Genomic DNA, 72,089 nt, shown 5'->3' with positions numbered 1-72,089 from the left:
AATGAAGAAATATACATTTTTCAGTTATCAATTTAGTATCATAATTTGATTCGGATATTTAAAAACTCAAATTAAATCTCCTTTCTAGGCTTGAGAATAGAAAATTTTAGAAATGTCTGTAAACAATTGTGTATTGACTAAAATGTTTATATACTTTTTAGTGTTTGCTATTTCTTATTAATTTTTGCTTTTGAGTTTTCTTATGTTAAAGATTGCTAAAAATTCTGATTTTATCTTTCAGCATAAGTACTGACCAGGTGTCTTATTCCTGCATATTTCTGTAATAAAATAAATTTAAAAGTACATTCCTTGTCTCTTTGTTGTTTATTTCCTTTTCAAGTCATAAAAATATTTGTGGAAGATAGGATTTGAAACCAAGACTTTAAGTCTATGAGGAATAAATGTTTTGGATAGTAAGAAAGAAAAAATTCAGACAATTTGTGTCTGAAAGCACAGCAATTCTGTGCTTTCAGACAAACAGTGAAATTATGCGGTCTCTGAGTGTCAGATACTTCTAAAATTAATTTTGGAAGTGTATGAAAGATTTGTTTCCCTGAAAATACATATATTCTTAATGCTGGAGAAGTATGAATCCTCAGCTAAACAGATCTGTTGTTTTCTGTTTTAGCATAAATAATTAAGAATGGTAAATATAACATCCTACAATAAAATGTATTTGCTTAAGTTTCATGTGGTTTTCATATGAACAAGAAAATAATCTCAAATATAATGTAGCAGGTTCAGTGTTACCTGCCAAAGTACTTTTTATAACACTTTTGAAAGCAGTATGAAATTTGCAGGAACAGCATCAGAGTGCTGAGCAGCATTTCACTTAGCTTGAAATCAAATTTGGCAATAGTTTCACTCCAGAAAAAATGCTTGTGCTGTGCAATGCTGTTCCTGGTAGCCCAACCCCTAGGGAATCTCTGAAGAATGGCAACTGAGATGATAATGTTCACATGTTAAAAGATGGTTTGGGTCATTCAGAAGTTAATATGTTGATTGTTTTACCAAAAACATTGTCCTTATCAAAACTCCTGATGGTCAGAGTCCAGATTATTTTGAGGCATTCACTGGGCAAGTGACTGAGTATAAAATGACTCAGTATAAAAACTGAGGTGTTTTTCTTTTATTTTGAACACAAAGGAAGGTGACTATTCAATGGATTTTTGGAAGATTTCATTGTCCCATGCAACAAGGTACTATAATTATTTTTTTCAAACTGTGACCTCCTCTAACTAGACCTAGCCTAGACATTGGCAAGAAACACACACCAAGTCTCCAGTCCAACAAAATCACAATCATTTATTCATATTATTCCAGTTAGTTATGTTTTTATTGTTCTTTTTTTTTTTTTTTTTTTTTTCTGTCCTGGCAAAATCTTCATCCTCTAAGCCATGTGCTTCACATCTGTTCTTACACTGAGAGGAAGTGATTAGAAAAAAATTATAATTTAACTTGTAAATGCTTTTCCTTTTCTTTCCACCTGTTATTTTTCCAGGAACATTTGACTTCCTGTTGTTATAATTCCTCATGTCTACTTTGATATTCTGTCAATACAAGGCATACTGGGGCACCCCTGACAGCAACTGAGTAGAGTTTAGATCTATGCACTGTATGACAGGGGAATCCTTGTACTGCACCAAATTGATTTTTTTTTTTAATGGTCCCTGTAATTGCACTAAATCAAAACTGCTTTGCACAGCCTGGTCTAGTGGAAAGTGTCCCTGGAAACACAATTTGTGCATATTATTAACTGCATCAACCCCTTCAGTATTTGCCAGAAGGAAACTACAGGAAGAAATCTGTACACACAGTTACAAAGAAATTTAACAGAGTAGAAGTTTCTCTCATCTTTTGATGCTATAATATAGTATTACTGATATTTTAAATTCCTGGTTTTGAGCTGAACTCTTACCACTGTTTGAGTACCAAGGATACAACTTCTCATTCTAAATGTTCCAATTTTTCTTTTGGTTACTTTATTCTTTAAAGACAGAAGATATGAGAGCTTTTATACCAACAATTTACCTCAAAACACAAAAGAAAGTCAATGTATATATCTTTAATGTCTTAGTTTTAGGTTTTTCTATCACTCCTGAGTGTTCTTAGAAACACAATCTACCTTTGCAATGAGCAGCACTTCCATCGGGTCACAGCTGGATGCTAGTATATGAGACTTTCAGCCTAGATTCTGCACAAACACTGGTTTGCAGGGGGTATGCCAGCAATTTTGGACTAGATTTACTTTTGTCTCTGTTACTGGCAACACAGAATAGGCAACACAGGACTTGGCACTGTTCAGGAAGATTATCAAACCTTTCATTGTTGACAGAAAAAAAGACTGACTCAGCATAGCAAAGACATACAAGTTGAGGAAAGGCACTGTAAAATTTAAACAAGGTTTACCAAAGTACTTTCATTTTTATTCAGGTCCTGAATGAGAAATGGGAAAATCTCTCTTCTTGCACCCAGGTAAAATGAAAATATTTGTAAAGTGAATTTAGCTCAGTCTTCAAAAAATATGAAACTACTTTCCCAATTCTACTATATGCATGCAACAGGGTTTGAAAGTTCAGGCTTGTTTCTCATCCCTGAGCACCTTGAATGCTTAGCTTTAACAGGTTTGCTGGCCATCTGGGGAAATTGCCTGAGAGAAGGTTGCTTTTTAGTGGTGTTCTGACATACACTTAAGCATGGGTATCAATGACAAAGACTTTCAGATTGCAAATATGATAAGAATCCAAGTGGCCTACAGAGGAATACACAAAAGTGTATTTTTGTCTTTCAAGACACTGCAAAGTGTCTTGAATTAATTTTTTTTAAATTGATTGTACCTTAGGAGGAAAACACTTAGAGACTAGGAAAGAGGCAGAGCTGGGTGATATGATCCTTAAACTGGATATATTATGACAAGGGTGTATTTCCTCCGGCCACAGGAAGTTTTGTATACGGAGAAGTGGAAAGCAATAAGTCAGTCTTGTGAAGAATAAACTGTTGCAGGAATATAATAAGCTCTACATACACAGCTGGTCTCTGCGAGCCTGCTAGCACCTTTTCCTTCCTGTTGGAGCAAGTAACATCTGTTTCTTAAGTAAGAGATTGTGAAGAGAACAAGCACACATAGCTATGCACAGAGACATGCAGGTGAAGGAAGTGATTAATTATATTTCAGACAGATTGCTTCTGCTGCAAAAACAAAAGTAAGGTCTGAGTGTGCTTCTGTAAAATGATTTGTGCTTTATGTTTTTTTCTCTTTTTTTTTTAAAGAAATTAGGTCAAACCTGTATAAATTTTATTAAGGAACAATACAAAAATGCAGAGTACCGAAACATCTCATCAGTATAGTGAATGAAAACAGACCTCATAAAAATCATTAAGAAAGGAGCTGCACTTCTTAATATAGGACCTTTTTTACTTCAAGAACTATTTTTTAAAAAAACATTTCTCTCTTTTCTAAAGATAGGTGTTGGATTATTTAGATATCTAGAGGTTGAGGAATTGGCATCTGTTCAATGGGAAAAAAAGTTCTGTGGGGAATCCAGGAAAAACAAACTAGTTGTAATGAAATTATCTATGAATGCCTATGTCTAAGACATCACTTCTCAAATTCTGTATTCAGATACCTCATCTCATGAAATATAAATGCTGATCAAAAACACTGATTGAAGTTTTAGACATTTTCCCTAAGAAAATGTATTTAGGTCAGCAAAGTTGCATCATGACAACAACACAGCTTAATATGAATAAAACCAAATAAATCCAGTTGTGTCATTTTCCCTGAGCCAAGAAAAGTTAGTTGTTAAGTAAAGGAAGTCTCATAAACTTTGAGACAATGAGTAACAAAGTAAAATATTCAAATTATTCTCTGAAAATTATTTGAAATTGAATGATCTAAAAAAGTTAAGCAGAAAAATCAAGTCAAGTACAAGAATCAGGCAGAATGGAGTTGAAATAACTAAAGATAGGTAATAGAACGTTTTAAATAAGTCAGACTAAAATTCAATTGACTTTTTTAGGCATTAAAAATAGAAACTGGTAAACTGCTAAACATAATGCAGCCAGAATAGTCAGCATTTGAACTTGGAGAAGGCATTTGATACTACATCAAGTGTTCTAAGTAGTTCAGACAATGCGATATTGACAGACAAATCCTCAGCTGGTTAGAAAACTGCTTGTAAACTGAAGCCATATGAAAAATGTTCCTTAGTTAAGTATCAAGAAGCTGATTGATGAAATGTTAAAAGACTGGTAGCATTAAATCCCCCCCTTTCTTATAAAATAAATCACTGATGTGATGGGAATGTGTAACAAGGTGCTCAAATATGCATATAGCATGTCAATCAAAAAGGCGTGCACAGGTAAAATAAGTTGTATTAATACTTCAGTGGGACAGGCTCCAAGCAAATTATGTTTTGCAAAGAACAACATGGAGACCCAACAAAGGGCAGCCAGTTCTCTAGGTCTGAGATAACTCAGCCTTAAAAAGACTCACATTTACAGTCTGTATTCTTAAACAGCTGTTGGAGGAACCAGCTCAGGTGCATTTGTGTGCTCCAGGCCCTGGTCTGGGATGACAACACGGCATGACAGTAGTTGCCTCAGTTCCACATTCAGTCTGGAGCACTGAACACAGCCTTGAGGAAAATTTTATCACCACAAAAAAGTTTTTGATGAATCAACATTTTTAAATGTTTTGCTAAAAAATTCAAAGCTGTTCAAATTACTAATAAGGACAGCAGGATTATATACATGCTTAAAGTTGAACATGAATCTACTTAACAATTGAATCTTCAATAGGAAATAAATTGGTCATACATTACCAGCACATGTTGGAGTAGTGTTGTTTCCACAAAATCCAACAGTACAAACTCAAGGGGAAAAAAAAAACCACAAACCATAGATAACTCACTTCAATTCTTGTTTTCATCTTTGGAAAAAATCAACAGCTTCTCCAAAACAGCTTTTTGTCAATGGCACTTTATTTGAAATTCTCATCAGAAATTTCTCATGATTTTGTTTAGCTGAAGAGCAGAATTGGTACTTCTTAATCATCTCATTAATCCACCAGCTTGAAAACATTTAATTATATTTTTATTGATATTTTGTGCATTCTGTAACTCATTAATCTGTTAATTCTTCTGTTCTAGTTATGTTCAGCATGTTCTTTAATTTCTTTTTTCACACTGATGTCAGAGAACTCATCACTGTCTTTGGGCAAACTCAGTCAGAGACACAAAATAAAGCTGACTTTACTGGAACAGGTCATTAATCGACCTGGTTTTTCCACTTTTGTTAGACTGAAATTATGATCTGATTTTTTAATAAAATTTTCTCCACTGGTTAAAAAAAAAAACACCTCCTAATTTTTGAAAAATTTATTAACCAAACCTTCTCTATTATCTTCCTTCTCAATTAGCAGCAAGAAGTATCATTTAGTCTGCTCCATAGGCACATAATCTCATCAGCATATTCACCATGAGCCTTTCCTCAGGTTCAATACCTAGCATTTGTCCCTCCTCAGAAATGCTGCTCTCAGGACAGGCTCTCACCATCACTACCAGAACAGACATTTCTTTGTCTCTATGAAATATATTAATGCTCCACTGTTTTTCTCAACTCTCTCTCTCACATCAAGAGCCATGATCTTTTCTTGTCTTTGCTCCTCATGCCTTTCTTAAACTTATTTTGTGATTTAGTAAGAGGAAGTACACTTTTATTCTCCATATAATTCCAAAGCTCTTCACCTTTTCAATAAGGACACTAACGTTTTCAATTCTACATAGCTGGTTTATCAACACTAGTATCTGTCTGAATATTATGTCCTGTTCCTCAGCCTGTATCAGCAGGTTAATTTCTATCTATATTGCAAGTTGCAATAATGAGGACTCTCTACTGTTGTGTGTGTACCTTGAGAGCCCCGGTCAGTACTTATTATTTCTATCCTCTATACCTCTATGCTCTATACCATACCTATAATTCTGCCATTGAGTAAAAGGAGCTGCCTCCTGACCCTCAGGCCAAGTGACACCAAATGCGTCACATACACACAACCAAAAGTTACTCTCTGCTAGAAGAGAGCAGGGGGGAGAGTTTTCCTTGTCTGAAATAAAACAAGGAGAGAATACTTTAAGTAAGGTCAGTGACCAGACAGATGCTTAAAATTATTTCCCAGCTCATTATTTTTTCTTAAAAATACAGGTGCAGCCTCTAATGTGTTAGAATTAAAAGTTATAGTAATGTGAAAGGTTGATTTAAGGGAACTGTTCACTTCCCTTTTTGGGAAAAACATTATTTCCTCTGCTTTGACCTTGTAGAGTTGAAGCTGGGAAATAGCCCATGAAATAGCTGTACTGCCTCCTAGATTTACCTCAACATTTTCCTTTTTTCCCTCCCATGATCTCTTGATTTCTGAGTTTAAAAATATTTATAGGAAATTTAGTGATACCACTTGTTGTTGCAAACTTGTATGTATTAACACACACACATACGCACATATATATCTAATCAAATTCTAAAGCAGTATTCAACAGGATGGTCACAAGGAAAGAAATAATTTTTACAATTTCAGCAAAGATTAATGTAATTCAAAAAGCACAGAGGTTAACCACACGGGTAAGGACTTAAACAGCTAAGCATTCAGGGAAACATATTTTTGCATTAGAAGATTTTAAGTGTTTCACTTACCCTTCTAGGGGCCATTATGAGCTTAGTTTGTTTTTAAATGACTTCCCAGAAAGCAGCTAAGAATGAGCAAGAATAAAGACTGGAGCACTGAACAAAGAAATTGTTCAGATATTACTCTTTCTATTACAATTTAAGAGTACTGCAATTTAATTAATACAAAGAAAATAACCACAGAATATAATAGTGATACCTTCCTGCTAACATTCCTGTAAAGACTCTGAACGATTAACATAAAAAGACCATTCAAGTCAAACATGTTAAATATGTATTATACAAAAAACGGATCAAGAGAAAGATGCTGTTTTGAGTCCACCCCTAATCCCACTTATTCTGCAAAATACAGTGCTCTAAAACATGGTCATGTTCTGAATTATTTCTTCAGCAGTTTGCAGACCCCCATGAAATATTTTTTTTTAATCCATTCTTCCTAGGTATTTTAATCTTATTGGAACTGTTTGTTTCATTTGAATTTGAAAATAATGTCTGAGAAATTCTACATGTGGTATTGCATACCATTCCTGAAGTCTTTCAAAAGGGTAATGGAAATTTCAGCAAGGGGAATTAGACAGGAGTCATACAGAGCTACACAGGATCTTCTTATTAGATTAACATGCAATACAGATGATTGCAAATAATCCACGCTCCTGCAATTAAGCCCAAACAGGAACAACAGGAAGAAATTAACACAAAGTCAGAATACCTACTCTCTCTGAAAGCAATAGTCACCTCATTATTTTGATATCTTGCATGCCCTCTTAGAAAGTTCTATGTGAGTGTATGTTTTGGGGAAAATTTGTATTTGGTTCATGTTTATGTGTATATCTGGAGTTGTTAAAGGATAGGGTGGGGGGCAGAGGCGGTGGAAATCTGAATCTCAGCTTTTCCTATTAGATTCTGTGATGACCTTGCATGTAAGTAAAGAAAAAATTTTGCCCTCAAAAAAGTATGCAGAGTAATTCAAAATCATCACAGCCCTGATATAAGCATGTCTATCAGAAATATGTAAATACTGACCTTGACTCACTGACATCTTCTGGCCATCTGTGTGATTATACAAGCACATATTTTTGATCTAAGAGAATATATAACTATTTATGATGACCAAAGGCTATTCTGCTGTTTAAAAACTAGCTAAAAGAAGATTTACAGAAGAAAGTTTTATTTTTAAAGTTAGGCTGACTTGAGAAAGGCAAAAGTAGAGACATGGAAGTGCAAATCAGTTTCCTGGTTAGCACACTGTGACAAGATTTTCAGTTTAATGATCAGCTCAGGTCTCTTCACCACTGGCAATTCCCTCCACTACACAAAGGTCAGAAGTGAGTCAAAACTTTAGTTTTGTCTTAGTTAAAGCATCAATTTACCATCCGATATTTAAAGAGGGGAACACTGCAAACAAATTAAAAGTATGTCTGAGACAGCTCATGTAGTTAAGTGATGCTAAATATCTTGCTGAATGAGGTTAGCTGCTGCTTTTGTATTCAAGGAGATTATGAGCAATAACTAAGGCTTTTGAGTAACATGCAAGGAAGATTTTTCTCCTTTTCCCTACTTTAGATGCTAGTGCCCAAGCAGTCTCTGAGCACACGTGAGCTTTTCAGCTTTACAAATTCTTCTGGCTATTGCTCTGTGATTATGCACGTGTCCTATTAACCATAAAAAGTCAGAAGAAGTACTTAAAGCTCTGAACGTGCAACAGTGCACTCTTCCACTCCAAATGTACTGAAAGCAGCTTTCAAAATTTTCTTTCCTTCGACCATTGCAGGTTCAAAAATTTTCTTCCTACAGGGATCAAGAAAAAGCTACAATCCCGCTTTGGTAATATACACTCTAGATCTTAATCATCTATTTATATAGACATTTCCTTTTTACAAATAAATGTAGAGTGAAACAGAATAAATATTCATTTAAAACCCAAATGTTTATGTTTTGCAAAATGCTTGTTTACCAGAAATTCTTCAGACAGAATGATGTTCTCCAGCTGCAGGGAAGGTTTCCATTAAAATGCTTTTATATTCATTGGGTTCACTACTATAGCAGAGTGACCGTCTGTTGGATAATGAGTGAGTTAGGGTTTTGGGTTGCATCAAATCCTTCCTTCTATCAGTGACAGGAAGGCTGTGGTGGTGTAAATTAGCTGGTTAGATGATGAAAGGGCATGATAACACCACAAGGAATGCAAAACCTGTTGATGTCTATATACAATGTAATGATGGATGTTTCCTTCAGCAAAAGCTTTCTTTCTAAAAAAAAAAAAAAAAAAAAATTAAAAAAAAAAAGTTCTATAGGATGCATAAGACTACAGCAGCATGTGAGATAAGAAGTGCACTTTTTAACTCCTTTGCACTGTTCTCCCTGACAGCATCCAAGGCACATGTCCACAGCTTAGCCTTGGTCACAGCAATACCCTGGGCTGATCACTCACACCATGTGATTTTCATATAGTGCCTTTCTAAGGAGGTTGCCTTCCCTCACAGCTGAATCACTGCTTACTACTTTACAAATACCTCCACCACCCTGAAGGAAGTTAATATGCAAAAAGCATCTGTCACATCACTGTTGCTCAGCAAATTTGGAGAAGGAGACCAGAAGTAAGCCAAGGATCTTGTGGAATATGCTTGTTGTCTCTCCTGTGTGGGCCTACCTGAGCCTCCAACTGCCTCCTCCAACTCCTCCAACTCCATGATATTTCTCTAGGCTTACCAGAGAGGTAACGCCTCCCTTTGCCACCCATCATTTAATGCTCTAATATCTTCTGAACACCACAACATGCATAGTTTCTTCTTGGCTGAGCGTTCTCCAAGACTGGCTCATACTTTACCTCCTTACCTGAGGACCAACACAGTCTGTGTATGCCAGACTCACAGTGACCCAGGATGACACCAAAACCTGGAATCCATATGATGACTTAAATGATTTCTTGCTGATAAAATATTTAACAGGGGTTACAGATAATATTTGGCATATTTCCTGGAAGGATTATGGGTGCATTCTTAAAGCCTGTAAATTACTAATGATATTTTATAAAGCATTGATTACTCAACCCTTCACATGACTTAATGCTTTCACCAGAAGTCATCTTTCCTGATTCAAACCAAGATTAGTAGCATGCAGAAAACTATTAATAATAAATACAGGTCTTCTTCCTCTGGCACAAGGAAGGTAAGCACTTTTTCAAACCAAATGATGAGGAATTTATAGCTATTGTGCTGCTTAGTGAAACCAAACTCAGGTACACTTTGACTAGTGACTGACTTTAACTGACATTTTGAGTATGAGTGAAGGAGAAAATCACACAATAACCAAAGAAGTGGAAATGAAAATAACTTTATGAAATATTGCTTATTACTTGTTTGCTATGAAGAAGTAAAATACTAAGCTACAAAACAGATGAGCCATGTGTGACTATCAGAAACTGACTGTTACAACTTATACTGGCTAGCAGTACCTTAATCCTAGTGAAACCATTAAGGAAACCATTCAAGAAAACAATTAAGAGTGGGCAGTTCTCAAAGTAAAATGTTATTTTTCACTTAGCATAGCAATTATAAGATAAATTCCTAAAGAATACTCTAAGGTCTGATTTTCTTCAATTTTACTTTAGTTGTTTTATCTCAGGCTTATTTATATTCATTCACCTCCTTCATATTACAAGATGTGATTCAATGCCTAAAGCCCAGCACTCTTCTGACTAACCATACATGCATTCTAATCTATGAACTATTCCTTTCTATAAATCCCTCTACTCTTTTATCCATAATGTCATTCTGGTAGTGTGTCTTGTGAGTCAGGGCAGTGTAATGCACTTTCTAGTGTTGTTATCGTAATTTATACCTCCCTTTTACAAGATTTCTAGTTAAATACATTTGAAAAAAAAAATCCTTATGTCGAGCATTATGACTTCATTAAAAAATGTTTGGGTTGCCATAAAAAATATGAAGGTTGTCCTGTATTCAGATCATCCCAGAACTGTCAATATAGACTTAATTCATATGTAAGAATCTGAGTTGAAAGTGGTTTCCCCCCTTTTCTTTGTCCAATCTCCACAGAAGTGCAATCAATCAGGGCTCCTAAAGGATTAGGGCAGATGAAAATGGTGAGGACTCATCAAATGCTGCTCTTACACAGGCATGGGACAGGGAAGGAATCAGAAATATCCGTTGTCTGAGCACAGCTTTGGTCAGTCCTCCACTCTCATGCTTTTCCAAGAATAGAGGCATCATCTCATTGACAAAGCCAGTACTATCAGAAAAGTCAGTTAGAAATATCAAAAGTCTGACACCTAGGGTGAATGAGCTAAAGACAGTAGGTCTGTAGACCTGCTTCTCATCAGGTGCTCTCTCTTCTGCTGTTTTTTTTTTTTTTTTCCTTCTACAGATTAATCCTGTTCTGTCAAAAGAGGAGAAGTTCCAAATTCTCCTTCTAAACTAACAACTGTAAGTAGAACCACAGCACAAGGTCAGGATCAGGGCAAGGTGGACGTGACAGCAGGGGATAGGCTTTAAGCTTTATCTTTTCTAAACAGAGTTTAGCTAGTTCCTGAAAGGAACAGTGAGCAGCAGAGGAGAAGAAAACCTGCTAAGGTATAAGCAGCTATAGCACAAGTGAGTTTGTTGTCTTTGCTTGATTTGTTTATTTTTCTACAGTCCCCTCTGTCTTGACCTCCTTGTTACAGAGCTATGTGGTCTGTCTTTGTGGCAGTTCTAGTCATATGAAGAGCCCTGTTTTAAGTGACCACCCAAGAGACCAGCAAATCAAATTCCCCTTTAAGGACTTTATATAAAGACAAAAAAACCCCAAAACTTTCCTTGGAAACCATGATGTGTCTCTTTAAAATAAACATCTAATAAGAGGCAAATTTCTTATTTCAGTTAACATTTAGTTTAATTTTGTGGCTGTTTAACCAAAAGCTAGGAAAGATTTTTGAAAGGGATCTACTTGAATGATTTTTCTGGGAAATGTTGTTTCCTAATAACTGAACTTTCCCCTATATAGCAAGGCAGACACCCTCAAAACAAAGGCATTCAAAGCTGTGGGCGATTGGAAAAATTTTCAATCACAAATGATGACTATACTTACCAGGAAAACTTTATAAACCAAGCATGTCAGCTTCTGGACACTGAAGTCTAACAAAAATAGGAATTCTACAGGCAATTCCATTATTTATTTAAAATATTCTATTTTGTTACAAGCTATTTGTTTACAAGAGATAGTGGAGAAGTTCTGTTTCCTCTTAAGAAAATGTGGCTTTTTTGCATGTCCTGTGTGAAAGAAAATAAAACCTTCCTGTCTTAAATCCTCAGATCTGAAAGGTTAATTTAATAATACAGAACATAAAGAAGGCACAGAATATTGTGTTGCTATTTTAGGTAAATAGGTAAGTACTGAGCATAAATGTTACCTGCTGGGAATTAATACTAACCAGTTTATTCTTTCCTTTTGAAGAAGTATTCATTCTTCCAAAAAGCATTTGTGGTACAAAAGACTTATCATACTTCTAAAATATAAATGCTTCTATGGCCCCCCTCAAAGAAGAGAAAACATTTGCTACTTTTGTAAACTTTTACTACTCATAAGAGTGCTTTCTACATGAATGGCTGTTATGGGACATCTGAAGTCCTGTGGTTTTGGTTCTTTACTATCATCTATGGCATCTTTCTCTTCCAATTGACTGAGAAAGTACTTGCTGGAGAACATCCCTCAAATTCCCTTTACTATGTCCTTTTCATTCTTCTTTTACATATTACAAACTGACATTCCAAGTGGGCTCCTTCCGGATCTCCATTTCATGGGAGGGGCAGAGATTGCAATCAAATAAGTGCAAATTACTTCAGCTGCCTGGCTAGACTGTGAGGCTATCAGCTCTAAGTGATCACTTGTGTGTGGCTTGTGCTTCCAGCAATGGGTAAAATGCATCTGTAATTTCTTGTGCTAACAATTCTTGTAATAAGCAAGGTAGTCATTGAAGCTGTGCCTGACAATATCAAGCAAATTCTTTGTGATTATATCTCCAACCTTATTTGTAAGGACCCAGAATAATCAGTAAATCTCTGGTGCCCACTGTTCCTGGATAATCTGTGTTAAAGGAGAGGGGAGAAAAAATGAAATAAATTAAGATATCAGATGCCTCTTTTTCACTGCTAATTTTTAATGTAGTTTCTCTGAATTCTTCCATCTTGTATCCATCTTGTCGCTGTTAGATTTAATCATGAATTATGAGGTCTAGTTGCTTTAAGGAAGGTTTTCTTAGACTGAGATCAATAACTCCTTTTGCCTACTACAAGTTTACTGTAAGTGCTTTCCAACCTAGACCCCAAAGAAGGCCAGCTCAGTTACTGTGGAGACCTAAATGCATTCAGGAAAGGGATTAGGTGCTGATTGGTACAGACAGTCAATTAGTACTTCAAAGGGAAGCTGACTCCTTGTTTTATACACACAGAACATGGGATAAAAAATTGTAGTTTGATGTCTTGTAATCTCTGTTGTTTCAGTGTTGACCAGGACAGCATGATATTGGAAGCTTTCTCGGAAGTTAAAAGAGTCCTGCATTGGTTCCTAATGGAATGGAAGCACTAAGAGAAACATTGACATTGTGTGATCTGTACACACTAGCTTTCCTAAAGTATTTCAGCCTGCAGTGACTCTCTGGGACTCTGTCTGTTCAAGTCAAAAGTATTTTTAATCTCTGTGATGTGCTGATCAAACCTTGAACTGTCAGGTCAAATTATTTCCACAAAACCAGTTCCATTTACGATTAATTAAAATTTCTTCTTGATTGCATACAGTCCTTTTAGATGTATAATCCCTTCATTGTCTAGTGATTCAGAGTTCGGGCCCAATCCCCAAAATAAAAAAGCAAATTATTTCAGTGTGTGTTATGCCTATGCTGAGATGTATTAAGTCCCCCCATTTGATGAAGGAAACAAAAGGCAGAAAACTAAGCTAATAACAAATAAATCAATATACTGTAAAGGAAGAGTTTGATTCATGGTGACTATATAACTATAAAGCCATTATGTATACTGGATTAAAACTTTTGCCCTTTAAAGGATTCACTGTATGCCAGCTTTGTAATGCACTGATGGTTGTGGTTAGGTTTTCAAAGTTCATGTCTCTGCTCTTCTCAAAGCAGCAAAACATCAGACAGTATACAGCTGCAAACAACAAAATTCAAGGAATTATTTTGTTTTTTACAGACAGTATGTACTTTATTTTTGTAAAAATGAATATAAACAATGAGTATATGACAGTTAAATATTATATATTATTCAATTTTTTATAATTAAATTATTAAAAGCTTTCTTTTATTTTACTCTTCTTCTTCAGCTAGTTTTATCTCAGCTAACTTTAGATAAAGAAAATTTTCTCTGTGTGAGCCAGTTATTATGTATGAAAAACTTTATGTAAAAGTTTTTCAGTGGAAGAAATACACACTCTTATGGGATGATTTTGTTGAGCTATTTTAGATATGTGCATTGGAATGAAAGGAATTGATCTCTGAAGTGTTAAGTCATCTGTATTTTTTCAGGTCCTTTCTATCAGAATCTGATTATTCTGAAGTTCATATATGGTACATGAAGCTCAGTAAATTACACACAAACATAATTTAACTTACCTAATTTTTGAACTGCCTTCAGCACAGACTAGTCTATCTCTGAGTTTCTTGTAATAGAAACCAATAACAATAAACGTTTTCATTTGCCCTTGTTTCCCATTTTGTGTACTGAACACAAGAGATTTTTCAGTAACTGCAGATATATTGATAGTTATGTATAAGAACTGATTGCAGATTTCTCACAGGATGTTTCAAAAGTATGATTAAATAAAAATGTGTATTAGGATAATGCATTTTAGACTAGTTATTCATTTGGTATCCATTAGCCTAGAGTAATAACAGAAAATTATATTTCCCATCCAATTTGCAAACTAGATGTTAAATTTTCATAGCCTTGACACTGTTTTGCTCTGAGCAGACTAAACTTTGTTGATACCAATCTGCCGTGCTGTCTGTGTGCTTCTACCAACATTTCCAGCTCACTTATACAGGTTTTCTTCCTTTGAAACTACGTGAAACATTTCTTCCTTTTTAGTCCATAGTTCACCAACATGACATCTTAGCAGCTTCCGTGTCTTCATATGCATATTTTCCAGCCTAGCCCAGGGGAAACTATTCCTCAGTGTAACAGCCAGCATGATATTATGGCACAGATAATGTTGTAAGAATTATACTCTAGAATGCCCAGAAGTGGAATAGAGGTTTTGATGCTTTCTGGTTTTCAGTTACAACATCACACTGTGGGTGCATCATGTTTCTGGGTTTTGTTTCTCTCACTATGTAACAGTATAACTTGGAATTTTAATTGCTCCCAAATCCTACTGTTACCTATATCCAGTGCCAGTGCTGTGATAGCACTGTGATAACATGTTCTAAAGGGCAGAAACAAATAAGTATCTTTTCACTGATGAAAAGCTAAAATGTACATCAACACTTCTCTTGTGATACTGAGCTCAACTGACAGAGAATTTTACCTAAAAGATAGGATTCACTACGCAACTTAGAAACAATTCTTGAAGTACACCATGCAGCCAGTTCTCAGAATGTTATGGAAGCTAAAGAGCTATCTAACTTTCAGTATATTCATCTCCACCTATGGCAAATGTAAATTTTGTTTCTCTTTCATCCTCATTTGTTTAATACAGATTCAGGTCTACTGAAAGAAAAGACCAAAAAACGGTACTCAAATGTTTTAAACTAGCAGTTTTGTCAGTGGTTTTAAAAGCAAAGAGTATATTGAAATAATTCAAAATTAAATTTCTGAGATATTACCAAAAAAATAAATCAGAGGGAAAAAAGTTAGAAAGCTACTTCATCTAATTAGCTACTTCACCTTTAGTTACTTCATCTAATTTTGGTCCTGGTTAAAGGACAAAATAGGAAAATCAAGTGACATAACTGTATCTGACTCATGAAAAAGAAGGAACAATTTCAGTGACAACACTTAGATTAAAAAATAGTTCTATAAACCTTAAAAAAACCCCAAACCTAAAGGACTTCATAGAACTGTAAAACTGCTGACAGATTCACATTTAATCCAGCAAAAATATTTGTGTTTATATACTAAGTCTGCTAAGATTTGTGCCCAAATTTCCCATATTGTTCTGATAAATCTCGATAAATCTGTTTCCCACAGCTCTCATAGGAGCTGCACCACAGATAAGAGATTTAGCAATATCCCAACAGTACCTGTAGGCCTACACCTTATGCAGAGTATTACACAAGCACTCATGTGCTATTGTAGAACCAGTGTCATCTTTCATCCTTCATGGGCATACACAGACCAACCAGTCCCCCTTCTCTGCTTCCAATCCCTAAAAATAATGTCTATGATGCTAAAATACCACAGCCCAGGGAAAAAGATGCCTAATTATTTAAACTGCCACACCAGAGTCCGCTCTCCCATCCCTGCCTTGGACTGTTTACTTCCAAAACCAATATGGACAAGACTGCATGAAAATTATTAAGCCAAATTAACAAGTCAGTGTCTAAATGTTCCTATATTTACTGACTTTTGCATAATTCTTTTTCATTTTTTGTTCTGGTCCTCTTTTCAGTGCACATATTGACATTCAGCTTTATCAAATTATCTTGTACTTCTTATATTTTTAATATCTCTGGAGATATTCCAAAGTCATCTGGACACAGTCTTGGGGAACCTGCATGAGCAGGGAGTTGGATTAGATAACCTCCAGTGGTCCCTTCCAACTTTATCTGTTCTGTGATTTTGTGATTCCGTCAACACATAGACAAAATTGCCCAAATGTCACCTCACAATGAAACTGAGGTATGATAGATGTGTGTATATGTGTGTGTGTCCAACCACTTCTTCTAAGCAGGAAATCCTAACTGATCTAGTGATTATACTTCCTTAAGAGGACTGTAGTCCTGGTGAGCTTTTTCCCAAGTATGAAGCAGTTTTAAGAAGTAGTTTTCTGAGAAATAATTGATGCTGAGATGTTACGAAGTATGATTTCAGTACAATGCCTAAGATGACTGCTTCTTCATGCCAGCTATCTCCTGATAGGGTTTCATTCTGGACAGTATTTTGAGAGAAATTATTTCAATGTCCATTCTGCCAAAGAAGCTACACTTCTTAGCTCAGTCAGTGATTCTGAATTGGCTCTTTCCTCCTTAGCTTGATGCACTTTCTGAACAGAATCAAAAATCCAGTAACATATTGCCATTAACTCATAAATCACAAGGGTTGAAGCACCATTTACTCTTCTGCCAAAGGCCTCTATGCTCAGCAACATTCACCTCATCCAACCAATGGTGGCACCAATTTCATGGCAGTAAGACTCCAGCTGGATAGTTAAAGTTTTTCACTTCTCATACAAAAGCCCTACATGAAAAAGGAGATGTCTCAGAGTCAGAGAAGTATTTATCTTCTCATAGCTTCACTTTTACAAAACTCTATAAAAAATTCTGCAGCATCCTGAGCTGATGACATGACATCACTAGGAATTCCACTCTCTCACGAATTATAATCCCACATTAATATTCATATTCATTAGTTCTTAATTGCCCTGGAACTTGTACCTACAGTCTTGATATCCACTAATGTTTCTAGGAAGATTAGTAGCAGTAAATTAATTAACTATATGATTAGATAAAATTATGTTCATTTCCCCCTCCAAAAAAAAAGCCAGTGAAGTTTTATGGAAAAGATGTTAGGCTGTTTCATGAAAAAAATACAAAGACCCTCACACAAAGCATGTTTAATTTTTTAATCCAGTTATCATGTAAAATGGATTTATGTTGAAAGCACAAGTAGGCAGACTGGGAGTTCCAGTTTGCTTTCTGAATTATTCACAGTATTTCTTTTTGTTCCGTGGGTTTTGTTGCAAAGCTCTAGCTCCACATAGGCTAACAGTGGAAACGAAGGAAAGGCACACTGCAGTGACATCTCTTCTGGCTCTGAATAAGAATTTTGGCTCAAAAGCACCCTGACTGTATTTATGCCTGAGTCTGAATTAATTTGAGGGTCTCAAAACTGCACTACATTCTGTGGTGGATATGACCTTAAACATATAAATATATTTCTATTTTTTTAAGGCTAACATTCATGTGTCCTGTATTCAAGATATCCCTGGTTAGACCACTGAGCACTTGAATTCCCATATTTTTCCTAGAGGCCAGATCTATACCCATCTGAACTGCTGAACTGTTCAAAATCAAGTCCCAGCAGGAGTAACAAAACAGACATTTCTGTGAATTGCACAATTTTAGAAATGAATCAGTTAGCACATGTCCGATACAAAAAATCCACTAGAGACTGCTCAAGAAACAAGCTATCAAATTTAAATCCCCAGATAATGTGAAGAATTTCTTCCACTTGGAACTGGGTCTAGAAATGTTAGCATGGAGTTCTTGTCTGTTGAAATTTGCTGAGCAGTCATAAGTAAAAATCTTTTCCCTACGATGGTTCCCTGTGGATGGGACCTCATAACACACAGGCAGGAGTCCAACATGCACTTCAGCTGAACTCCTGTGTTTGCACATCCAGTTGTTCCTACTTCCTTGGCATGTATCTTTGCAGACTTAAACACTTGCATATCTCGTATCAGAGTTAAGGATCCCAGTGTGCTGACATTATATGGCAGTGGCATATTCCCTTGGTGTGTTCCAGGACATCAGAGCCCCTATGCTGCACAGCAGCCTATGCAGCTGGAACCTGTGATGTTTGTGAGCAACAAAATCACATAACCTGATCAGTAGAATCTCACAGGAAACATGTTTATTGCACAAACTATCACCTCTGTTTCTCTTTACAGAGCACACAGTGGTGGGGCCTTCTTTTCGTGTAGATTAAATGATCTCTGTCTCCAAAGGGGAAGAAGACTGACTTTTTGACAGAGGATTTTGTTTTGGTTTTTTCTTCCTCCATGTGACCACCATGAGAATTCCTGCCTTGCTTGATACTGAGTTTAGTTGTCTTTAATCCCAGCTCCAGCTCTTCTGGCTAGTGCTCTAACCCTGAATTTTAAGCTAAAAGGCAAACACCCAGTGCCCTTTTCCACATAGCATGTGGACATTTGGATGAAATTCACTCAGCAAACAGCCTCCAAGTGAACATACTCTCCTGGCATTTCCTTCTGCTTTCCAACACTGAACAAAGTGATAGGCGTTTAAATTAGATAGGATGCATCCTAAAATACAGTCTTTGGATCTTTATCAGACCCAGAACAGTCACTGACATTGTGTTGTGTTGCAATGCAAGAAAGACCTACATCTCTAACAACTTCACTACATCTCTAGTATATTCATTTTAATATGAAGAAATGAAAGCTGGTCAACCTCTCAACTAATGGGTTTTTATTTTCTTCAAGCACCAGTTAGCATAGCATCATTACTGTTATTATTGTTGTTCTTATGCAAGAGGAGGGTCACAGATTTTGAGGTACTACAGAGTTACTGGGATTAGATCGTTTTTGGGAATTTGGGGTGGGGGGGTTTTTTTGTTTGTTTTGGGGAAGGTTTTTTGAGGTTTGGGTTGTTTTGTTTTTTTGGGTTTTTTTTGGAGGGGGGGTTGGGGGGCTTTTTGTGTTTTGTTTTTGCTGAGTCACACGTTTGCTACTAAAAACCAGGGTTTTTTCTTCTTCTATGCTTGAAACATTGCTGTACTCATGATGCACAATGAGTGTTTCCAAAGAACTGAATTCAAATTTAACTACACAGGTCTCATTTGATTCAATGGAAAGTGTGCAGCTTAATCCCATGCAGTCCATTTAACATTAGGAACATGTTTTTCACCCAGTTAGCATTTCAGTGAAGCAGATTTGGAAACAACTTTGTGACAATCTCTGTAAATCCTAGCAACCAATTCTTAGCTAAGTAGATGCTTCTAAATAGGACCTTTAACACTTTTATGTACTTCTTCTTGAGATTTTCATATTTTTAAAATTGAGAAATGCTGGTGTGCATTTCTCACCTGCTTAGCATTAGTTTCTGATTCATAATCCCTCTACAAACAATAGGTTTATTGATTACAAAACCTCCCACAAGCCATTTTTGCCACCGTCTTTTCTATGAAAACATGGAAAAAAAACCCAAATGCCAAAAAAAGTTTACTTGGAAATGAGCCACCTTTATTTTAAGGGGTTTTTTTTTGTAGCTGACATGTTGTCCCAGCAACCTAGGTTCTTACTGTCTGGTAGAAGAGAGATTTCTTTGGTTCCATCATGTTACAAAACTGAAAAAAGGAAAAGAGAGACAAGCAATGAAAATTCACCATTTCATTATTCAAATATGTGAATTACCCTGAGCTGCAGCCAAGCCATGGGGCTAACCCACAGTGTTCTTCAACACCTATTCAAACTCTTCAGTGCTGCAATACTTCATTTCCATTAATTAAATAATTATACCAAACTCTCTGTAAAGATAGTGTTCAACTGAATTCAGGCATTCCAAAATAGTTATTCAGTACAGCTTAAGCTCATATCATTATGCCATGAATTGACAAAGATCTTGTTTATTTCCCTTAGCAGAGGTATTTTAAAAGCCCCTCTTAATAATAAAAAGAAAAAAATAAAAGGAACAAAAAGAGCCCCAAACATTAAAACTAACCCAAAATTGTATTTGATGACATTTCACATAATGAAAAAACATAAGTTAGTGTCCAAATATCTTAGTTCTTTATCTAATAGCAAAGTTTTTATTAAAATATAATACAGATAATGAATTGTAAATATGAAGCCTTATGAAGTTTAAAAAATTATTTTCCTTGCTTATATAACATGAATTCTATCATTATTATTGGAAGAAGGTAGCTCTTGAGCAAGTTTACATAATAAGATTACAATTCAGCATTTTTTATGGTCCACCTTTGGTATATATGATCACAAAACACTTTGCTTTCTGTCAGTCACATGAGTCAGAAAAAAAGCAATGATGGCTGAGAGAAACCACAGCATAAACCAGTTCCTTAAATGACCAATTGAAAGGAATTGACAGGAAAAGGGAGAAATTAATCTGAAAGCATATTCAGAAGAATGAAAAAAAAATATATATGTGCCTTTCAATAGAGTAAGTGACGACAATCAAGGGAGTGGTCTATGTGATGTGCAGGATTTGAGATCCGTTCTTTAGTATCTAATGCTCTCATCCATCTAGATGTATGACACAAATATAAGACAGCCAAAATATCTTTGTGCAGCTGGAAAATCAGAGCTGGAGTATGTCAGACAGTAGAGGTCACAGTGGCATAGCTTACAAAAAATACGACAGGGCAGCTTGTATACTAACCCACAGCTATCCAAAACTCACTGTGAAAATGAGGAGGAACTGTCTCTAGATGGAGAAGAAAGTTTGTTTCGCCCACTATAACATTTCATTTTATCCACCAATTTTTTCTACTAGATGTGCTTAAGAGCAAATGGATATTTTTATAGGAATGGAGGACAGAAAAACCTAAAATAAGATAATGGATTATATTTGTAGGCAGTTAGGCAAATTTAAGCATGCCTAGGGAGCTAAGAAGTGCTATACACTGTGACACCAGCTGTGATACTATCCTTCACATGATTCTTTATCCTGTTGTATTTCTTAGTATCTTAGAGAATACCTTAGATACTCTCCATCTTCTTTTTTAGTTACAGCAAAACTGAGGGCCTGCCTTGCATATCTGGATAAAAACATATCTGGATAAATACAACTCCAATTTGAGTTTGATTTTTTTTTAGGCAATGCATTGCAGAATCTCAGCTTCACGGCTAGGTTTGATTTAAGTCATTGCAATGAAACTACAAAAACACTGGTTCTTTCTTATTGCTCTGTGCTTCCTGCTAAACACTCAAAGTTTCACTGGATAATGTTGTTTCTTATTCAAAAGAATTGTATAGGGCTATTGTTCTCTTTAAAACAGTTTTTCTCCCACGGACTGATGCATTTCAAAAATGAGTAGAGTGATCCACTGAGACAATTATTGCTGATATGTAAACTCAGCAGAAATCAGATTTCTGATCAGCAGGTAACTGAAGCTTGTGTCTGTGTATTACTGTTGTGCATTTGCTGCAGATGAAGTAGACGTGATTGTGGGCAGTATTAATAAACAATTTCCTGTAAAGACAGAGAGGCATAAATGCCAAGAGCCTGGAAGGACACTGTGGTGTAAAGTTTGATTCACCTGTCTAACAGATGATTTCAAATCAGAAGAAGTTCAAAGAAGGACAGATGGCATGATGAGGGAAGCCTTTTGTCCAAGACTAGATAACAATAATACAGGTTTTTTTGGTCTAGCAGAACAAAAGTTGGGTAGAGGTATTATTACCCTGTATAAATACACTGGTGAATATATATCCGTGAGAAAGAAAGGTTATTTAAATTAAAGGATAGCGCTGGAAGTAGAAGAAAATATATGTATGAATCATCCAGGATTAATACATTCTCAGAACTAAGATCTCTATCATAGAATCATAGACTCATGAAGGTTGGAAAAGATCTCCAAGATCATGGTGACCATGCCAGCTATAACACTAAATGCCACATGCTGTCATTTCTTGAACACTTCCAGGGACGGTGACTCCACCACTTTCCTGGGCAGTATTTTCCAAAAGTTAATGACCTTTCCAGTGAAGAAATTCTTCGTGATGTTCAGCCTGAACTTTTCCTGGCACAGCTTGAAGCCATTTCCTATTGTCCTGTCACTAGCTGCCTGGGAGAAGAAGCTTCTTGTGACACCCTCCTTTCAGGTAGTTGTAGGAAGTGATCAGGTCCTGCCTGACGCTCCCTTTCTCCAGGCTGAACATCTCCAGCTCCCTCAGCCTCTCCTCATGGGACTTGCGCTCCAGACTCTTCATCAGCTTTGTCACTCTTCTCTGGACTCACTCCAGCAGCTTTCCTGAATTGAGGGACCAGGAACTGGAGAAAGTACGCGAAGTGTGGCCTCGCTAGTGCTGAGTACAGAGGGACAAGCACATCCCTGGTGCTGCTGGCCGCACTATTGCTGACACAGGCCAGTATGCTGTTGGCCTTCTTGGCCACCTGGGCACAGACTAGCTTATATTCAGCCACTGTCAACCAGCCCCAGGTCCTTTTCTGACAGGCAGCTTTCCAGACACTCTTCCCTAAGCCTGTAGCATTGCTGAGGCTGTTGTAACTCCAGTACAGGCCCTGGCACTTCATCTTATTGAACTTCATACCATTAACCTCAATCCATGCATCCAGCTCGTGCAGATTCCTCTACAGAAACTTCCTATCCTCTAGCAGATCAACACTCCCACACAACTTGGTGCTGTCTGGAAAATTATTGAGGAAACTCAATAAGTTTTCCTTATCCACACCTTTAGGGAACCCCACTGGTGACTGTCCCCAGCTGGATGCAGCACCATTCACCACAATTCTCTGGGCCCGGCCATCCAGCCAGTTCTGAACCCAGCACAGAGTGCTCCTGGCCAAGCCCTGGGCTGACAGCTTTTCCAGGAGTGTGCTGTGGGAGACAGGGTCAAAGTCTTAATTGCAGTCCAGATAGACAACATCCACAGCCTTTCCCACATCCACTAGGCAGGTCATCTGGTCAGAAAAGTAGACTAGGTTTGTGAAGCAGGACCTGCCTTTCCTAACCCATGCTGGCTGGGCCGGATCACCTGCTGCTGCTGTATGTGTTGCACGATGATTCTCAAAATGATCTGCTCTGCAGTCACTGCTGCAAGTCTGTCACACCAGGTATTTTGAATAGATTGTTAGAATTACTGCCATGTGTTTCGTTAAGTTTTCCTGTATTCCACAGTCTCCTTGCTTTCAAAATAACTTAGTGTTCTGTTCAATATGAATCAAAAAGTCCACTATCTCCACAAGGCAGCATCAGAGAAATCGGAGGTAATTTATGATTATGAAATTGGAAAGAAAGAGTCGAGGAAAAGGTGGAGTTCTGGGAACAAATAACTGTGTGGGAAGATGTGGAAATTCCAAAGATCATCTCTGCCACAGCTGAGGAGGAGTACAGGAGCATAGATAAGAAGGCATATGAGAAGATAAGGATGTTGACCCTGCTGTAAGGGAGAAAAATAAACAAAGTTCATTGTTCCACCCTTTCCTTTTTTTTAATTGACAAGGGCTATTTCATGCCTCTCTCTGAACACATGCATCATGTCTTACACATTGCTGATAAAGTATTTTGCAATTACATGCTGAATGAGGGCTAAGTATTCTAAATTCATGCTCTGCTACACAAATTAGTATTGAAAAATGCGAAAATAATTACATTACAATTCTCAACAACCAGATAATACCAAGCTTGAAAAATGGGAGACTTTATACCTCTTTAGTACTTGGATCCTATCCCCTTAACTCAGATACTTGAAAAAAGGTATAATTTCACCCTGAGTTTGCTTTATTACTCAGGGGAAAGGATAGATAAATTGTTGACTAAATGAAATGTACACAGAGCAATTTAAGTCTCCATGTTTAAGAATACTCATGTTTTATGAGAAAAAGTTTGGACTGGAAGCATATTCATGTACAGCCTTGATTTTGAAAGACCAGTTATGCAGCCAAATATTACAGAGCTCATCATTACTTTTGTGTTTTGCTCTTGAACTGTAAGACTGTAGACAGCAAGAATCCCAGGGTTGTGATTAGAAGGATAATATGAAAGAGTTTAACATTTTGAGATTTTGTGGTTTTATAAGTGTTCTTTATGATGTAAGCAAGGCAGAAACCATGGCAAAATAGTTTCTACATGGAAAGCAGTCAGCAAATTCATAAGTCTTTTGGCCCTTTAAGGTAGTTTTTTATAATTTTAAAAATCACTTAAGCCTTCTCGCCTGTGAAAAGCCAGTGTTTGTAGAAGCTGATGGATTTTTTATTTCTTGTCACTTTAATAAAATATTATGCCATATAAGTGCCTTATTGTGTATATTATTTATTGATTTAGGTACACTTTCTTCCTTTATATCCTTACTAAACAGATCTGTTGTTTTCTGAATTGATTTTGCTGTCTCAGCCACATTGAGGCATAGACACTTTTTTGGCTTCCATCTGAATGAACAATCTCCTAGTTAGACACACTGGATTTGGAGTTGGGTCAATAAAAGCTTTACTGTGTCCTTTCTTTTTCCTCACACAGCTCACAAAAGAGAACTAAATTCCATTCATCCTTTCACTGGCCACTGTGGAATCTTTTGCAGTGCAGTTCTGGCTGGGATGAGGAAACATGGCAAGAAATTGGAAGAAGCACAAATAAGAATTCTTTATTTCCCATGCTCACTGCCCTGAAGATTTGCTGCCACTGGGAATGCATGTGAATTTCCTGGACTTTAACTATTTGTCTCTGCCAGTGAATTTCTTTGGAAGTATAACACTTTAGATATCAAAAGACAATTTAGCTTAATCCTGCCAATTCAGATGTGGCTAACTGTAAGTTATTTGCAAAAAAAAAAGAGCATTTTGAGTGGTTCTTGGCAATATGAGCATAAAGGATCACTGAACAGTTTTCATGCAAAGCATACTTCTAACTTCTGAATAACATAACCTTAACCATGGTTTAATAAAGTGTTTTCACCTAATCATTTTGGACAGATGTAGATTTCAAAGATACTAGATTGTTTGCAAGGATGCACCAATGCATTAAAAGTTACTTGGCTGCTGTTTTTTGCTTGCTTTTTTTTGTTAAATAATGCATTTATAGATAGTCCATTCAAATTAAAAACTACTAAGATAGGAAGATATCAATTTAAATTTTAGAAATTTCCAAAATAATATCCGATGTCTTCAATTTCACGCTTCTCCATCAGCTTGTGTGTATATTTATATATCAGCTGTGTCCTCTCATTCTTTAAGACTTTTTTCTTCTATTATTTCTATGTTGATGTCACATGCACATAAACAGGAGTTATTTAAAAATAATTTTTTACTATAGTAGTAGTTTTCCTTTAAATTTAATGTAGCAATAATTTTACTATATCTTTATGTGAGCATGTATCAGACATGCAGATGCATGGATGTGTGTATAAAATCCTTTTAGGCATAAAGCTAGGACTTTCTCAAGGCCAGACTGTTGTATTCTTATGTGACACAGTAAGGTAGCCCAGGGGATCTACTGGAATGAAAAAATGGATGACAAAAAACCTCAGCAACTTTTCCGAAGTCCTAACAGTACACAGGAAATCAAGATTTTCTGTACAGTTCCTATATGCAGTTATACTGGAGATCAGTGTGGTTCACAGTGCACTTGACCTGTTCTGACCTACCCATCCCTAATGGGGTAACTAAGTGCTCACAGCAGGGCTGAGTGGAGACCATCTACTTGCGCTCTCTGCCCACAGGAGGAGCTGCAGAGAATTCTTTGCTGCAAAGAAGTGCTGCAAAACAGTCAAAGAATTTCAGTTTTAAAATGAAGATATACAAAACCATCCCAGATGTGATTTGGAGAACTAAAAACAACATAAGAAATGGAATTAAAGTCTTTTTAACTAATGTCTCTTTAAATATAAATCATATGTTTTGAAATTTGCTAAAGGGTCCCATAAATGAGTTTGCAGACAGTTTGTTCACTGAAAAAATTTTCTATTTGCATCATGCCAAAAAATTTATCTATTTGCATCATACTGATCCTCTGATTAGGTAAGACATAAACAACAGGGTTCACTTTAAAGCTGTCATTTTGAACATTTTCTTTCATCACCTTTGATATGAGCTCTTTTTAGTGGGATTTTCAGGCCATCAGATAAATCACCAAATAATGTCTGTGTCACAGCAGTTCTGCTGAGTGAAGACTATTTAACATGTAACTTGTTAAATTAGGTATAGAGACTAAGTTTTATTTCCTTTCTTTTTCACATTTTTATGACAAAAACCCCACTTTGAATACGAATAGTACTTTGAGAGGCTACTGCAAGGTTATGTTCTTCTGCCAGGTTTAAATTCTTAGTTTACTAAAGTTTTTGTAGCATCATTTCTTGATTTTAATTAATGCAGAGAGGATGATTCTGAATTTGAAAGGAGAAGGCAAGAGGAAGGAATAAAACTACTATTGTTCTGGGGTTTAGAGTGATTTTTTTCATACCCTTCTGCTTCTTAAGTAAACAACAAATCTGTAAGAGCTGGAAAGAAACTATTCATATCTTACACAAGTAAATTTCTGGAAAGTGAATGAATGTTCAAGAATCCATAAAACGCAAGATCACAAACGGAATATGACCTGGATTCTAGATTAATTGATTTTTAGAACTTTGCAGAAGAAATCAGTGCACATGGGTTACTGGAAGAGCAACAATTCCAAGGGTTTCTCCCTTATAAGAAATGGGTGAGTAGGAAGGGCAGCAGGACCTGCAGGACCAGTGAGTGTTGTATACTTGTCATGTATTATCTGAATTGGGAGGTAGATTTTTCAAAGATGGAAATGATAAAAATCACACTGATGGGACAAAGTAAGGAACATGTGAATAAATTCTCAGAGATGTTATCTTGTCAAACATCTTGTCAAAGATTTACTAGAGAAGAGAACAACACAGAAAGTTTTTATTTTTTCTTTTAATAATACAAATATGGAGGGAAGAGGAAATCTTGACAACATAGTGTAGAAATACTTCAGAAAGGTACTAAGTTCTAGAAAGTGGTTTCTTAATTTATTCTGAAAAACTAGGGCCATATTTGAATAAAGTTCTTACTAATAATCAGATATATATATATAGTATCAAGATTAATACAATGTTGCTATACCATACATATTGATTGAAGACCATATTCCAACAAAAATTGTGTGATGCCAATATTTTTACACAACAGAACCATGAAAAACAATGATATCTTCATGACCAGGACAAAGAAAAAACCTATATACAACTGGAAAAAGAAAAAAATATCCTGAATTAAGTGATGATGATCTGATTATGGTAAAGTCATACTACAAAGAAAAATAAAAGCAAATGCATTTTTTAACAATTTCTATTTTAATAAGAAAATTCTTGAAAAAAATCAGGAACAGTGCAAGAATTCAGTGACAGTTGAGTGGATTTGTAAAGTTTAAAAGCTTTTCTGAAAAAGAATCTTGAGCTACTTTAAATCACAGATTGAAAGCCAATACATGTACTACAAGTAGAGAGAAAAGGTTTGAGAGGAAAAGATACAAGACCTAACTAGATAACTATTCGTTCATGCTGAGAATCATTAAGTAACCAAGGAGTGAATAAAGTCTTCTGTGTGATGTTTCTCTGCAGCTGTTGAGACATGGGCCAATGCTATATTGCTGAAAATAGATATCCATTTACCCATTTTTGACCTTGATCACATCAGTGAAAAAAAAAAAAAAAAATTACTGGAGTAAGTTAGGAGTTTATGTGGAACAGCAAGAACAGACTGACTAAATAGAAAGATATGTCTTGAAGGTCAGAATATGTAGGAGAAAAGTAAGACTTGCCAACTATCAAGCTGAGCTGGACCTTGCAGAGGAAATTAAAACAAACAGTAAAACGATTTTTAGCCACAAAAATAAAAAAGAGAACAAAGAAGGAGGAAGTGGTATGGTAATTCAGCAAGCATAGGGGCAAAGATTAAAGTTAATTTAGATACTGCCAAAAAAAACCTTTGACGCAGATTTCAGTAACTACAAATGATGTAGTTCATGGAGGCGAAGTCAAGGGGCTAATGGAAATAAGCGCATGAAAATGGAAAATGCCATAATTGAGGAGGAAACAACATTGAAAGAGCTTAATGCACTGGGGTCAGTGAGCAAATAATCTCCAGCACTGGATTCCAGCTCGTGTAATTACAAATCCCGAAGCAAAGCTCCTTTATGCATTTACCAAGTCAAACCTATACCCTAAAGAACAGTACATTTCCACAGTTTTTCAAGAAAGATATTTCAGTGCCTGAATGTAAAGATAATAGCTCAGGAACTTCAGAAACAGAAACCCTCAGTAGGAAGGAATCTTCAGTAAGAGCAATCTAGTTCAGTTAGAGATGGTTTGATAGAACACAAAGTGCAGAGAAAACAAAATTTAGAAGACCTACAGTTGTCCAGCTGGCCCAAGTCTGAAGCTCTTAAGGAAAGGCTGACACTCCTTTGAATCTCTAGTCTTGCTTGGAGCGATGACTGGATTGCATCTGATGACAGGACATAATTCCTAAAATGCTGTGTGATTAACCAGATGAATGGAATTGTAGGATCACAGAATCATTTAGGTTGGTATGGACCTGTAAGATCATGGAGTGCAACCCAGCAATGCCAAATCCCCCACTAAACCATGTCCCTAAGTGCCACAGCACTTTTTGAACAGCAAAAAATTACAGAACATTGGTAGACATGTAACTGTCAGTACACATGCATATTCCTGCATGTTTATCTTAAATGCAAAATGCTGCAATTTTGTATGGGCATCAAGTATTTCACTTTAGGAGTAAATCAACACGTACTGCAAGTGAAATGTGACAGCTGTACACATTCATATTTCTATGCACTGCTATAAATTGTCAGGCTATAATTATTGGCTCATATGATTAAACCTTCAGTGAAATTTGGAGAAAGTCTTTTAATCTACCTTGTGTTTTCTCTCCTGAATTCAAGATAAAGTTTAATCTTAATCAGTCCAAAATCTACTCTTTCCTTTCAAGGCTGTCCAAGAATTTTCACATGCAAGGTCAGAGGATAATCTCATTAGTGGCTTGTAGAATTTCAGGTATTACAATGACAAGGGCCAAAGTCATCTATGAGTAGTTACATTTGAGAAGAAAAAGAAACAACCTGTAGGACTTTAAAAATTTATATGCTTTTATTTTTAGATAGTGGAAGAAAATTCAGAACTTTACTTTTCCAAAGATGATCTTGACCTTTTTAGTGGAAACATTGAAAAAATAAAAAATGAAAATATAAACCATCTGTTTGGCTGTGAGAAAGAAAAAGGTTTCCCTGATGACAAATTTAAAATGAAGAGGAAATTGCCTCCAAAGCATTATGGTGGAGAAAGCCAACTTGATTGTATCTGAACCTAGCTAAAACAGTTTAAGGAAAAAAGGAGAGGTGAAAAGAATGTCTCCAAGGAGCAGGAGGCCACAAAAACCATCCAAAACGAGCAAAAGAAAAAAAAAAACCCATATATGTATATAAAGTAATCCTTTTATAAATAATGAGTTTCTAAGTTCTCTTTTAAAATGTTAGATTATTCATATATCTCTTCTGCAGAATGTAAACAAACTGGTTTTAAAGTGCAACTCAGCAAACAAACAAATGAATAAACAAATAGATAAAGGTCTAATGTCTTGCAGTACTGTCTTTAGGGATCTAAAATATCTAATCATGGGCAGGGTAATCAATATCAGTAAAATTGCACATCTAGACTGACTTCTTCGTGTGAGTAACTAACTAGGTCAAATGATCTGCCCTTTGAACACATTCATTTCTGTCTACAATGTGAGCCTAATCTAACTTGCTTAAGCATATGCACTAAACTTTTAGTGGCGTAAAACTGGAACAGAAAAAATACATCTCAACAAAATAAACTACTGAATTAAAGGAAGAAATTTCTTTTTTTAAACCTAAATGTGCTAACAAAATAAATGCAAGAATCAGCTAAAGATCAGTTTAGTTGTGTGGAACAAATTGAAGTCAGAAGCTTTTGACAATACTATGACAGAAATTACTAAAATCAATAATCTAGCCCCCTCTTCTCTGGCCCAACACAGGGCTTTGGCTGCCAGAAACCATAAATTATAATCAATTAAGTAATTGATTGATTGCTATATCTGTTAAGTTCCAGGTGTAAGCTAGAAAAAGGAAGCTCTTTTCACATGCTCTTGTAACTTATCTCTTCGGGAGTTTACATATAAAAGGCAAGATACGCAACCTTAAATCAGGTTCATTTGCTCCTATTGCCCAGTTTGGAAAGGCTCTCCTGCATGTGTTTCACTCTCAGATGTCTCCAGATATTCAAATGAAATACTCCTAAGCATGAAACATCTACTTTCATTTTCATCTTATAATTTATACCTGTCTCAAGTGCCAGCAGAGCTGCCACATCATATCAGACGGTATAAACTAAAATCAATGTCCCCACCTCTCTCTTCCCTGACAAAACAGAAAAAAAACCAAAACCAAACAAACAGAACCAAAACAAACAACAGCAATAAAAACAAACATAAAACAAGCATAAAAAGCCAAACAAAAAAAACCCACCATCTATCAAACTGTTCTAGTGCCCTGTGGCAGCCCAAAGGGGCTGCTGGCCCAGTGCTATATGGTTTGGCCATCGCATATCTGTTCTGTGGAGATCCAGCCTTAAACAGGGTATGTGGATGCAATCTGCACCACTTTGGAGCCAGGAATCATTCCCTTGGGTGGATGCATTTAGAACTGTAGAAATAGCTTATATCTTTCTCATGCAGCTGCAAAGGGAGATAATTGGAATATTAAACAAAAAGATCTAAGCAGAATCAATAAGAGTGTCCATTTGGACAGTAGACAAGGGCAAAGACCTATCTAATTCCTGACTTTTCTGGCATTTAATTTTTTCAGAGGTCACTAAAGAGCAATCAGTCTGGCCAATTTAATCCACATTTCATATTCTGCTTGCCAGCAAGTTTATAGTCTTTTTGGAAAGCTTTCCACTTCTTATTTTTTATATCTTTTCATGTTATGCCCTTCCCATCCCCTATCATTGTTTATTTATTTTTTTCTAATTTAAACTCACTCAAAATCAGGACTTAAATATTTGATGCAATCTGCTACACTGGAGAAATGGAGTAGCAAATGCTGAGAAATAAAAATAATTCTGTAAGTGCTACAATCCTTATGAAGAGTTATCAATGCTTAAGCCAGTCATTAAGTGTCCCTTACTAAACAAAAGGGTTTCTGTATTTATACATTCAATTAATATTTAGATTATAGACATCTGATTATAAGCTTTAAAAGCTTGATGTAATATAAGTAAGGATACTAAAAAGAATAAAGTAAAAATACCTACAATCAGAATACCTCTATGCATTTAGGACCAATTTCATCCAGAGAGCACAATTAGAGTGATCCAAAACCAGTAGAGAAACAACCTTCAGATCGAAGTGCCTTTAATTTAAGAGGTATAACTATCTGTGTTATAAGAGTTTTGTAACTCTGCAAACACTGAGGACTGTGTCTTAGTACTTTAAAATAGACGTATTTGAATTGCTACAAATGTCTGTCTACTTACCAGTCAGTGTAGGACCCTGTTCTTTCCCTGTTCTTTTCCATTTGAAAGCCTCCATTAATTTTAGCTGCATATGCTACATTTACGTTTTTCGTTTTCAATTTGTTAAAAATAGGGACACTTATTCCTATACTGTGCACTTTTTTCACGTCTTACATTGAAATCAAGATGTTCAGGATGAGTGACAGAGCAGTCAAGCTGAAGAAATGAAAAGAACTGCCTTCCGTATTCAGACTCATTTTTCTTCAGCAATTCAAATATGGAATCTTAATGAGAGCTCAACACTTTTAGAGATAGCCTTTGTGGTTAAACAAATTTCTAAGCAGCTTGAGAGGAAGACAAACATTTTAGGAAAAAAGAAAAGTGACATTATGAATAAAGAACTTGGACTTTTTTAATGCCCATCGTCCTAAAAGAACATGATTATTCTCTCAGGACTAAGTGGTATCCAAATACAATAATTTTCCTTTAAACACAACAGCTTTATTACTTCTGTACCTTATGTTCCTCTTTCAAACATGCAACACATTTTGGTTGGAAAAATTTAAAAGAAAAGGAGTCATATGAGCAGTGGCATTAGTTTTATTTTGTGAGAAGAGTGACATTTTTAATGTGCCTGACAAAGCAGATGAATACATATATGGTTTTACACCTTCATTGCAATATATATATGCACACACAAAATCATAAGACAATATGAAAAGTATTTGGCAAAAATAAAGGTGTCTCTTTTAAACTCAAAAGCCATTCATATGCCTCCAATTATTTGCTGTTTAGTTTGTCTGCATATCTATGTACTGTTGGACTGCAAAAATCAAGCTTGACTTAATTTGCATATATATATGACTAATATGTTCCTTTATAATATCAGTTTAGATACCAATACCATACTTGCCAAAATCCATTTTTTTCTGTCACTAATGTTTGCTTATGAACATATGTATAACCTTCACTTAATATTCAGATATGACCTTCACCTAATATTCAGATACAAAATCAAACTGTCATTGACACCAGTAAACTATTTTTATACTTGGTGGATTCAAAGAGAAGAAATAACTAAAGTTTCAGATTTATTTTTAATATTAGCTAGTGTCATGGTTTAATCCCCAACCAACAACCAATTACCATGCAGCGGCTTGCTCATTCCCCCACCAGCAGGATCAGTGAAAGAATTGGAAATGTAAAAGCTAGAGAACTTGTGGGTTGAGATAATAATAGTTTAATAAGGAAAGCAAAAGCCTCGCACACCAGGAGAGCAAAACAAGGGATTAATTCACTGCTTCCCATGGGCAGGCAGGTGTTCAGCCATCTCCAGGAGAGGAGGATCTTGTCATGTGGACTGGTGACTTGGGAAGACAAACACCATCACTTTGAATATCTTTCCCTTCATCCTTCTCCCCCCACCGCCATTTATACACCGAGCATGGCGTCATATGGTCTGGAATATCCCTTTGGCCAATTTGGGTCTCGTCTCAACTGTGTCCCAGGCACCCCCAATATCTTCACCAGAGTGGCAACATGAAAAGCCTTGGCTCTGTGTAAGCACTTCTCAGTAATAAAAACAATATCTCTATATTATCAGCCCTGTGTTCAGCACAAATCCAAAACATAGCCCCAAAGCAGGTACAGTGAAGAAAGTTGAATCTACCCCAGCCAAAACAAGCACAGTTAGAAGCATATGAAAACAACACATGGGGGGAAAAAAAGCAGTAGATTTCTTCTATTTAAAATGTATTTTTAATTACATTCATTCTGTTGTTGTTGTTGTTGTTGTTTAATTACAATTAAAGATTGTATATCTTTAATCATTTGAGTATCCATAACACTTTCCAATGGGATTCAGCTCTGAGAAATTTAGAAGCTTGATTCAATTTTTGGGTTGTGTGTGTTTAAAGAGATTTGAGAAAATCCACATTATCCAAGGCATTCAAATGAGGCAGGAAAAGACAAATTTCTCAATCAGGGTATCCATATGCAGTAGACCTAGTGAGTAAATTCAATGAAATCTAGAAAGTTATTTAGCTTGCTGAATTTAAGTTCCAAATTTATGAAGATGTACTGTTGTTCAGACTCCACTGACTATTTTATGTCATGTCCTATTGACCATATCTCCACTGGGTAAAATGAGAGCTCAGGCATAAAGAAATGTTTCAGTTTGCAAGCTGAACCTCATCTCTAGAGCAGAATCCCATTCTGTGAACATAAGCATTCAGATTAAAATTCATTTGCAAAAATTGTCAAGAAACGTAAAACCTGTTCCTAATTTTAATTCAAGACATCTTAAATGGCACCAGACACATATATTTAGGCAACTTAATCCTGTCCTTAGGTAATTTTAATTTGACTTCATTTTTTAATTTTCTTTTAATGTTTTCAATAATTTATAATATAGTTTATATGAAAACATCAGTACCACAGTGATAATACATTTTAACTGTGTTATAATCTATCCCACAGCTTTTATTTATCCGTACCTGTAATGTATGTTTATAAACTAAGGTATGAGATCTGAAGGCTTGGATTCTTGTCGAATTTAGATCTCTTCACTCTATATTCTGAACACTTCTCACTATGTTTTATATGCAAACAATGGAGGAAAAAAATGCACTTTATTGTATTACTCATCTTATCAATAGCTGTGCATTTTAGGGTGAGATCAATCACTTCCTTAAGTATTTTTCTCCATTGACTAAAGACTTCTACATCTTTCTACCAATCAGATGTAGCTGTTTACATTAGGCTTTATCAATACTTCCTGGGCTAGCTAATCATTAAAACATTCTATTACTGAGTTCTGGAATTACCCAGCCTTTAAAAAGACTTTAAGATGTGGTCAGTAATGAACAGAAGACAATGTTGATTTGACACATTGAAAATTAGAAGAAATATAAATAAATTATATTTTAAAAAATCTAAACAAACAACAGCAAAAACCAAAGCAAACAAACAAACAAACAAAATGCAAACCACCACACTACACAGTCTAAACCAAAGACCAAATAACGCATAGAACCTCTCTGCTAAGTCTTTCTCACTGCCCTAGAGGAATGGCTGACAAAATTCTACTCCTTGTCAACTGCTCATACAAACAGTCCTTGTACAATTTCCAACAAAGAAAGAATGTTCATGCTCTTAAAAGCATGAACACAGGGGCTCTTTCCTGCCCCTGTGAAAATGAGTTTAGAGTTTGTTGAAAATATCAGGAGGTTTTCTTTACTGTCATACTTGTTACAAGACAGCCATGTTTGAGTTGTATTCTCTGACTAAACAGTGTCCAGATTTAAAATGTTATAGAAAACAGTTTTCCCAAACATCTAATTTTGTCAGTAGCCAGCCTATTTTAGACATAAAGGTGAAGCAAGTACTTTCCTTTCAATTATAAATCTCATTTGTGTGAACAGGAAACCAAGAATTTCAGCTTGACACTTTCAATAAGTACCATGTTCAATCAAATATATACCATATACAATCAAAAGAAATTTTGAAGGTCTTCTTTGCAAATTACAAGAACATTGCCTGCAAAGTCCTCAGGCCTCACACCAGTGTCTTTCCAGTTCCCTTGAATAAGAAATATGTTTACTTACACATTTCTGCTCTGATGTCTACAATTAATTTTGAGGCAAGGTCAATGCTCCTTTGCTATACTTTGAAACATACAGAAGGGAACCCTTGCTGAGTAACTCCAACACTGAACCCATTAGTTCCAGTCAAAGAATCTGCCAAATGAGTTATTGTAGACTCATTTATTATTTTTCAGTGTCTGCTAAATAGGCAGATTATATTGGTTGGCTTTTTGTTTGTTTTGTTCCTGAAACCAATATTGGAGGCAGATAAAAATGCATAGGATGGATCAATTCAGATTCTAAATGTCTTAACCAACAGTTTTCAAGGTGCTTATTCTGATTACACTCCAGGATGAAAATTATGACACACATATGCGTATATAGAGAAACATAGGAGACTACATCACCAAATTTCTGGGCTGGAGTTCTCTAGGAATAATATTACAAAAGAAATTTTTTTTAGTTAAGGACATAGGATAACCAGGATGAAGGAAAGTTTCAGCAAACTGAGAATAATGGAGACTTTTAAATTAAACTTGTTTACAGCAATATCCTTTCTCAGCCTTTGACCGGCAAAGGAAATCTTTGCTTGTGGTAGATGGAATTTTACTCCTTGATGATTGCCTCCCGTCTGCCTTTAAGAAAACTATCTACAGTAACATCTGTTAATGTCAGCAGGGAAGCTTTTTCTGTTACAATTTTATCAAGGTAGGATAAAAGTTTATTAGATTGTTACATAAATTACTCATGCCTTGCTGAACACACTGAGTTTCAGTCTTCACTTAGAGATAATTTGTGGGACAGATGCTTTACCTTTTCTAAAGCATTAATGCATCATATATTCTCAAAGGCAAATATTTTTGGAAGCCTCAAAAGTGCATGCTACTTTTCAGTAAACTAATAAGCATTGTAATAGATTCGTGTATTGTTTGATTTCAAGGAATTGAGTTTAAAAATATCACTGTGCATTACTTAAGTCATTAAACAAATTGTAACCTCTGTATTTTGCCTGTGATTCAGGCACCTCTTGAATTTCAGCAAATCAAACAGTTAGTAACTTTATTAACAAATATTACAATATTATTTTTTCTGGAGTTTTCACGATTATATTATAATTTTCTTCAGTTATTTTTGTTATTTGGAATAATTCAGCATAAGTATTCTACAGACAAAGGTAGGGTCCAAAAATTAAGAAATCAATTCATAATGGTCATTCAAGTTTTGAACTGACTTGGATTAGGCATTCATGCCTCATTATTTTATTCTGTTACGTGTCTGCACAAAGCTAACTCTTGCAATAAAGTTTCTAATATGATCAATCTCCCCACATATAAGTAAGTAAATAAATAAATGTTTTTTCACATATTACACTTTACAGCAGATCTGTATGGAAAATTTCACTCCTACAAATTTTCAGCATCGAATTTCTTATGGCACTGAGTGTCACGGTACGATACAAGGCACAGTTCCATAGGCCAGAACAAACAAAGAACCTGGTTGGAAACCATTTGTGTATGAAAGAACTATGGTATTTGTATATCTCTAGTGGGTTAAACCAAATCTTTGGATTTATCCCTCCTGAAATTAACAGGTTTAATTTGAAAAATACTTTATGAAACTCTTGCAGCTTAAACCCATTTTCAGTCAGCATGTGATAGTCATACCAAGCCCCAGAGAAATCTAGCCACTTACAAAAGGAAACTCATTAATATTTCCCCTTATAATCTGATTTTTTTTTTTAATGCTAGCTAATTTAGAATGAGACTCCAAGGATATTAAATGCCCATGTGTGAACCAAAAGTGGCAACTTGGATTGTAAGTCCAGACATAAGCACAGTTTTTTGCTTTTGAAGTTGCTCACAGCAGGGACAAGCTGAGCTTGCAGCCAAGGGAAATTGTGTATTTGGAAACTAATAAGTCCAAAGTATACTTTGCTGTATGACTGTAAGTACATTAACATCAGTTTTTGCACTACTGCATGTCCTTAACTAAAATCATCTTAGACCCCAAATGTCAGAGTCTGGAAACCAGGCATCAATGAGTCAGGACTGACAAAAATATACATGTGGCATTTGTTGTCATTTTGTACTCTACAATTTACTCTAATCAAGTATATAAAAGATCTTGTATGAAATTTTACTTTGTTGTCCTCAAACAGAAAATATTTTCCCTAAATGAATTATCTTTCCTATCTTAAAAAAGGCTGTTTGTTATTTTTCCTTTTCAGGAATGGCTACATAGATTCACAGAATATTTTCTGTTGGAATAGACCTCTAAGATCATGGAGTTCAGTCATTAACCCAGCACTTAAAAGTGCTCCACCACTAAATATTATCCTTGTGTCACATGTACATATCTTTTAAATAGCTTGTTCACTTTGACAACCCTTTCAGTTGCTAAAGCTGTGACAATGAGCAGCTTCACTGCTCAGCTGCTTTTGTCCCACTTCAACAGGCAAATAGCTGCAGAAGGCATTGCACAGACTGGATCAGGGCACCCAGCTGGGTGTACCTGTGTAAACATTCACACTCAGACCCCTTTACCTCATGGGCATGTCCTGTCATGCTCCTGTGTGTCTTCTGTCATGGACACCCTCTGGGGAAGAGTTCCTGTTTCACAGAATCACAGAATCACAGAATATGCTGAGTTGGAAGGGACCCACAAGGACCATCGACTCCAGCTCCTGGCCCTGCACAGGACCATCTCCAAGAATCACACCGTGTTCCCGAGAGTATTCTGCAAACTTGGGCTCTGGCTTGTTTCCTACTGTGTGCTCTTACAAATAATATTTCTTCTCCCTGATATTCAAAGTTATGTACAAAGATATGTTGATCTCCTGTAGATGTAAGCCACTCTGAGGTAGTATATATTAGAACATACTGGCACTCATTGAGTGCCCTTATATGAAGGCCAGTGTTCTGTCCATATGCCACATTGCTTTGTTAGATACATATAAAAATTATTTTTAAATGGAAAATTATAAACTTTTCTGATGCTTAGATAGATATGAATATGAAAAGTAATGTCCAAGCTGGGCCAGACAGTGAGTGCCAGGCGGGCAGAAGTGCCACGTTGGTGCTGGGGGAATCTATGAATCTATGAAAGCACGTGCTTTTGAATGGAGGGAGTGCTGTGTGCTGCACTAGCGGCCTTCTGCCTCTGCCAGCCCAAGGGGAGAATGGGACATGGTTGTCTGTGAGTCCTGTGCATGGCCATCTCTGTGAGTGAGTGTGTCCGTGTCTCTGTGTGTCTCTGAGATATTGCTGAGTTGCTCTACTGATTGAATTTTCCAGTGGGAAAGCAGCAGTTGAAACTCTTAGCCTGAGCAGAGTCCCACATGTCCAAATTAGTCTTCAGCAGAGAGGGACAAAGGAGACACAGGCTGGAGCTGCTGCAAACAATGGACACTTGTAACATCCCTCAATAGTGACAATCTGTTAATTTACTTCAGTTCCTCCACCCGAATTCAAGATAGCTGTAATCAGGCCAGTGAATGGAACTTAAACATAGAAATAACTTTTCTTATCTGTTAATTATGGCACATTTTAACTAGGGGAAAAGTATTGCATCTGGGAACAAACCATCCCTTGCACCAGTAAAGACTGGTATCAGCAGGCTGAAAAGCAGTGGCCATTGATAACTCCCAAAAACTGGCTAATATTGAACTGCAATAGTAGTCAATAGGTTAGTTTCTACATTTTCAGAAGGGTACATTGAACTTTTCATTTCCTTTCCTTTCTGTACAAGTTTTGATGCAGATGGATTAAAAATTTTTTCAGGGCCTGAGAGCCCAGCAAGCTTCATTTTTTTCCATTTTGGGAATTTCTTTATTTTTCAGGGATTGTTTTGTGAAATGTATTATAAGCATTATTGAAAATGTATCAAGTAATTTTTTTTGTTATTTTACATCTTAAATATAAAGGTGTGGAGAAAGGTGTGGAGGAAGGGGCAATTCTTGTTTACAATTCTCTCTTAAATATACAGAAAAATAACCTGGACTCTTAATGATTTAGTGGTTTTTTTGGCTGGCTCTAGCTTCATGTAATGTGCAGTAGATATTTTGCCAAAAACATTTTGTGGGTTTTGCAAACAGTTTATTTCTTCCAAATGCTGAATTTAACAGTCCTACAATATTTTATAACTTCCATTCTATTCATATGGCTTGTCTTTAGCTTAGCAACAGAAGATGTAATGATTTTGATCGCTTCTAGAACATTTTATGAATTCAGAATTGATGTTTCAGCAGTTTCGGACTAAAAGTCACCATTTCCTGATGAACTACAGGTTCACATAGTTTGAAATAATGATGAGTGAATTTCACTCACACCCTTACTATCAACAGATAATTTAGAAAGTAGTTCATTTTGCACGAGAACAGTCTTGTTCCAACCATGTCTTAATAGCTGACAAATCTAATGGATTAATAATATTCAGGATAATACTCTCCATTCCACTTTAAAAACATATTTATACTTACTTAGATCATTTTTGTAACTCAGAAATAAAACAGAGTAAGATGCATACTCCCCTTCGACAGCATTTGAGACTTAATAGTAAAAACTGTTGACCAAGAATGAAATGAAATTATGCAATAAACATTGCACAAAGACTAACTGTGCCAAAACCATTTTAATAGATTATGAAAGGAAGTAATTTAAATGTGTAGTTGATTTACAGGCGGAAAGATGCCTTCACATTGACAAAATTTCTGGCAATTCAACTTTTTTTTGGCAGACCTTCAACTTTTCATTACACAGAGGAAGGAAGAACTATCTGTTTCAGTTATGTGTGGTTAGTACATTTTTATACCCTAGGCTAAGGCCCTGTTTGCACTACTCTTGCAACACATTATTTGTCTAAATTGCCTCAAATAGGAAGATAAATGTTCCTTCTTAAGGGAGATATCTTCATAGGCCAGCCTAACTTTAAATGTTTTGGCCAAAAGCAATGTTTTCTGAGCAGCTTCTGCTTTCCTTGTAAAGAACTGAACGGCCTTTTTGTGGTAACACCCTGTGCTGCTGCGTGCATCTCTGGTCACAGGGGTGTCAGAGAGGTGGCCATCACACACTTTGCTCCAGAAGGGCAAAACAGCCTCCCAGGAACACTAACCAGTCAGTCAAAGTTTGAACATCCTTCAATCTACTCTGTAAAGAGATCCTTAATTATCTCTATAAATGAGAAAGCAGAAAGCAACTTGGAATTAATTTGGCTGGGTTTTCTTTCCCTCCGTTGTGCTTTGCAAGTTACTGTCAGATCTCTTTAAAAAATATTCATTGGCTGCAGTTCTTTACAGTAACTCCCTACATTTTATTCTTTGGATCAGTTAGGCAAAAAAACCACCCCAGATCTTCAGATTTTATTCCAATCTTGCTTTTTTTATTTTTTTAACTTTAGTTTCATGTGTTCTTGGAGAAGCCTCATAAAATTTAGCTTTAGAATAGAATTATAAAAGTTATCGCCATCTCATTTCATTTTCACCACCTCCCCAGTTCTACTGTGGTGCATAACAAGTTCAGGGTTTTGTTACAGCGTTCCAGATTGCAGGCTGACTTTCCCAAAACTGTAGAGCTAGCTAGCTCTGAAAGTGTGAAATTATTTGTTTAGGAGCATCTCTGCCTTACTGTTATAAGATATAGATTTATCTAGATTGCAATTTAATAGGCTTTGACTAATAACAATGGAATGTGGCTTGAAAATCTACAAATTACCACCCATTTATCTAATTTTGTTACTGGAAGAAAATATAGTGCATCAACATGATACTGAGCCTACCTTAATTAGTGCTGTTGAGAGATATGGTTATTAGCTCAGCTACAAAATGGAATTAACACTGATAACACCTTTTAGGATCTGAGCGTACCTCTCCACATGACTTTGTGCAAATCTTACAGGTTCATCAATTTTCTAGGGACTCCATTGTGCTTCAGGCATGGCCAGAGTATATGTCAGGGACGATTTACTTATGACTTACACTTCTAAAACTCTACTCAAAGATTTGGAGGCAAACCATGAACGGAACTGAAACTGAGGACAGAATAAATTCAAGAGCAAAGAAACCTATGCATGTGTATAGACAGATTATGCACACAGAATTTATACAGTAGTTACACAAGAAGTGAAATTAATTAAATGAACAATATATAACTATATACTGTGTACATTTCTAAGATGCTTTCATTAAGAAAAATTCCTCTCTGTACGAAATTACTCTTGCCTCAGGGAAAAAGACCAGCATATTTCCAGGTGAAATGAGAAATTCTCTCTTTTTCCATTTCACAACAAATGATTGATTTAGAAAAATAAGTTAGTCATCTTATACTTACCTCAAGCACTGAATGTACTCAGAACAATTAAACTTTTTGTTGAATAAACTCATAGCTCTCAAATGTTTGGCATAAACACTTCTTACCCACATTGTAGAAAGAAGAGAATGCAAATAGTTGATGTGTAGTTTTAAGAGCAAGTCCACTATTTGCAAATGTATTGAAACAGGCTAAACTTTTAAAAATTAATTCTGTCATGAAAGTAGAAAAAAAGAAATATAATGTGATTTGTTTTTTTCCTAAAAATCTTGACATCTCTCGTGTGGCTCTAGTGAATCAAAGGATATGTATGTTATGAAGCAAATATTTTGAACATGCATTTAAGAATAAAAGACAGGAATTTTGGCACCTTTTAAAGTCATACATGGGCAAAACCTCAGCAAGGACCTTATGTTCATATGCATATAAATAGCTTGCAACAAACACAACAAGTTTGTCTTGGTAAATCTGGGTTTTGGGGTTTTTTTCCTGCATAAAAGTTTTACTGTAGGCAAAACAGAACAAAATGTAAGGCATTCTCCACAAACAAAGAAAACGCTTAGTTTTGCTGTAGCTTTGTTTCCAAGAAGAATTATAAAGAAAGAAAACATTCAACTTTAGGGCAACATGAAGAATTTTTGTTTTACTAAATTAGAGAAAGACTGAATGCCACCTGTGTGATTCTGTAATTATACCTGAACAGCAGGAAAATCTGCTACTACTCATTGAGCCTTGCTGCTGAGACAAGTTGAATAGATCATTCATTCCATGGTTAAGGAGAGTCATTTCAAATCTGTGTACCACATGTAAAATTAGTTCTGACCTTTTCAGCCTCAAGCATGTCCTTCAGATACGGATCATTAAATTCAATCCTTAACACTCCAGGGAAAAAAGCTAAAAAATTAGGGGTTCCTTATATTTCATTCCATGATCTCTTACTAAAACTATATATTGGCTTTGATTTTCCAGATGGAACCATCATTTATATCCTTGATGTATGAAAGCTGTGACTGGTGTCTTTCTGAAGAAGATAACTTTCTCAAAACAAAGGAGGACCAGTTAGTCCGGCCCATGCTGAATCTTTATCTTCATGGCAGCTCATGCAACGAGACAAACTTACAAGAGATTAGTATGGGGCTATAAGTCAGTTCCCAAAGCGTTCCCTCCTGTGCACCTAGATTTTTCATTTCATGCTAACAATGTGTCAAGAAATGAGCACTTCCCTATTCTACTATATCGTCCTCTTTAATATATTGGGACCACTTATTCACAGAGAGATGAGTGAGCCTGTACAAGCTGCTGAATGTACACCTAATTGTTCGTAGTGTTCATGGTTCACTCTAATTTTCAAGACTGTAAATGGGCTTTCCAGCACTCAGCAGTTATGACCAACTCATGATATATTTGGGATTTTGTGAAAGGCGCAGTCTATGTTTACACCTAAGGCAAGGTAGGGCACCTCCCCTCTTTTTTGGTCATGAAAACTCAGCCGCTGGCTGAAGTTAACTCTGTGGGCCCTGATCCCTGCTGAAAAACAGGTGCTTTCAACAGAGGAGTCCTCCAAGAGAGAGGCTCTTACTACCTCAGGATAGGCACCTATAATGCTCAGGATAAACAACTGTCTGAAGCAGCCAGTCTATGCTTACAAACTGTAAAGAGAAGTTGGATTTGAGAAGATATCCAGTCTAAATTTTTGTGTGTTACCAAAGAGGGTTTAAGGAGATACACTGACCCAAAGAGATGCAAACATCAAACATCTCTAGTGAAACTCAAAATAGAGTATTGTCCAAATAATTGGTAAAAAACTGCCCTTATTTGCTTCAGTGATTAACAGAAAAAGGCCCAACAGAAGTGTGTAGAAAAGAAGTGAATTTGTCTGCTTCTCCCCTGCTCTGTTACACTGTCCTGGTACAATTTTTCCAGCTGTACATTTCACTAGGCCAATGTATTTCAGTTTTACCATACTGAGCCAAGATATTTTTACTTTTTTTTTTCTGAAAAATACTGAAACCCTGGCAGTTAACCTCTTTGTCATACCTTCCTGTGCAAACACACTTTATAGTCTGCTATAGAGACCTAAATCCATTTGCTCCAATGCTATAATAATATTTCTCATGATTTCTCATTCACATATTCACACAGAAATAGGATGGGAAAAGAAATATGAAGTCCAGCCTGGAATGTTCATCAATAACTAGATAATTCCCGTACAGTATTACATTCTTACCATGCACGAGTTCAGAGAAGCAGTTTAATGTGCTTGGGGACCAATTATGGACAAATCCTGATGACAGAGAATCACTGCATTACAAAGTCACAGCTCCCTCTGTATCCTGAGAATGGGATACTTTGTGACATCATTAATATTTTTTGAAGGTCTAAGCTAGGAATCTCAGTAGTAAATTGCATATTTAGTTGGCTTGTCTAGCCAATCTCACCATCCATGGATTTGGAGCAGAGAGAAAATGCAGACAGTCTTTTCTGGAGGAGGTAGGAGGTTCACATTGGCTTCTTAATGTTGATTTGTCTGTGTCAAACTAAATCGATGCTACTCTACAATGTGAAATGTTCACCTTTTTTTTTTTTTTTTTGCAATTCATATCTGGAAGTCAATTTTTTCACTAATAAGGGAACAGAAAAAAAAAAAAAAAAAAAAGTAAAAGGTAGATTCTACAGCATTTAAAAAAATCTATCCGTTCAAATGAAGAAATATTTCTTAAGTTGAGAATATTAAATGGTCTTGGCTGATAATTATTACCATAGACAACTGAAAAAACAGTTAGGTAACATTTGAAAAATGAGAGGGTCAGTTTTAACAAGTACTACATACAATTTAAAATTTGAAAAATACTGTATTTGGCTCTGTGTCAGTGGGACTGGAAGAATCATTTTATCATAAGTTTCTACCCTCCTGATGAGAGCACTTTGATTTATTTTATCATAAATCAAAACTCCTGCTAGGCTATGAATGAAAGATTTGTAAGGTTTTGGCCTTTAAAAGTGGTTGGGAGCATATAGGAAAGAACATGGGAGTTTGCATTAAGGGAGGTAGAGAACCATACTGGCCAATAAATACACAGAGCAAAACTAACAGCTAACATAAGATGGCAAAACTAAGTAAAATTACATTCATTTATGCCAGCATTTGATCTTCCCCTTCAACAAAAAGCTGAAAGGAAAAGCCTGGCTCACCTACTTCAGTCACACAATATCACAGATAATGGTATCAGATAGTCTCTCATACGTATTTATCAAGACATCTCCAACACATGGATGTGTAGAAGTGTTGACCTTGAAAGTGTGAAACCTTTGATCCATAAACTGCTTCTCGTGGGAATATAGTATACGGGAGAAGGCAACCAACAATATTTAAACATGTATGAATATTTTATTACAAGGTATAATTAGGATAACGTGACCAGGAACAATGCCTTTAAAATTAATACTCTTTTGGCCGTATGCTAAAAGGGAAGCATTAACCTTTTCAACAGTACATTGGTTAACCTTTACTCTCATCTATGACTTTATAGTCCTAAATAATTGTCATCTGTTTAATAATTTTATCTTGTTCCTCTGTTCTTAGATTCTAGATAGGCCCAAATATAGAACAGGAGATTGAAATCCTTTACTACACACAGGGAATATCAGACATAGATTAGGTCATTTTCATCACAGGGAACTTGTAACTTAGCCAAGAATGACCACGGCTGATCATCCCCTTCTGTCTTCCAGGTTTGAAACAGCTTCAGGTGGGGGTGTAACATTCTTACTCTGCCCATCCACTTGGATTTTCAAAATGTTTTTAGGAAAACATATTTTTTTCATGCCAGAAGTACAATCAGAGGTTTGTTTTTTTTCCTCCCAACACTAATGCTTACAGTCTTTAATGAAAAGTATGTGGAGTTTTTGTTTTGGGTTTTTTTGGTTGGTTGATTGGTTATTTTTGTTCCAGCAGTCTTTTTTAATTAATACAGAAAGTGCCAGAGTTTAGAGCTGGCTGGCAATTTTCAAATTAAAAGGTTGACTTGCACAAACAACAGCAAAAAACTACACCTATTCTTAGGATTTCATGATGAACTTTTCCCTTGCAAAGAGATATAGAGGAGAATGTAGTAAAAGGAATTATGAAAAACTGAGCACAATAAAGGGGAATTTAAATAAGAAGAAATGCAGAGAAGGGTGGAGATCTGGGGAAAAAATATCAGGAAGGTAGATGTTATCATATGAACAGAAACTGAAATAAGCAATCTTTGTTTAATCTAGAAAAATAAAAACTGAGAGAGGGTATGGTTGCTCTCCACACATAAATAAAGGATAAAATATAGATAGAGAAGAAACAAAAGAGTACTCTGAAACAGTGAGGTGGTAAACATAGTCACAGATAGAATCATTTTGGAATTAGAATTAGATCTCTAACCATATCTAAGCTAAAGAATCTCTGAACTTTAACCAAAGGTTCAAAGTCAGCTTTGGCTCATATAGGTCCTGAAGCAATTTTGAGAGTGAGTTTGAGTAAGTGTAATCAAAATGTGTTCCTAAATAGACTTAATTTTCAAGGTGGCATTGCTGCTTGAGCTTGAATTTGATGATATACACAGGTCACATCTAGCATAAATTAATTTAGATTTTTGTTTAGGATGAGTTACCTACTGAGATCAGCCTCCATGACCCAGTAAGTTCCTTCCTGAAAATGGTGCTATTAAAACAATTCAATTTCTACTTAATTTTCATTGGGACGGTCTTCCCCCCTCTAAACGGAGCTGGCAATAACCATCTAGACAGATTTTCTTCACATTTTGAGAATGCCGCCTCAAACTCACACTTTGTCATTCTCTGACATTTTAGGTTTGTGTCTTAACTACCTCACTGTACCCTTGGAGTTCACTTATTGTCAGTGATGAAGCCTACACTAAAGCACAAGCATGGTGTCCTGTGTCTACGAAGCTAATCTCATAATTGTCCAGAGTGAAACACCTAGCAGAGCATCTCTTGATTGCCTCTCTGGTGATGTTTTGATCATGACCCAGGTGCCATTTCAACCTGCTCTACCTGTAGGTACAGCACTTCAAATCAAATGTTTCCATGAGATTGAAAAATGACCCCAAGAGATCTCCATTTGACCAAGAGGCTCCATTCCATGAGGTGACATCATTCACTATCATGTTATTAGAGCCATGCTTTGGCAGATGACTATTGCAGTCATTCAGGCTGTGATAAAGAGATATGGATTCAAACTTACAATGCAATCTATAGTAAAAGTTAAGTGAACCACTTTCAAGCTCAGCTTTCATAAATAAAATGTTTCAACTTGTATAGTTTATTATTCTCAATAAAAATGAAATAAATAATAAATAAAATATAATTCTTCAATTATATTTTAAAGGGCTTCAAAAGACAACTCAGTTATGAATTTTATTTCTAACTTTAACAATTTTAATATTGTTATAGATACATCCTTCCCCAAATGCTTCAAAACAATTATCTCAATTAGATTGTTTCAGTAAAATTTTTTCTGTCAGTATTTTTTTTCCCATTATCATTCTGATTCAGTTATTGAGATTCTGCTTGTGATGCATGACAAGGGCAATTACAAAGGGTCCAGAGACAAATATATCTTCAAAATGTACTTTTCAGGTTCTGCATTTTTCATTCTGGTGGACAATTTCAGAATAGAATTTAGAACCCATTAAAGTTTCCCTCGAGACATTCAAGCATTATAACGGGAAATTCTGTGTTTCAATCAAGGAGCTGTATGAAGTCAGACAATGGGAATGTGAAACTCAAAGAATTATTCTAAACAATGCATCCATTCTCCAAAACCTAGGCAAGTCTCCATTGCAGGTTTTATTCAAATTATTTACAAAATTAATTTTTACTCAAAATTAATTTCTGAGCATAACCATCTGCAAGCATTCCTTGAAAGAGCTACTAGGGCCTCATTCTTTTTAGTAAAAGATGCTGAGGAGTAAAATGATAATTGTAAAACTGAAGTGATGAAGCCTTTTACTCAAAAAGTGAGCTTTAGTTTCTTTGTTGCAAGAATATCAAACCATGTTTCTTCCTTTCCAGGTGACTCTGCAATGCAGTACCTATAGCTCTGAAACACTTCAGGAATCCTAGATTTCCAGTGTCTCCTCTTAAACATTTTCTCACTTAATGGAATTTTTTGACAAAGGTTGTAGAGGAGGTACTATCCTACCCTTTAAAACGTTAGTGAACCAAGCACAAGTGTCTTCTACCATACACTACATGTTAGGCCAAAGAAAAGCTAAAAAATGGAAATTATCTGGTACAGATATGTCTTAACTAGACACCAGACACTACACCAAGGATTTGACTCAGGCACACTTCAGTTCTCAGTACCATTTGAATCACTCTCATCTATCTTAGATTTTTAAATTAAGCTTATAGGCATGGTGCAGTGTGGGTGGGTCTTACAGCTACTCTGTGCCTTCCACAGAGCAGCTGGAGGCCAGGCCAAATATCATAGGATTGTTCAAATGGCACTGGAACTTCATGTGAAGGCAATTTCATCAAGATCTGAGTCTCACTTTGGGAAATTTCTTCACCTTTAGTGTGCTGCAATCCAAGAATATGGTGGACACCTTGTTGCTGCTTCCAGACTTGAGATGGGGAACATGATATGTGCATCGTCTCTTCATCTGAGACAGGTGATGAGGAGATAAGGGACAAAATTAGATGGAGGAAGTGTGAACTGAGACAATTTGATAGGCTTGAAGAGCTTATAGAGAAGAAGAATATTCAGAGAAAAAAAGCATATTCCACAATTGCTCACAATAATAAAATACACAAAGAAGAATTTTCTCTTCAGAGAGGCCAAAATCACCATATAAATTTATAAGGACAGACAGCATCAGATCAGGTCTTGAAAGCAACAGCACAGCTGCTCCCATTCATATGTGTCTGACAATATAGCCCTCGAAGTTATGAGTGAAACAACTGCCATCTGTTTAGACACTCACTGGTTTTTTTCTTTCTTTGTAGTCTCCTTATGTTATTCTAAGAATGATTTTTTTTTTTTAATCCAGCTTGGGATGTTCAACATTTATATTCATACCACTATAGACACTTCTGCTTTTTCTAGAGACAGTAGGAATGTTCTTTGAGGCTCTAGAAGCAGTTTTAGGAGGAATGTTTTTAGTTTACCCATAGGAGAAACACACAGTGTACTCCACTCTTGGGATAAGAGACACAGAAAAAAAGATGAAGAAGAGTGTCTGAAAAGCACATTGGTATCTGTCAACATGAAATCCATTTTGCAAAGCACAATTCTCTAGATGTTTTTTTAAAAAAAAAATTGGGTGTATTTCCTTTTTATGTACAATTGATTTTTTTTTCCTTCTTCTTAATTAAGTAGGAATTACTGACAAGCATTAGCAACCAATGAAGGATGGAACTAAAAATGTAAATCCCATAGACACTTGGCAATTCAGGACTCATTGATGCATTGAAAGTAGACACTTAGAGGAGGTAGCACTGTCACATTGACAACGTTCCAACCGCCTTTACAAGCAAAAAAGTCAGAAGTACAAGTATTACCAACAAGTCAGTGTTAACAGAACTTAGACAAGAACATTTTTCTCTCTCTTCTACATTTAATTTATGTGCCACAAATTCATTGTCCGTTAAGGCTCTGAACAGCTCTGTCTACACATTATTTTCAATTATTCCTTTTGTCTTTTCCAACGCTGTAAATTCCCTGCACTCCTAACCTGGAAGTACTCTTTGGTTAAATAATTTGCTGTTTCCTTCTCCTCCTTTTGTCCTTGCACAGCCTTATTTTCAGTCTGCCTGCCCTATTTACAAGTGTCTTCATCTTCTATCTTTCAAACAGCTTCTATTCCACACTCAGCTGCCTCTGTTGTACACACATTTGAGGCACAGAAAACTTTCACTGCAATTGACAAGCAGGTACAATCGACACATTGCTAGTGGTCAATGCATTTGTTTTTCAGAAAAATACCCTGCTATAGTGACATGGAACATGAACAAAAATTCGTTGCTTTCAAGCTTAGCTCAGTACATGTTTTGGACACTGAGATCAAAAGTCCTGCCAGACTTGAGCTGGGTCCCCACAGGATGACTAACCTTGCTTGTCTGTGACATTAACTCTCAAACACACATTGCACTACCTGTGTCACTCAAGATCTCTCCTTCCTCCATCCTGGAAAATGAGTAGAAAAGTGTGGTGTTTTGATGCTCTATGCATATCTAGCCATATCTTATTTAGAAAGGCATGCGTAACATATGGGATGCATTTTTCCTAAATTTGCATTGAGATGGAGACAGACCAAATAATTTTGTAGGTATTTTCCACTGCAGCAGACTGAAGTCTAGAAATGAAAAGGGGGAATACAGTTAGATACTTTGAGAGGATTTACACTTTCCTCATGTAAAATCAAAAAGCATATTTAAAATCAAAGTTTTCTGGCATTTTTTGTATTTTGCTATCAAAACACAAAAACAGTATTCTAATTGCAAGGAGTGAATCACTCCCAAAATATGTTCCCAAATGTTCCATCTCTCAGGTCAGCTTTAGCTTGGGACTTTTCTTATGGAAATATATTCATTTTGTAACATGCTGTCATGAAATATGACTGTGTTGTAGCTCTGAGATTAAGATCTGTTAATTCCTGAAGATCCAAAAAATCATCATGACAGATTTATAACACTGAAACGTTGAAGGGAATTTATTGAACATACTTAAACAGATCTTGAATTACCTGCTACCTAATTAGAAATGGCTCCAAAGCTAGCCACTGTAAAAGACTTCTCAGTAAATTATTTTCAAACCCTAGGGCAGGTTGTAGTCATTATGTTTTCTTTACACTCCGCACAAGATGGTCTTTGTTTAGTAGCCTGCATGTTACATGTATCCTTTCACGTTTTCCTAATGTTTCTATTTATTTATTTAATTTTTTAATTCAATGCTATTCCATTATTGAACCACGTGGACAATTTTAGAATGGCTACTACCTCTTCCTTTACTGACTCCTATCTAAAAAGCTGGTACTTCCTCTTCTTTGGGGAAAAAAACCAAAACCAAACAAAACACACAAACAAACAATCCCCTCCTGGCCCCAAAAAAGAGAAGAAATACAAGGAATGAGACAGGTAACTGGGGAGAGAAAGGGAAGAGGATGAGTAGAAGATCAAATGCAAGAAGAGAAATACAAATACAAATCTACAAATTCATAGACCAGGAGAATGTATCAAAAAGGAAAACGAATATACAGAAGATTTAAAGTTTAGTACATATGTATACAAACTTTTTAGTAAGCTTACATCTGTTTAAATTTTAGGAAGTGTTTAAGCACTTGAAAGATTAATTCATGTGCAAAAGAAGTATGCAAAGCAGCCAGCAAGTTCTTTTGCTAAATAACCACTTTCTGGAATGCTAAAAGGGTAACACACTGTGTGCTGAAGCCCTCTCATCTGCAGTTGCATTTTAGTAAGTTCCAGATGTGAAAAAATATGAGAATCTGACTGGATATGTACAGAAAATGGGCTTTTTTTTTCAGTTAGTATCGCATATATTGACCAAGTCAGAATACAGTCTCTACTCTTTAGGTGAAGTCCTTTATCCCATTACACTTGTTCCTAATATATTTTCTGCTCTGCCCTAAGCTTTCTTAGTAAGTTTTCACTTGCACTCATATGTACACACATTGGAATCACTGCTGGAGAGAGGCCAAATTGTTCAGATCCAACCTGCACTTGAACCAAAACCATCTAAACTGCTTCATTCTTCTGAATGACATTCCAAGTGAAGTTCAACATTGTTCAGTCTTAAATTTGGGTGCAATCCTCACCCTCGAATCCTCACTCTTTGCATAAAATCCTCACATTTTAATAACTTTTAGATATTTTTTAACTTGTTCCAGTAATAAGCGAAGCTGATTAGGAATAAAAGCATGCTTTAATCATGTCTGTAAAACCTCAGGATGATGATCTGCTATCAGCTTTAGTAGTTCGTATCAAATGGGAGCCTTGCCAGGTAAATTAGAAAAGTCTTCTTTAGAAAAAATCTTTAAAATACAATATATATCAGTCCTTAAAATCAAATTATTTGTGCTTCTTATCACTGATATCTCATGTATGTATTCCTTTTCCATATAAGTTTTCCAGTTAGTTCCAAGCACATCTGAAACAAATGCTGCATCTTTCTAAAAAAGCTCTGATTATCACTGAAAGAAATTTAAAGCACAGCTAAGCATGAGGGAACAGAAAGGAAATATGTGCTTCTTGCAACAACAACTATGAAAAAAGTTTGCAAATCTGTGACATCATAAACTACTAATTATTTCCACACTTAGGAAAGTATTAGAATTTATTAGGGTCTTTCCAAGATATGGAAAATACTCCACAAGTGAGGCAACTGTAATTCAGGAGAGATGGAGTCCAAAATGAATTATTAAGGTCATTTCTTCAATAATGAATATAAATATTTTCCACACTTCACTACACCAGCCACAGTATATGCATGAATATACATCTTAAATGTTGGCATTCATGGGGGCTGTGCATACGTAATAGTTATCCTATCTATTTTAGGAATTTTGAAGGCACATGTTGCTTTGGCATCTACCTTTCATATTTATATAAGTTTAAGGGCTGAAAGAAACTTAATATATGTCTTCCATCTTTGTTAACATAGAAAACTGAAAACTGTATGCAAAGACTTTGCCATGACAAATTGATGTTGGTATATTCTGAATGTTTATATTATTAAAGATAAATGCCATAGAGAAAAGGGTGGACCTAGAGCATTCCACAGCATTCTTATGTTTGTACTAAGAATCAAACTAATTAATGTTTTATGAGCCTTGATCTTGACCTTAAGGTTTTACAGAACTGGATAAAACCACAATACCAGAATATTTCTTTTTAGGACTTGTCCCCCTAAATCAAAGAGCTAGTAATAGTGCCAGCAAAACATACAGCTGCAGTGTCTTTACTGTGATTGCTATTTCCTTTTTCATCTATAAATGTGTTGGTTGGCCTGGTTACAAGTCCTGGCCTGTGCTGTTGCTTCTTGCCATTTCCCCCCTGTCCTGCTTTTCCACAACAGGCAGGCAAACTCAGTTTGACTGTTTGTGGTCAGACAAAATTACATGTTCAGTGGAAGTGGCTCATTGGACAGAACGCAACCGCAGAAACACACAGATGAGGGCAATGGTGGAATCTTTAGCCACACAGTTTGATCTAAAAGAAGATATATGAAGAGGTCTTACTGTCTTTCCCCTAACTCATTGATCAAGTAAGTTAACTATGCCCCAGACCATCCATTTGCACCCAGCTCAACTGGGAGAGAACAGCCTGTCTCCATACGAACCAACTCTCTCCCTCCTACACAAGGAATCTTTATCAAAGGTGTCTGCAGATAATTGTCTCTATCACTCCTGAGCCAAGACCAGGCATTTTTCTGGAACACGTACATTCAGCTCAGGCTGAAATGGTGCCTGGTGACAGTACCAGCAACTGAAGAGTGCAGGAATTTGATTTTCTTCCTACCATCCACCAAGCCCCAAAAAGTAGAGGTGTCTTCCTGAAAGACACAAAAAAACAAGTCCATACTGTGCCTCAACTGGAAGTCAAGTGCATGTCCCAGTATGGTGCTCAGTCATGGCAACCCAGTGCCCACTGTTTTCCCTGCTGCAGAGACTGATGACTTTCTCCTATGCACACACAGACATTCTCTCCCCATAACAAAAAAGATATTTTCAGAGAAGCAGAAAAAGATGGACAAAAAAAAGAGGATTAGAACTAGGAAATGAAAACAAACAGAAAAATAAGTCTTTGATTAAAGGAAGAAAGCAAAATTTGGCAAGGGCTGAATGGAGAAGAATGGATTTTCACATTTTTCTTTTCCTCCTCTAAAAATCTAAACCTATCAGCCTTGCAAAAGCCATGAACCTGTAGTAATAGCAGCTTTGTGGATTTTCCAGACAATCGGGCAGCAAAAAGTCACCTGATCCATCTGTGAGACCTGGTGAGAACCAGCAAATATAATAGGTTGCAAAACACCTGAAACTGCTGGCATTGCAAACACTTCCTGCCTAATTCTGTTGGACAACAGACACAAAGCCGACCCTGTAATTACATCCTACCCCAATCTACATTTGCAGTAATGTAATTAATACTTCCTCTGTAAAGCAATGGAATAACTTAGAGAGCAGATTTTTAACCTTAGTCTGGGAAAACTGAGAGAGTGCGAGTTCTGCTTGGGCATTTTAGCTACAGGGAAATGCTTTTCTGGTTCCATTTGCTCACAGAAACTGTAATTAGATGCTCAGAGCTCTCTTTGTGCTAGGGCAGAAGAAAATGATACTTCCTTCCTGCCTAAAAGCCACAGGCAGGAGCGGGTGAGAGGAGCTTTTACTTATTCAGGGGACTTTACGAGAGTGATAAATGTAGATGGCCCTGCAGACTCAGCCAGCTGAGAAAGTGTTGTGTTATCCCACACAGGGAAACATTTAGCTTGTCGTTGTGTAGTTAAAATGCTTCTTCCCATAAATCATTGTGGTTTTACAGTAGGCATAACAAAATCCCATATAGTTACTATACAGAAAACAAACGCTTTTCTGTTTCTTATCATGCTACCCCATGATAAACTTTCACAGAGTTGATTTTTTTATCTGCTCCAGATTTTCTTCTCTCTCAGTATACTGCATACAGAATGGGAAAAATCATGACTATAAGGCTTCTAGGATACTTCAAAAAGAAAAACTACACAGAAAGAAGTGTAGCAGTGGAATTGAGGAATAAGACAAAGATTCTCAGGATCATAATTTTGTGCTTAGGTATTGCAATTCTACCTCAATCCCACTTTTGGAGAGTGTCAGGCCCAAGAATATTTCCTAGGAAGTAATGACTTACAGATAGTCTCATTTCTGTGTTCACACTGTAGTGAAATAGCAGTTGCTTTAGCATACTGGTTACCTACTCAAGCAGGGAGAAATCTGGGTTACAGTCAGAACTTCAGAGAAAATGACAACAGAAAGAACAAATAAACAAACAAAAACCCTAAAATCAAAAACCCCAAAAACAAACCCACAAATCAAACTTTCAATATATAGAGAATTGTCCCTAGTATGACTCCCTTCCTGAGTTTTGTGTGTTTTAGTGACAATATCATCCAGGCAACATGAAGAAGACATGATTGACAGCTGCCTTCTTAGAAATATGCCCACTTTCCATAGGCACACAGGCCATGCATAGCTGGCCTGAATTCAGGCTTTTCAATAAAAGAGCAATGAAAAACCTCTCAGAGGTTCTTGAAGCTCTCCAGGCTTCAAATTATTCCCGAAGCAAAGATACAGTCTTTGTCTTCTTAAACATATGAAGTTTTCCACATCATAAGTGTTTAAAGGTACAATACAGTACTTTACAGTAACCCATAAAGCACAATTTCAGTGGGATTCAGGCCTCCAAGTCCCAGAACACTCTCCAAAAATCCTTGGCCAAGATCCCAAGAAGCACTTATTCTAAAACCCAAATATCCTGTTATTGCACATACCTAAAGAGGATATGCTTATGCTGATCCAAACAGTGGAGTACCTACTCAACTCTGAATTTACAAACTAGGTAGGTCCTTACCAAAGAAAGGACACCTTTCTTTCCATGTTAAGATGAAACACTTGTGCAAAGAATTTTACTGGTTATAAAATCTAGACAGGATTTATAATAATTTTCCTACTGTTTTATAATAATTTTATTATGAAAACAGTTACCTAGGAAGTCAAGTGTCTAGACTCAAATCACTTGTCAGCCTGTAGAGACTTGATTCTCTATACACTCTACACACAAAGACATGCAGGAGTCAGGAGAGATGTGATCCTCCTGTTCAACCGAAGCCATATATCTCTGCAGACAGCACTGAAAAGATAGCTGAGTAAGAGGGGAATTAGGCAAGGGCAGTCTGACTCTGTAGCCTACTTATTAGATCACTCTCTTGCAACTGATTCCTGAAAGCAAAGCAAAACACAGAAAAAGGTGCTGAACTCTGCATTAGACACCTGTTGCCTCACTCAACAGTCTAAGTCTGTATTTTCATAACTATACGAGAAGCAAGAAGACAAAAGCATCCTATTCTTTCAGTTGCATTTTGTTGAAATTCGAAATGGTTTTGGTGTTATCATTCATTAAAGATAAATAATTCTACTGTTTTAAAATTTACTTCCTGGCCTAAATTTGGAGCCATGCCTTGTAATAATTATTGTATCAGAAGAAATTGCCTACAGGAAATTGGCATTGCTCAACAATTACACCAAATATCAGGTACAAACATCAGATAATCTAACATGTCTGTATTCATAAATCTGTTTTTCAAAACACAGATAAAAGACCCTTATTCTATTTCTCCTGCTTGGTAATAAGATATGCTTGAAAAAAAATATTATTTCTTTATGTATTTCAATATAAATTTTAAATATGCAATCAGATAACTAAGTGTTTGGAAAGTAATAATTATCACAGGCTTTCAGCATCAGTTCAGGATATTAGCATCTGAAATCAGGGCACTAATAGTCTATCCCAAATGAAATGGATTTACTTTCAGACTTCTTAAATTATGAATGGATTTTTCATGGCAGAATTTGCAGTATCACATTTACATCTGTCCTAGTGAGCTCATTCTAATATTTGATTAAACAATTAAGTGTTTGGTACAAAAAATATATCTGGTTCTGAGCTTTTGCTCAAATGATTTGAAAAATATGTTTTCAAAAGTTTCAGAGGAGTTTGACTAATAGTATATTTCAAGGCTGGCAAGAAAAACTTGGTGTCTCAAGCCTCAACAAGACAGGACAGAACATTTGGCTATTGCATAAATGTTTCATCTTTCTTTCCCCTTTCATTAGCCTTTCCCTTCCCCTTCCCTTCTCATAATCTTGTGTTCTGGTTTTGCAATTTTTAACTTTTTTAAGAAACAAACACAAACAATCCACTTCTCAAAAATAGTTAAGGACATTTTCTTATCAAAGTATAAATACTGTGAAAGCAAAAGCAGCGGAACTGTTGCTTCCAGGTACTTTAAAGGAGAGGTTTTGAGGTAACAAATAAAAATATTGCACAATCGTTCAATAAGTCATGTAAATTTTACTTCCTTTATTCATTTAAGATTGTTGGCTTTCAGATTTACTTCCTAGTCACATATCATATATAGGCAGCTGATATTTTAAGAGGAACTTCAGCTAAACAAGGAAAGAGGAATTCACAAAATGCTACATCATAGAATATTTTTAATCCTTTGGTAGGGAAGAATATAAATTATACATGGTTGAGCCATCTCATTGTACATTCTCAGAAGCTATTTCCATTTTAATGTTGTGAGGAATAAAATTAATGGGCATATTTTCTACACTGGCAATGTTTAAAAATTTCTTCCACAAAGTGTTTTTTGAATATGGAATAGCACATGATAAAAGGGGTTCCTTTCTTCTTGCAATGGAGATGTTGCATAATCAAGATAAAATTGAATATTGACAGAAACAATATTTATAAGGGTATGAAACACACATTCTGTCAAGTTCTATACTGGAGCCCTTACTACAGAACAGGGGAGTGAAACTTTAATGCCTTGATTCCCAAAGGTGACACTTTTTTACAAAGGTATGAATTTAGATTAGAATTCTCTAAAAAACTGTCACTAATCTTGGTTTCTCTGTACTTATGACATCAGTAAGAGAAAACTTCTGTTTCTGCCATCCTCCCCATTCACAAAATTTAAGTTTTTATGGAGAGATCAAAGAAAAATGGAGTGCTATGTGGCAGTTAATTTAAAAATTAACATTATCGAAAGGTAAAATGGAATAATAATTTAATTTGTGTTATGAACACCAATTTTTCTAAATCACCTAGGGAAAGGATAATCAACACAGTGAGTAGCACAGACTCACACAGATATTTACCATCCAGTGAAGCCCCCTATACCCATACAGTAATTACTTATGTGGAAAATAAGTATTAGGAAAGCATGACTAATGCAATTTAGCAGCCGAAAGCAGGAAGGAGAGATGGCACAGGGTAATCAGCCAGTTCTCAGCATACTGCAGTTAGAAAAGCACTGACTAAATAATATTTCAAAGCATATGTTTGCACTGGGACTGTTTGTGTGTGACAGACGGAATCCCACCTTTTGTGAGCAGTTTCATTAGCTTCTTCATTCCACTATTCCATTGCATAAATCCCACTGAAACAAGAGAAACTATCGTACCACCAAATCTATTGGAACAGGAGAACGTTGCATATTAAATCATATATATATATATATATATATATATATATATGTATATATATAATTAAATATATAATGATTTACCGAAAAATATCTCCTCCCAGATGATTCTGTAGAAAGGCATGAGACACTAACAAGAGCAAGAAAAACCAGAGGAAAAACTTGATACAGTTCTCTTCCTTTGAAATAAATAAAAGATTTTGTTTGCATGTCATGATCATAGTGAAGTCCATGGAAATCTGGTAAGAAACATGCACTCACGTCTGAAAAAGATCTCTGCACTTCTAAGGGAAACCCAGCATTTCTCTGATACCTAGCATCTCAAATACAAGTGTGCTTCCAGGGTTTTGATCAGCCACCACATGGTCCTGGTGACTGACTTTCCCTATCTGTGGTATCAAAAATACATATTCAATGTATTGGAAATAATTGAAAATTATTTCAATGTCAAAATAATTTGTCATTAGATTTATTAGAGCTCTATTGCCTCCAGGTTTCATTTTTTCCATCCCATAGTGGGTTCACTACTGGACCCATAGCAGTCTTCTAAAGGAAATATTCTAAAGGAAATGCTAGATGTACTGATCAAAGGGGACAAGTTTATGTTTTGGTTAATAGCCCAGTAAAGGGGTTAAAAAACAGATATTGCAAGTCCCAAGGCAAAGTTTAGCTCCTGGTACCTAATGTACTTCTTTCTTGCCATGACTAGAGCCATCTGACAGGGACCAAGAACTCAGCTCAGAGGAAGTGTTGCTGAGGCTGTAAATCCATCTAAATGCACTTAAGGCCATGTATACTAGAAACATTTCTACAGGTAAGGATCATGTGAGATGTCCGCAGGCCTTCTCATATTTGGGACATCTACCATGTGCCTGAACAAAAGGAGATGACTTCCCGGGAAGCAGCTTACTCTATCCCATACAGAAGAAGGGAAATCACTGTGAAAAGGAATGCATTACCAAAAAAAGAAGCTTGTTTCCCTTTGCAGTCTCTGTCACCACCACCCCTTTGCCCCTAAGCTGTATCTTAGGAGGAAAAATTTGAAGTACAGACTCTTGAAAGCAACAGGGGCATTGTTTACATAAACTTCTGCACAAGAATCTGATTTAAATCAACAACCAAAAAAAAAAAAAAAAAAAAACCTCTGGATTAAGCAGATGATATTAATTAAATTCTTGCCAGTTTATTTTTCATTTGACATTGTGCATATGATCCTCTTAATGCTTAGAGAAAACATTCCTCTCATCAATAAGTCTCATCCATCTGACAACTCATCTCTACCATTTTATCTATCCTGTTTAAATGAACACATTCTGCTATTTACATTATAGCCATCTCCTTGCAGGGGCACCAACAGCCATGGGCACTGAGAGATCTAACTTGCACTCCCTCTGCTGGTTATCACATTAGCAGTGTGGCTACAAATCACAAAATAACTGGGGCCAAAAAATTGACTGTACCTGCAAACCAACCCACTGCTACAACACAGAGAGAATGGCCTCCGTAGTCTCAAAGGGCAGGACCAGAACAGCAAATGCATACAGCAAAATATCCCTTTGCCTATTTTTGTGGAAAAATATTCCAGGAAGCTATGCAGAATTCTGAGGCATTGAAATAGCAGGAAAGAGGAAGACTAACTTGAATCATGGTGTGGTGAGAAGCAAATCCAGCCCAGACTAGTCAGGAGAGACACCCTTTGATGGTCCTAGAAAGAGCAGGGTATCAGTTTAGGTGCTCTGAAGGATCTCCTCAAGATGTCTTCACTAATTCTAGATGGATCATTGGGAAATTGCTAATTTAGGCACATACATGCAATACCTACAATTTTGTGCTTAAAGCCAGTACTGAACAATAGCTCCTACATTACTCATGCATAATTTATTTTTAATTTGCATATTTTGTTGTCTTTCCATTCTGCTTTTAAATTGTGACTGCAATATTTTTAATACTTTATGTGTGATGACACTGGTGGAACTCTTAATTCCTGAGTTCATGTTTCCCTTTCCAGGATATGCCAAGCTGCAATCTCTGCAACTCTACAAGACCCAGTCCTTTTAAGGGCAGGCATACCATCTGCAATGCAATCCATTGTGTACTCTGACTCCTATGGCTCGTGAAATTATCCGTGTTTATGGCACTCATAGCGGCAGCAGATGAAGCTGAAGTCAGACGTGGAATGTAAGGGTGCCAGATGTCTCAATTTTCATGGGACATTCCCACGTTTAAATAAAACTCCCACATCCTGTTGACAGGAACCATTGTCCCAAGACCTGCACAGGCAGAACCCTCCTCCTCTTGCTGGCAGGTTGGGAGGAATCCATGTGGCACAGCCCCTCCCCAGCACCACCACCCTCCACCCCACTCCACCCTTCCTGGAGGGTCTCCGATTGCCAGATTGCCAAATGCCGCAGCTGCAGCACCTGCAACCAGAGACAGGGAATAATGGTGAGGGAATTTAGGAGGGAGGCAGGGAGGGAAAAGGGGGCAGCGTAAAGTAGAGTAAATCAGGCAGAGAAGGAAGGAAAAAAGCAGTTTAGGAAGAACAGCAGGGGAAAAAAGAGAAAAGAAAGAAATATGTGAGCAAATTGAGAGAAACAGAACAAATATTTCTAAAATCAAAAGGAAATTGAATTATTTTAAGATGGAAGGATAAGGGGGGGAGGGGGGGAAGTGAGAAAGAATATAAAAAGAGGTGAAGGTACATAAAAGCACAGTGGAAAATATGGAAAAGGAGATGGAAAGAGATAAAGAGAGAAAATCAGGCTAATCCAAAATGTCAAAACAGAATTACAACTAAGAGAAAATGAGGGAGAAGCCCCATAAAATCTAAAGCTCTAGCTCTCCCTCACACAGGTAATTCATACAACAAGCCATGCTGTGTCCCTCTTTCCACTTTCACTTCTTTCCACTCATTTTCAGAGCCTGCACACAATTTTGTGCTGGAGCTGTGAGAGTGGGGAGCTGCCAGGAACACGCATGAGAGCCCTGAGTAGCCCAGCACAGCGCAGGAATTGACATGGACTCCCAAGGCCGCCTTGCAAGCAGCTGCTATTGGAACAGCTATGTGGTTTAATGATTTCTTTCCAGATTCTGCTGGATAAGAGAAGAGTGAGAGAGAGGGGGAATGGATGGGAGGCTGAAGCTGAAGGTGCAAAGAAAGGCCAGCCAACTTTTGTAGTATATGTTGCATGACCATACAGCCCCTTGTGCTGACATGATTAAATGCAGCTCTTCCCCTGGGCTCCCATAGACTTCTTTATTGTGTAACAATCAGCATTTTGAAAAAGCATCTTTTGCCTTCTTATTGTCAATTCAAATGTATCCCCCCATGAGGATCCCAGGGAGGAGATAGAGTTTGCTGAAGTCCCACCTGCTTTACTCATCTTTCCAAAGCAAAGGGTTCATTCCTGAGAGAGATGTGGATAGAGATAAACCTTCAGATCTGCACAGAAACTGAGTTCCATCTTTGCAGACCCAGTTCACATCAGTTCAAGGCTGCCAGCCCCATAGACTTACCAGTTTTCTCCAAATATCCTTATTGTAAGAGAGCCAGCTGGGTTAAAGAGAGCAGCTGTTACTTGAAAGGGATTTTGACTTCTCAGTTCAGTTAGAAGAAAAGAAGAATATAAGATCTGGAACAGTGAAGAATGAATATGAAAGACCTAACACTTTCCCACTAAATAAGGCAAAGAACTTGTTTTGATGGCTATACTGGCAGATATACTGAGCTCAAGATTAAGTTTGCACAACCATGAAGCTTGGGTCATCTGCATATATTCTAAACCTTGCTCCCATTACCCTTTCTCCAACCCCACAAATCCTGACATTTCCTGAGAGAGTCAGAGAACCAGATGACTTTCTACAGACTAGAGTGTAAATGAGATCATTGTGTGGGCAGCATGGATGACAGAAAAGCTGCAACTCAAAACCAGGTTTGGTCTCCAAACTTCTAAGATGCTGTAGACCTGGTCACTTCTTATTGTTCACACTGGCACATGGGAATGGATGGGATGAATTTATAGATTTTTATTTCTTTCATTTGTCCTTTTCATGAAATAAGACAGTGGCCTCTTCATCTGTGAATTCTAGTATATGCCTGCCTAGCAACTTTTAGAAATCACCTTCCCTCACAAGTTCGGCTAATTCTGCTTGCATGAAAGAAAAACAACATTAAGTGCTTGTAGCCACAAACAGCTACAGTGAGACTGCATGGAGTTGAGTGAGTATAAGAAAAATGTCTTAATTTTTGTAAAGAAAAGACTTGGATTTTGTGGAAGTAGACAATATGTTTTCATGGCAACTGTGAAAAGAGATTTGCAGGTCCTTTTTGAAACCTCTCAATTTTTTCCTAATTTTTCAAGGTCCTGCTTGAAGGATACAAGAAAGGATATGGTCGTCTCTCCTGAATTTTCTAAATTGAAATTTTTCAGATGTCATATGAAATAATGTCAAATACAGTACAAGCATAAATTTCTGTTATAATAGTCAGCCTGAAAAGCAGGCCTATATATTTATTGAAAAATTATCAACATCCCTGAAGTACATTGACTAGATTTAATTGCATTTAATTATTTTGTGGATGCTTCATTTGTGAGCCTCTTGCTCAGAATTAGTATGAAGATATGTGGGTCATAAAGTTTCTTATAAAATGCTTCTCATAAAGCACTTCTCATAAAATATTTCTCATAAAATATTAGAACAACATTAGTTTTGTTTCAGCATCCTGGAAAGTCCCCCATTTTTTATGCCTTGTTTGAAATCAGCATAAATGTCTCAAAAACCTCATCTGCCAGTGCCTTTAATACTGTTGGTTGCAATTCATACAATCTACTGGATCCAAAATTGTTTCACTATTTATTTTGTCATTTAATACCTGTTGCAGCTACTGATGAAACACAATGTACTTCATTAACATTGCAAGATATGAACTAATTCTCCTCCTTCAAATACAGTATTTTTTTACTGAATAAATGTGATTATATTCTATGATTCCAAATGGCTACTTATTAAATATCCTTGTCTTTTCTGAATGGCTAAGATAATTTTTGCCTCATACAAAATCTATATCTTAGCTAGGATTATTTCTAAGAATTTAAATGATTCCTCTCCTTTCCTGATACAAATGAAGTATGTAATTTTTAAAAAATCTTATAGCTTTAGCTTTCTTTATCCAGTGCTTTTATTCTTAGTTGCAGTCTGCAGTGTGGCAGATTTTTTTAAAATTTTATTTTGTCTGTTGGTCTCTCTAAAACAACCCATTAATAGGAACTTTTTCCTTCATTATGTCAGCAGTTGCTTTCAAGTTCAGGAAAATAGCTTTCAAAAGAGCCATGTATTTTCATCACTGGGTCGTTCTTTGGCTAAATATAAAATATGAATCCAATTCCTATTAGTTATGTTAAGAAAATATTTGTTCCTAGTTGAGTGATTGATTCTCTATTTTCCATCCTAATGAGATTTAATGCTAAGTAACTTCAGTCAGTCCTACTCTTTGTACTATTTTATTTCTGTAATTTTCAGGAAATCACAAAGTCATAGAATCAATTTATGTGGAAGGGAAAAATCTTTATGCAACCCCCCTGCCATAGCAGGAATACTTTTCACTAGACCAGTTGGTCAAAGCTCCTTCCCAGCTAGCCAGGTATTCCTGGAGCAATGCACTGGTGACTTCATGAGATCTCAAGGCTCCCTTCCCAGGTGACTCAAACCCCACATGATAATGTAACTGCTCTTCTCACACATTATTGGAAGCTGTTTGAGGAACGAGAAATGTTTTTATCTATGCTGATGACATAGAAAACTATACCAAATCAATATGTAATTGTATGAATCATCAGTGAATACCTGGACTCATAAGCACAGAACAACTTTCACTTGATATTGATTCACTTGTTTCACATTTTGCAAAACATGTTTTAAAAATTAACCAGATAGATTAAAAATATATCTTTCAAGTTCTGACAGTGAGGATGTTACTTTAAAAGGTTATTATAGGAGTTTGATGGGGAGCCTGTTTTCATTTCAGGTCCCTGTAACAAGCTAAGATAAAAACAGTGAATAAAGAAACAACACCACCTTTTTCTGGTATTTAAGTGTTTTCCATTTCAGTCTATATTTTCTCAAAGTCCTAGATCAAAAGAGCTTATTCACCGCAAAAATATAATGTTGAATAAGCCAACAAAAATCAGTTGCTTATGCAACAGTTCAAGTTTAATTTGTAGTCAATAAGAAAATTGTATTTTATGGCTCCTCTTCCCACTATCAAGGGCTGCTTGGAATTGACAGTTCAGGCTGGCAAGTGCTTAGATCTGTAAGAAATTCCATTAAAGGCAATGGGATGGTGGTGCAGTCACTAAAATATGAGGAAGGACACTAAACATCAGGTTGTATATAGAAATAATTTATAAACTTTAGATTATGCATTTACAAAACATTTGCTTTGTGTCTTTAAGCTGCCTACATCATGTAATATGTTATCTGTGCCCTGAGAAGATGACAGATTTCTAAAACATAAAATAACAAATAGTGAATTATTTTGTTTAAGTAAAACTATTTCCGTTGCCTAGGTATACATAAAAGAATAAACATTTCCCAGATATTCTAACTTATGCAATCTTTTCTCATGACTATTTATAAATTACTAATAGAAGATCATGAAAGTGGCCAAATGAAAACAACTGTAGCATTTTCAAATGAAAGTAATTTAAGCCTTGTGCCTACAATAGTACTGTTTATTTTCACAAATAAGGTCTTGCTTAGAAAATAATTTTTTAAAAGTTTATATCTGCTATCACTTCAAAATTCAATGTAATTTCAGAGCATTGAGCACTGTTTTTCAGACCTCCCCCAATGTGTTTTTAGATATCTACATCTTAATTAAAATACACAGAATTCTATGAAAACACGTACAACTAAACTAATAAATGGAGTGAGAGTTAAGAGTATGCACGTGGACTGTCATGCTTTGCAAGCAAAGACTTGCAGAGCCATTCATCATCAAAACAAATCCTGCCAAGCATGATAAGATCTGTCATACTCCAGCCAAACTGGTAAAATAAATGTAGAAAGCAGAAATGTAAAATGATGTGACTAATCCTGAGACACAATACAGCAGAAAGGAAGGTTCTCAATACAGCAAGGAAAAAAATATTGCTGATACACTGAAGGTTGAAGAGGGAAACACTGAAGATTTCTTTCCTGTATCTTTCCTTACAAAGAGTTTTGAAAATGCCACACTTCTGATGTTCTTCATTAAAAGTAATTGTTTTTTTATTATGTCTCAATTAAAATTTCCTGAATAAATCACTTCCTGCTTCAGATTCAGATTCTTTAGGGACCTAACCATTTAGCACTTGAGTAGAAAAGCAGATTGTTTAAGAACTGTAAAATGCCAGGTGCTGCTCTCCTATGAAAGTCTGACCACTAGTGGCACAAAATCACTCTCTTGGAATTGCATCCTCCCTGAGGGGAAGCTTGAAAGGCTGGAGCATTATTTAAGGCGGCCTTTGAAATTATGCATATTCATAGAGTGGGCAGAGCTGGAGGTTCCTACAGGGTCTGTTTGAACAAAGACCAGAAAATCCAGTGGGATCTTCTGCCCTGAGGGTCTCCCTGCAGCAGGATACACCTGTGCTCTTTGGTGGGCTCCAGGAGGCATTCCTTTCCCTGGAATACAGGTCTTCACTTCAGGGAAAACCAAGCCATTCCTACTTCCTAGAAACAGCTTTATATTGCTGGTTATCCTCCCTGCTTTCTATAAATATGATAAAATGAAGCTTAAAAAAAAAAATGGGCTGCAGCAATTCTTTTTTCTAAGAAGTCAAAACAACACATTAATATATTTAGTGTATTTTGATATACACTTTCCTAGAAGAACACCTGTGGAAAGAGGAAATTTCACTTACTGTGTCAATAGACAAATTTTCAGCTGAATCTGTTAGTTTAATTCTAGATATTAGGCCTTACTTCATTCATACAGAAAAAACCCCCACATTGTAGAAGACTTGTAACTATGCCATTTCTTCTACTATTGGGTTCAATTGGCATCATTGGCAAAACATACTTAGAAACTTGCTTGGTTGAAATTCCTAAAACAAGGAGATCCAAGAATCAGCTGAGAAGGCTAACACACAGGATCCAAAGTAAAAACACAGAACTCTTCAACCTTAGGTTTATCTAGATGGGCTTTTTTTAACGTTACTCTTATGAAATAATACTACTATCAAATATATTCCATTTTTAATGAAAGAATTTAATGCATTTTCTCTACCTAGTTCTTGATTTTTCCAGCAGGATCTATGGAACAGTGAGTAGGATCAAATAGATCCCATTATTCAAAGTGGCTGAAATCCTTTTTTAGCAGAGCTGGTCATAAAATCTGGCACAAGCTTATTACTATTAATATTCCTTTCTGTTTGCACTTACTTTTAAGCCATAAATCTTTTTTGTGGGGAAAAAAATATTTTTATGGAAAAAAATAAAGTTTGTGTGCACATGGATTGAAGACACAACCAATTATGCTGGAAATTTGTTTTATGAATTTACACTGAATTAAATATGGACCAATACAAGCATCTTGCAAGAGTTCCTCCTCCTGAGACTACACATCAGCAAGAAAAGTTTTTTAAACTGGAACACTGAAAGATCTGTTGTTTGAATGTGTTCTGGTTGAAACAAGTAGTAGCAGCCTGATTGATGGTCCTATTTCCTTCCTTATTGTCACAAATTACTTTCAAGATGCTAGTAATAACACAGTGTTAGACTTCTGTAAAAGGTGCAACTCTCCAGCTGGGCTTTCACCATGGAGAGTTTTGTCATATCAGTGGAAATCACTTTGCTGAACATTTAAATACTGCATCCTGTCATGCAGGAGACTGGTAGTGAGAACAGAATAAAGAACCTTTCACCTCTCTGTTGCTATCTAAACCTCAGGCTGAATAAGACACCAACTGCTATTTCTACACAGAGACTTTTTAGTTCCCTATGTAGAATGAGTTTAGGCTAACTACTTGTTAATGATTAGCCTGAAATTTCTTTCATTAATAGTGCTATAAGTACTCTGAAGAGCACTTCAGAGAGTCATGAGGACTGCAAAATTCAGGCTCAGAACAAAGAGGAAGTGATTTTTCAAATATCTCCTTCTCATATGATTCAAAAAGCAACTGGGAAAAGAGACGTGGCAAGGAATCCATCAAGAGCTGTTAAAAACAAAGACAACACCTCTGTCCACCTCCAAGTGGTTTTCCTTTGGAAGTATTTTTTCATATTATAAATTACATTCATCTGGGACACCCTAGATTACTTTTGACAGGTAATATAGTGCAGAGTACATTCACTTGATCGCTTGTCATGTTCTTGCCAAGGTGTCTAATGTCTCTCAAAACCAGCAGCAGGATAAATCCTTAATTTGACCAAGTGTGGGTAGTCTTGTGTTATCTTTTTCCTTATGTTGTAAAGCTGAAAACAGCAGCCTTCTTCACTGTAGACTCACAATGTGGGTATTACAAAGCTGTAATTTCAATATCCTAGAAATTTCAAAATTTTTACGCTTTCTTTCTTTTAAAGTAGGCCCCCAGTACCTTCCTCAGCTTTTGAAGACATTGTGGAAAACATAGCAAGTAAAAATTGCATTGGCTTAGCTCAAAGATTGTCACAAGCTATGTAAAGGCTGATTTCTGCAGCTAATTTAGCTGTATCCCTACAGGATATTCTGATGATAGCCTGAGATGCTTATAGAAACCAAATCCCAGCTTCATACTGGTTACAGTAGTCAAGTGCACATCAAATCCTACTTTCCCTGCCCCTGTGTGACTGTCCTGGTTCCAGCCAGGAGAGGTTTAATTTTTGCAGTAGCCAGGAAAGGGCATGGCTGGGGCATGGAGGTTTCTGTACCACCTCACCTCATTGCCAGGGTCAGGGGAAGGGGAGTATCTTCCAGGGAGCAGGGGCTCTGTTTGCTCAAGAAAACATGATTAGGGAACTGTCTGGTATTGCCTATTATCACAGTTTTTCTCTGTGAATAATTTCTTTTCTTATACTTTTTATTATTAATATTGTTGCTGTTATTGTTCATTTTCCTATCGCATTGCATTTCCAGTAAATTGTTCTTATCTCAACCAATGATCTTTGTCTTTTTTGCCTCCAATTGGAGGTGGAGGAGGAGGAGTGGCGTGTGATTTTTAGTGGGAGCACTAAATTGGAGAATACCATTCCTAAATCAAGACAGTTACCATGAAAAAAATGAGAAGCATGCATTTCATGAGGGAGAAAAGAGTAGGATACATAATCAGAGGGGGGGGCCCATCCAGAGCTCATCTGTGCTCTCAGGCAACTGTTCACTGATTTAGGTTATGAAGTCCTGGTAACGCGTTCTTGGATTTTCTTCTCAAGAATCCAAATAAATAAAAAAAATTCAAGACTTCTGGCACCTTGGTAATGACTCATGTGACTGAAGTTGTTTTAAGGTATTTCTCTGTCTTCTGCCTTCAAGTAAACTGAGTAATCTTCTATCTAAATCTAAATAAAATCAAAGAGTAAAAATTAAGTGTGGAGACCTGATTCAGCTGCTTGAGCATAGGTACGTATTCTAATATATCTTAGAATATTATGCTGCCTTTCAGGCCCGGCATCAGAAGGATTTGGGTACTCCCCTGGTCCTGTGTGATACCTCCTCAGCATTTGAGCATGTCCCATGTACCCTATGTCATCCCAGATGCCACCAGACACCTGAGTTCTGGTGTCTGAATTGAGCCAATTAAGATGTAGGTTTTGTAGAAACTCGCAGTTTTGTAAATCCTATTCAAAACACTTCTGCTTTTGAATCTTGATTTTGACACATCTTTCTGCAGCCCAGAGGAAATAATTTTCTCTACCCTCAATCTCTGAGATATGGGATTAGTTCTGCTCTGTATTCATGAGTGTAAAACAGGATGATTATGGTAAGAGCCTACTTAAAGTGTAAACCGCTCAATTTTGATAAGTATTTATGGTTTGTTTAGTAAATATGTATCATAATTAAACAGAAACTCTTCTTTTAAATTTGAGTACATTTTAGCAGTAGTACATGACTATCAGTGAAATAATCTCTTTTTCTGTTCAGCAGGATATATGCAGTCTCGAAGACCCCCTAAGTGATATGCCTGTTGTCACAAAGAACAGATGTCATAGTGCTGAGAAAAACCTGAGAAAGTCATCTTCATCTCTGTCCTGTAGCACATAATATACAACACCACAGATTTTTAATGAATGCCTCAGGAGAGGCATAAAACTGCGCCCCACTGGATGTAACATCTGCAAAATGCAGAAAAGAGCAAACCCTGCCAGCAGCATTATTAACCATGCTCCAGGAGTCATCAAGCAGATGTCATACCTGTTAGGGAAATGCAAATCACAGAACAGTACAGCTTGCTTTCCAATAATACCTCAATCTGATTCTGCCTTGTTAAAGTATCCATAGCAAATTATTTCCAGACATCTCATGATGGCTTAGAAGACCAACTGAGATATCTGTAAACAAAACATAATTTTGTTGGACTTGAAGTCCTCGCAGTCAAAAGCATGCTCCAGATCTGCAGTAAATGGCATGTTCCACTGGTTTTGAGATAGCATATAATTATCTCACAAAAGTAAACCAGTATAACAAACAAGTCACCATAAAGCAGTGAGAATTAATATACCATAAACTGTGTGACAAACTCAACAAAACAAAAAACCACATAGAAAAGAGACAGATTAAGATCTACAGGAAATAATCATAACATATTTTGCAGTATTGAGGCTAGTTTCACATATAAGAAAGCAAAGGTAAGTTTCTGCCTTAAGAGTTTACAACTTAAAAACCTCATTCTTGTTTGAAATTAACAAACTGTCAAACCAGCATTTTACCTTCACCAGGACACATATAAAAACTGTACAGTAATTTTTTCATTATTGTTATTATTTACTTTAATATAAATTATATGCTGTGAATACAATGTATCTAAATATATGTACATTTACTATTTGAAATTATATATTTGTAATGATTTATGTGTTTAACTTACAAGGGACAAGAGTTTTCAGGGGAGATACCTAGCTGAAATACCTTCGTTTAATGTAGGAAGAAAAAGCTTTCTTTCTTCATCCATTAAAATGCCAGGAATCAATGTATAAATGACAGCTAAGACACTAAGCAGCAATTATTCCTATATCTGCTCATTTTAGGCAACCTCAGCCTTATCTCTCACTTCCTTCAAGATAGGATAAAACAGAGCCAGGTATTATAAGCTGAATCTATAGATTTTCTTCCAACACTTTACTGCTACACTTAGCACTAAAATGAGTTAGAGGCAACCACAGCAAGGGAATTTATGACCTTACAAATGGAGACAGCATGTGATAAATACCACACTATCAGTTGTTCAGGTAAGTAATATGTGCTCTTGTAAAATCTGTACTGAAAGCTGAGTAATTTATGTAGTAAAAGAAGTCTGGCTTCTTTAACCTCTCATGCTAATTTACTTTAAGATAACATGAGGATAGACTTGTGTACCACCCTCTTCTGGTATTTTTAATTGCTATGTCGTCTCTCTTTCATTAGTGTATCCTATTTCTTTCATTTATCATGTAAAAGGAGCAAACGTTATTTCACCTTTAAAACTGAAATCCTTCTTCCTGATACAGGCTGATGGTTTACAACCTCTTTTTTTTTGAAGGGGAAAAAAAAAGAGGAAATTGCTTTTCTGGCCAGCGGCCATGCCAAAGTTGAAAACATGTCTTTTAGTAAAGGTAAAGCTTCCTAATGAATGATTTGCCTTTGAAAGAACAAGACACAATCCTTGCAGTCATTCAGGACAAGCATTAACACACACACACACACACACACACACACACACACACACACACAGAATAAAAAGACAACTTCCTATGTGTACTGCAGCACATCTCGCTCTTTGGTTTCAACCAACCAGTTTTCTGACTGGTTCACTAAAAGGAGAAAACTCTGAGGTCCAAACTACATTCAGTTGACTTGTGAATATCAGGAATGTCTCTGGGTGTTGTTTAGCACTGAGGCCTTCTGTGGATGGGCTATCTCTGAGCTCTTGTTTTTCTTGTGATCTTAAAAGCTTAGGGCAAATGGAAATTCTTACATTCCTGTAGCAACTTCTACCTCTGGAAAGGTTATTTCTCTATTTAAGCAAAGCAAGGCTAGTTGAGTAAAATACATTGTCATTACTCCCAAACCTGCCAATATTCACGAATCAAAACATGGACAACTACACATTACCTACACTACTGGCACTACAGAGAAGACATGCACTTTTGTCTGCTTAGAAACAGAATTATTCTTTCTGGCTGCCAGGATTTTATCACCAAATAATAATGACTGTTATTGCATGTACATGCAGTCCATAGTAATTTAGCATTAAGATCTGGATTATGTGTTACAAAGCTATTAATGCCAAAACTTTTGGAAAAACAAGATCTGCTTCTAAGGAAGTCCCATGACAGCAGTACTTTTCCAGAAGAAACTGCATCAAGTATTCACAGACTCAGTTCTGCAGCTGGTTATGGCATGCAGAGCTCTTTGCAGCAATCATCCCTGGCCTCTCTGCTGGATCTGCTGCCCACCTCTCAGCCAGTATTCTCACTCATCCTGTTACATTAAAAATAAGCATTAATAGAAGTCTCAGTCTGCAGCACTAATGATGACATAGACTATCTCATGTCAAACATCAAGTTTGATGGAACTCAGAAATGCTCAAACATGAAGTCCTTCATCTGTAAGTCCGACAAAGGGCATCTCTGATATTCTATGACTCTGATATTCTATCCTAAACATCACTTCGCCTGTGTTAAACAACCAGCTTATATTATACACAGTTGGTATTTGCAAAGAAATCTGTGGAGGACTCAGAATCAAGTTTCAAATAAACACACACTGATCAGCTGTATAGTGCTTGAGACTCCACTGACAAATTCTCAAGATGTGTACTGATTGTAACTGAAGTTGGAGATTCTGTTAGTCAACATCCGGACACAATTAACTGACTACCACCTGCAGCTGAATCTCAGCCCTAGGATATTCTTTATCTACTGTGCCTCAGAGCTGAATTATTGTCCCTAGATGTG

This window comes from Pyrgilauda ruficollis, unplaced genomic scaffold (assembly GCF_017590135.1).
Source record: "Pyrgilauda ruficollis isolate IOZ18807 unplaced genomic scaffold, ASM1759013v1 scaffold26, whole genome shotgun sequence".
In the NCBI taxonomy this organism is placed as follows: domain Eukaryota; kingdom Metazoa; phylum Chordata; class Aves; order Passeriformes; family Passeridae; genus Pyrgilauda; species Pyrgilauda ruficollis.
The sequence above is the reverse complement of the archived record's forward strand: the minus strand, read 5'-3'. Positions refer to the sequence as shown.